Below are 71,295 nucleotides of genomic sequence, written 5' to 3'. Positions count from 1 at the left end.
TAGCTTGATTTAAAAATTGTCAGTAGTGGAGAATCCACCATGATCCACCTTGGTACATTGTTCTAATGCAGTGGTCCCCAAACCTTTTACTTTGCGCCCCCTTACCCTTGTCCACACCCCCTCCCACACTGGAGCCAAGACTGGGAGTGGGGCTGCAGCTCTGGGAGAGGGGGGACACAGATGGGGTAAAGGAACTGAGGCTGGGGCCACAGCTGGGGGTGGGGCAGGGGGGCCGAGGCTGTCAGCCAGGGCCCCAGGTGCAGAGCCAAGAGCGGGGCTGGGTAGTGCTCCCTCACCACACCCCATGGGGGTTGACCTGGGCCACAGCCATACCCCTGTCCCCGAATGTTCCTCTGCACCCCCCAGGGGGCACACCCCACAGTTTGGGGACCTCTGTTCTAATGGTTAATTACCCTCATTGTTAAAAATGCATACCTTATTTCATGTCTGAATTTGTCTGCCTTCAACTTTCAGCCATTGGATTGGGTTATACCTTTCTCTGCTAGATTGAGGAGCTCTCTATCAAATAGTTGTTGCTCCTGTACATACTTATAGACCAGAATCAAGACACCTGTTAATGTTCTCTTCATTAAGCTAAATTGATTGAGTTCCTTGAATCTCTCTCTCTCTAAGGCATGTTTTCTAGTCCTTTAGTCATTCTGGTGGCTCTTCTCTGAGTCCTCTTCAATTCACCAACGAATTGTGGACATCAGAACTGGACACAGTATTCCAGCAGCGATGTCACCATTGGCAAATACAGAGGTAAAATAACCTACTTGATATTTCCATTTATAATTCCAAAGATCACATTAGCCCTTTTGGCCATATCATCATCACAGTCAGCTCATGTACAGATAATTATTCACCATGACCTAAGTTCCCTATAAGCTGCACGGCCATGCAGCAGCCCATTTAGCACCACGCAGGTAACCCACCTGGTAACCCCCAAACTAGCCCAGCCCCCAGATGAGTGCTTGATGAGTGCCTGAGTCCAAAAGGAGGATAGGGGTGACACTGCATTGGAGTGGTGGGGTACCATAGCTTCATGTGACAGCCAAGAAGCTTGGTGGCTGAATGTACAGCTTAAGACAGTGACCAGGCAGATTGCATGCTCAGAGCCAGGGCTGAATTTTCAAAAATACAGCAACATCCATGTTCATCTTTGAAAATTCCTGTGATTTTTGAGAGACAAGGTGGGTGAGGTAATATCTCGTATTGGACCAACTTCTGCGGGTGAGAGAGAAAAGCTTTTGAACAACACAGAGCACTTCTTCAGGTGAGTTTTGCCAAATCATCTTTTCCGAAAACTCTCCTGCACCTGCCAGGAACTTCCCCCTCTTCCTCAGAGTTTTGGCCATTGTAATATTGCTTAAATATAAGCATTGTGCTATGAAACCTTGAAACCATGCAATTCTGCTACTTGATGTAGTGCTAAGTACATTACAGAAACTCCTCCATTTCTATCAGCAATGCTCTGAAACACTGCCACTTTGTGGTAATTTAAAGCTATGGCCAACACAGAGCATATTTCCTGAATTAGGTTGTGCTCAAATAAAAATTCAGAAATAAATGATAACTTGGCACTAAGTCTGGTTCCAATAGTGCATATTTTTTCATGAAAAATGTATTGGTTTAATTTTTTTTTTACAATTCAAACAGCTCTAGTCAGCACAATAAAGCACTTTTCCAGACATTTATTCAGATGTTCACAGTCTATGTCATGCCTTCACAGTTCTAGTTTACAGTGGGAGAGGGGGGTTATCAAGCTGGGTTAATCAGAACTGGAGAGAATTCACAAGATGAGTGAGATTTTAAATGCCTCTTTGAAACACAATGCAAAATCCTTCCCCTAAAGTGGGAGATTCTTTAACAAGGGCCTAAATTAAACACTGCTCCAAAACCAGTCAGTCTTTTCCCAAATGAGACTCTACAGAACTCAGTTCCAGGGAGCAAGGTGGGCAGGCCTAAGGTTTAATTTTCCTTAAGTGACAACATTTATAAATAATGAGAGGTAAATTTCTTTTGTTCTCTGGAACTTTTCATAATGCACCATCCAATCTCTATGCACCCGCTGTGCTGGTAATCATATTATATGTAAGAGCAGGTCTGTCTCAAATCAACTGCGCTTGGAACAGGGCAACAAAGTCCTGGCCCCGGATGGTGCAGGGGTGTGAGGACTCCCGCTGGGAATGTGGGCTCTGGAGTGGGGCCAGGGATGAGGGGCTCAAATTCCATCAATTTATATAGCAATTGAAGGCAAATAGCACCAGGCTGGGTCGTTAAATCAGTGAGTGTGTGCACTACAAATGTCACACTGCCCACTCATCCTGGGTTCCCTCAGAGACACTAATGTAGGGCCTCCTTTCAGCTGCCCTCCAAGCCTCCTTTCCTTGCCCTGCAAGCCTGGAAAAAAAAAATCAATCAGAAATTATTCTCGTAACCTCCTTGTCCTCCAGTGCCCCGCCCTTGCTAAACATTGCATTAAACTGCGTCCAGCAGCCTAGGTGGGTGCAATAGCAGGAAGCAGCCCTGCCTGCCGCGGGCTGTCATCTGACTGCTCTCGCGTGAGACATTCAACCACCCCCAGCCAACGACTGCTGCTCTCTCAAGTCGCAGGCTGCACCCTCCCGTTGGTAGCTATGCTGCTGCTGCTGCTCTCGCTGCTCCTTTCCCCGCAGGGATGCAGTGCGCGCTATGATCCTACCTGGGAGTCTCTGGATTCCAGACCACTTCCGACCTGGTTTGATGAAGTCAAGTTTGGCATCTTCATCCACTGGGGCGTGTTCTCCGTGCCCAGCTTCGGCAGTGAGTGGTTCTGGTGAGGCTTCCATGCGTTTGACTCTCAGCTCTTCACTTCCTCCCTTATGCTTCTTTAACCTCCCCTTGCTCTTTCTATCGATAGAGCAGCCTGTTGTTCTTTCTTCCTTCCTTCCCTAATGAAGCTGCCCCCTGTAGTAAACAACCTTTCACTCTCCCTTCCCTCCCTGCCTCCCTCCCCAGTGCATGTGGTAATTATTCCCTGGTCTCTTAGCAGTAAAATCTGGCAAAACATGATTTTTCTGAAGGCTGCAGGGGATGGGTTTAAACAGCACTTTACTACTTAATTTTTCTGGACAAAGAATAAAGATGATGTCTTGACTGTCTGTGATACCAAGTACAATTTAAGAGAATATTCTTAGTACAGTGTAAAATATTCTTGGCTGAAATGCCATCTCCAGATTGAGAGTGTTAATGCTGCCTTTTCTCTTAACTCTTGAAAGTACTCATGCATCTGATTTAGCACAAAAGGGCTCCATCTCAAATATAAATGTACCAAAAATAGAAAAAGAAGGCTTTGACCATGATACAGATCCTTCCAAAAGAGAGGTTATGGTTGAAATGTGATTGCAAAAAATCACTTTTCCTTCCTAGTATATTAACCATACAGATCCATCCACTGGCAAAACTATTCTCCTATTGTGTAATATTTCCAAATCCTCAGTTACACTTTCAATGCCAGTTGTCCTCAAACTTTTATATGTGGAACTTTATTTATGGGCTGGGCACTCTGTGCAGTCATTTGGAACATAATGAAGTTGTATAGGCTGTAAATGAGGGCAGAATTTCCCCTAATATAGACATTATCATCTTGTAAACCCCTTCTCTCTTCAATCCTGACTGCAGACCTTCCTATGATAACTACAGTGCTTGATTACACAAAAAAGAAATGTTAAGGAAGTACAAGATTAAAATATCAGAGAGGTAGCCGTGTTAGTCTGGTTCTGTAAAAGCAGCAAAGAATCCCGTGGCACCTTATAGACTAACAGACGTTTTGCAGCATGAGCTTTCGTGGGTGAATACCCACTTCGTCGGATGCATCCGACGAAGTGGGTATTCACCCACGAAAGCTCATGCTGCAAAACGTCTGTTAGTCTATAAGGTGCCACGGGATTCTTTGCTGCTTTTACAGTTGCATCCGACGAAGTGGGTATTCACCCACGAAAGCTCATGCTGCAAAACGTCTGTTAGTTTATAAGGTGCCACAAGATTAAAATAAACTCACTTTAATGCAATGGATGAGGCTGCTTGGTTTATGTCCCCCCATTTTGTATTCGAGCTGTTATTAGCCATGTACCAGATTTTACTCTTACATAGGTGTAAATGTGGAGTAACTATTAACTGTAAATAGCATTTACACCTGTGGTTTACCCTCATTTACCCCGTTATTACAGCCTTTTGTTTGTTAGTACCAACTTTCTTCCTTGGCCTGCAGTTGCTCCCACTTCTCTGATCTCAGCAGATCACTTTTCAGTTTGTTTCTTTTCTAATTTCAGTTCTGTAAATTTTAATGTCATTAGTGATTTGTGCATGGCAAAGAAGACGCGAAGGGAAGGTGGGGTCAAGTTCCTTAGACACTAAAATGTCTTGAGATTGCAACTATTTTTCCACAGGAAGATTTCTGGGCCTTTTCATGCAGTTTTTTTCCCCACAAGGGGCCAGGTTCTGTTCTCACTTATGCCCATGTTAATTTGGGGTAACTTTATCGATATCAGCAGAGATACTCTGGATTTACGCAAGTATTGCTGAGATCAGACTCTGATCCTCAATTTGGGATTTAAACAATTTTTTAAAAAATTCAGTTTGTTTTCCTACCCAATTTTCAATTATCAGTGTATGTCTAAGCTTACCAGAAGGTCTTTGCTGCTCTTCCTCACTCTCTGAAACCTAATGACTGTAACCCCACAAACCCTTACGACTGGCCATAGCATTTCTACTATGCCCATAGACGGGGAACTGTTTATGTAGTAAGCAGTATTGTTGTAGCCATATCACTCCCAGGATATTAGAGACAAGGTGCATGAGGTAATATATTTTATTGGCCTAACTTCTGTTGGTTAAAGAGACAAGATTAAGAGCTACACAGAGCTTATTTCTTTGACCAATATAAGTTGGTTCAATAAAAGATATTTCACCCACCTTTTTTTCTCTATGGTCAGGGCTAATCCACAGGGCTGGTGCTGGACATTTTGCCAGACTAGGAATTCCCTCCTGTAATTGGGCTGGCATCCACCTCTCTGTTTGATACATGCCTGCAATCCCTCAGCTTTGCACAGAGAAGCACTCCCCTGGCTGTTGTTTTTTTTGGGCAGGTCTTCAGTGACTCAGCCCTCCATACGAGTCACACATACTGTGCCCCATTCTGTGGTATACAGTCCCTAGTTCTTGCTCATGGCCCCATAGCACAAGGGCATCCTTCCCAGAGGCACTACCTTCTTTAACAGACCAAGAGTGGTCCATCTCAGTACCCTCAGTTGGTGTCCTTTTAGTAGCCCTTGTCTGGGCACAGTCTTCAACCAGACCAGCAGGCTCCATCATGGTACCCTCACCTGGTCTGGTGAACTTCTGGGCTTGGTCCCCTGGGCTCAGCCTGCCCTCACTGATCTGGTCACAGTCCTGCTGCTCTCCCAGCCAGGCACCTACTTCTCCCTCTGTAAGCTCCAGGCAGCAACTGACTACGCTGCTGCTTCTTTTTATATGGCCCTTTTGCCCCTGGATTGGTCACTTCAGCAGCCCCTCTGATTGGCAGTTCCTCTAAAACCACTCTAGGCTGCTGGGAGGACGTCTCCTCTGCTCTTTTCTGGAATGGAGTATAGCAGGGCTGTGAGGCTTCTAGACCTAGTTCACCCTGTCACACCTCCTCATACCTGTGTTGGTGGGAGGGGACAGCCACACTGGAGTCATGCTTCTGTCTATGTAGCAATTTTTCGCTGCTGCTGATGTGGGGTAGGGGCCATCCTTAAAGAAGCAAAACTCCCTAAAAACTAGACTTGAGGGTGGGGGTAGGTGGAGTAGTGAGATGGCTGTCATGCCAAGTAGCTACTGCAAAGTGGTGGTGCCCTTAAACAGGCAGAAGCAAAAAAGCTGCGGTGGTATGGCTGCTCTTACTCTTCTACAGGGGGTGCACGCTTAAAGAAGTCCATAGCTGTGCTAGCCCAGACTAGGGATGTTCCTACAAAACTGGCACCCAACGTAGCTGCCTACATCCCACACCAGCCCTGTATGCCTGGTTGTAAGTTTTCAGCATTTGGCCCCTAAATAAGACTTTATTTTCCCCACTCCCATCAAATTTTATCTGGTGTACAACACAGCTCAGTAGGAAACACTGGGAGTCCCTCAAATGAAGTCCTGGAGAGTAAAATAGATCAGGGTGACTCCAAATATCAAGGCTATTATTGCCTGAAGCAGTTTTATTTTATTTCCAGTGTCCTTCCACAGTATGTTTGTGTCACTGTGCACTGCCCTTTAGAATGGTAAAACAGGAATTTATTATTTTAATTGTATATATTTTTAAAGTGTCATTGGATATTTTTATTGTGTATTTGGAAGGTGGTACTGGCAGAAGGAAAAGAGACAGCCCTATGTAAAATTTATGGAGACAAATTACCCTCCTGGCTTCAGTTATGAAGATTTTGGCCCTTTGTTTACAGCTGAGTTTTTTGATGCCAACCAGTGGGCAGATATTCTGAAGGCTTCTGGTGCAAAATATGTTGTCTTGACTTCAAAACACCATGAAGGTAAATAGAATGAGCACAAGTGCTGGCAATTGTTGCAGTTCATGGTTCATTTCTTCTAGCAGAACAAAAACCCAGGTGAAGCTATCTTGTCCAGCTGGCTAGATGCTAAAAACCTGGCAAGAATAAAAGTGGTATTTGTCAGCCCATATCCCCTATAAAAGGCTGGAACATTGGTAGAAGGAAGAATTTGTTATCACATTATTCCTTCTGCTATAGGTTGCAATGACTGAAGTTAAGAGTGTTGCAGAGCTTCCTACAACAGCCACAGAAGTTGTTAATGTCTGACGGTTGTGTAATTTAGCTCTAGGCTTTTTATTGCTTAATAAACCACAAGAGTAAATTGTGTTCTGTTTCATATAGAACATTACTGTGTGCAGAGAGTTTGTTAGCTCTGTACATTTCTCCAAGAAAGGTACAATATGCTTTTGGGAGTCGGTTGCAGATTTTGAAATATGCACAATTATATTTCAACATTAGTAGCCTGATTTCTATTATTACTGTTGCAGCTAGAAGCCCAAATCAAGATCAGGTCTCTGTGATACTAGGTGCTATACATACCCAAAGTAAGGGTCAATCCCTAGCCCAAAAAGTGTACAGTCTAAATGGACAATGTAGACATAGGCGGTATTATCATCGCCACCATTTTACCACCATTTATCATCACCATTTGGAAGACTGACACACAGAGATTTAAGTGACTTTCCCAAGGTCACACAGGAAGTCTGCGGCAAAGCAGGGAACCGCTCCAGACTGCCAGAGCTTTGGTCTTGTGCAATCACCACAAGATTGTACTTTTGCCCTTTGTACTCTTTTCATCTTCCTCCTTTTGATAAATCCTATCAAGCTTCCCAATACCACATCTTGGCAGGTCCACAGAGGTAGCAATTAGTATCGGAATGCCAGATACACTCTGGCCCAAAATCTAAGACTGTTAAGCAGCGTGGTAGGCTTGCATCAGTTCTTAGGAGAAGAAAAATCTCAGTGATATTATCAAAGCAATGGCCTACTGTTCCACTCCATCAGGTCTGTTGAACACAGTCATTAGTCCAGAACTTGTTTTTAAGAGCGAGTTGTGGTGTGGGCACAGGACTGGCAACCAGTAAATCCAGCTCTGACACATGGGCTGAAACCCTGGGCTCACTGAAGTTAAGAGCAAAACTCCCATTCATAGCAGCTTGAATTTCAGGCAGCATCTTTTATGTCCTTGAGCAAGTACATTAACCTGTTTGTCTTGTTAAAATGGGGATAATGATATTGACCCAGTTCCCAGAAGTGCCGTGAAGCTGTTAGATAAAGTTTGTAAAGCTCTTTGAAGATGAAAGTCTAGCCTTTCTGGCCTTGGTCTATTCTGGTTTAGGCTTATCTGAAATGCAGCAGTATTGAACATGTCTACACTGGGTTGCTGTGTTATAAATCCAGATACCTGAAAAGTTAAAGCCACTGGTACTTAGTTTAAAGGCTACTTTAGATTTTCCCTCTGCCCAGATAAATTTATTGAGTGCTTGATTAAGCTTTTGAATATGTCAGGGAGCATTTCGTAAGATATAACAACCAATAGAGCAGAAGAGTCTTTGAATGCAAATGATAGAGGGGAGAGTTTTTAAGTCACTGAATATGTCAAATATTTTCCCATTCTTGGATGTTTATCAAGATGATATATTTGATGCATCCAAGCAATCATCAAGATGCCCCCAAAAAGTGACAGTGTTTATATCCTGTTTACAAGGAAAATCTGTGTGGAATGAACACTTACTATGAGGAAAGAATAATTGTCTGCTTAGTGCAGAAACTGAGAGTTGTGTTATTTGTGGTTCTTTATATAACAATTTTAAGCAACATCTTGATATTGGATTCTTCTAAAAGAAGGAATATTATGGTGATACATAACTAGAGATTTCAGTAATAGGGCAAGCAGAAGTGGGGAGAGCCTACTTCCTCTTCCAGGGGAGCTGCAATCAGCATGTGTGTTTGACTAATATCATAATATATATAAGAATATGCTTACAGTGCTTTTTATCCTCTTTTTATCCTTCAACTTTCTCTTTCTAGGCTTTACTTTGTGGGGGTCAAAATACTCTTGGAACTGGAATGCTGTCAATGTAGGACCAAAACGGGACATTGTGGCTGAACTAGCAACATCTATTAGAAAGAGGACTGATTTGCACTTTGGGCTGTATCACTCTCTCTTTGAATGGTTCAATCCTCTCTTCCTTTATGATGTCTCCAATGCATTCAAGACAAGAGAGTTTCCAACTGCCAAATCATTGCCTGAGCTCTATGAGATTGTGACGAAATACCAACCAGAGATCCTCTGGTCTGATGGGAATGGTAACGCACCAGATACTTACTGGAACAGCACTGGGTTTTTAGCTTGGCTGTATAACGACAGGTATCTTGTTTTTATCATATATTTAGCCCTTAAACTGGAACTTTGGCCAGTCTATAACTTCTGTCTCATTTTCCATATATTGTGTGGGATCCATTGTTTCACTTAATGGGCACTTAACCATGTCATCTCCCACTTAATTCCCCTGCAATATAAGGGATCAAGTCAGGGAAGAGTATTCCCTTTAACAACCAAATTATTGGACACGGCTGAAAAACTGTGAACATTTTCATGAAAAATGTCAAGCAGGTCCACAAGTTGTTCCATTAACATGGTCTGGCCATTCTATCTATTTTTATTCTCCTGTAAGTAACAGTCATCTACCATGATGGCAAGTAGGGTGGTTTTGAATATGTTAAGAATATGATCAGGACGCTTTCTTCACAGACCGTGCCTTTGACACTGCACATAAGGCACAGTGTATATTGAAGGATCTGTACTGCAATCTATTTCCATGGCAGACCGTCGGAGGCGTGCCTGAGTAAGGAGTGCTGAAGCGGGTCCCTTTGCTACTCTCATTCTGTGTAAGACCTCAGAGACAGAAATCTCAGTCCAGATTTCTTACCCATTTGCTTTATGTAAAGAGCAGGGGCGGCTCCAGGCCCCAGCACGCCAAGTGTGTGCTTGGGGCGGCATGTTGCGGGGGGGGCGCTCTGCCGGTGGCCGGGAGGGCGGCAGGCAGGGTGCCTTCAGCGGCATGCCTGCGGAGGGTCCGCTGGTCCCGCGGCTTTGGTGGACCTCCCGCAGGCGTGCCTGCAGATGGTCCGCTGGTCCCACCGAAGCCGCGGGACCGGCGAGCAGCAGAGCGCCCCCCGTGGCATGACGCCGTGCTTGGGGCAGCGAAATGTCTAGAGCCGCCCCTGGTAAAGAGGAAAATTAGGAATACAGAAGACATCTTGAATGTGAATTTCTGGGGAAAAGAGCTGACAGTCTAAATAATTAAAAATCATACCCGTTTGTTTAAAATGTCTGTAATTTCAGCCCAGTTCGGGATACAGTTGTAACAAATGATCGTTGGGGAGTTGGCAGCATTTGTAAACATGGTGGATACTACACCTGCAGCGACCGCTATAATCCAGGACACCTTTTGCCTCATAAGTGGGAGAACTGTATGACCATAGACAAATGGTCATGGGGTTATAGGAGGAATGCGCAGCTAAGTGATTACCTCACGATTGAAGAACTGATAAAGGTACAGTAAGACAGAGATATGGTATACAACATCTGGCCATTACTTCTGATTATTATAGTTCACCGATGTAATGGTAAGAAATAACTTATGTGATCTCTTGATGATCATTTCCTTTGATTATATTATCAAACTAAGTTCAGTAATGGCTCTATCTTAACTATGGTTTGATTCTCCTCTCTCTTACACCAGTTTGACTTCAGTGGAATTACTTGTGATTTACACATGTATAAGCAAGATGAGGATCAGGCCCATAAATTCCACTTAGTTACTTTTATTGCACTTCCTCTTCTTTCTGTCTTTAAGGTTCTCTCTGCTTCTACACTATGGTGACAAATATGAAGTAATAAGAAGCCATGGATATTTAGTATTCTTCTAAGAATTTTATGAAAATTACACACTTTAAATGTTTGTGGCATTTAAATACAAAAGAGTCATTATTGTTTCTGTAGTTTTCTACTCATATCTCCCAGAATATTCTGCCAGCAACACTCGGGGAACCAATCCTGCTGCCACTGAAGTCAATGGCAAAACACGCATTAAATTCCATAGAAGTGGATGGGTTTTATGTCTGTTGAATCCCTGTTTACGCAGCATATAGCTAATTGTTTCCAAAAAAAGAGTCTACATTCATGCAACGCAAAGAGTGATACTCTACATTTAAATGTTGCTATTTCATAAATACAAAAGGATAAAAGTTTTCTGAAGACGGGATAGAAATATGAATGTGTCTTATAGACTGGTGGAAATAGCAATCCAAGTCTGAATTCGCTACATCTGACCCAGATTTGAAGGCTGGTCCATGTGGAGGAATTTGGGTTTGTCCGTCCCTCTTCTTTCAGGGGACATCTTTTCTTATTTCATCCTCAACAACACCTTATGAGTTTGACAACAGCCAGTGCTGAGAACAGATTGCTGACTCATCCAAAGAACCCAAATACACTTCTGCCTCCACCCGCACCCTTCATTGCCCTCTGGAGTTCAAAGGGTGCTCCCAAACTTACTACTTGTACACATTTAGAGACAAGCCATCAGATCAACTAGAAACTTTAATCTCTGAGGAGTAGTCACAACGCAGTGAAATTTGCAGTTGTTGTAACACTCAATTATTTTGTGTGTGTGATTAGTTTGATATTATCACATAACCCAAATCTAGCTTTTGTTTGATGGCTGGACTTTGCAGTCTAATAGCTGGGTTAGAGTTAACAGCTACCAGTCTAACAGCTGAGTTACATTTTTATCTTAGGTATAGGTCTAACATGTAATTTCTTACAAATTTTTTAATCAGTTAGAATGCAAGATGGAACTAACCTTAAGTATAATGCAAGCTATCAGTGTCCACTAGTTTAAAAAAATCTGCTGGTATAGATATAAAAATATGAAGGTGGCCTTTTCTGAGGCATGAAAGAAAAACCAAGGTAAACCATTATAAGAGCTATCAGTACTTGCCAGGTAGAAGGAAATGAGATGTTGCCCTCAGCAGTCAGCTACAAAATAGCAACTTTATGGTTGTAGCTTTTTCGCTCTTCCCAATGTAAAGGGCCAGTTGCCAGAAAAGCATGCTAAGAAAGGTTCCAATAGAAGTGTGACCACAGACTAGGGATTTCAGTGACAATTAGTTAATCACAAAGGAAGTAGGTCCTAGGGAATGGGTTGAATTTCTGCTGGCTAATTCTAACTTCTCCCACAGGTAATTCTGTAAAATTTGTGATAATAAAATTGATGTTTCCATCCTTCCAGTTCAAGACTTCCAAATGAACCTACAAAGTCATTTAATTGGTGTATTAACAACTAAGTCCTTCTACGGGTTAAGTAATTTGATGTACAGTATGTCAAAAAAAACATTATGTCCAAGAAAGAAACAAACATTCATACAGCTGTACGTACATATTGTACCTTGTATACTCACATTTGGAGGAGATCCTGTAGTTTTTAAACACTTTAATGCCTGCTGAAGTCAATGAGAATGTTACCTAATATGACAGTAGGGAATTATTTCAGAGTGCATGGGCACCAGGTGTTCATCAATCTCTGGTGTGAGAGAAATGCTAAAGGCTTTAGTATATTTGGTTGTTTCAGGAATGACTTCCTTGTTACTTTGCATCCGTTTTTTTTAAGGTGTTTTATTTTCCCCCAAAGCAATCCAATCTTATACTTACATTTTTAAATTAAAATACTTTGTCTGTTCATGGAAGTTGGATATGCAGATAATTGTGATTTAAAACAAATTAGTAAGGTAAGGTAGGATCCTGATCCTGCAACTGGTTCTTGGCAGGTGGACCCCTGCACCTGCATGGTGCCTCATTGAGTTCAAGGGGGATTTGTGCAGACACAGGAGGTCTACCCACCTGAAATCAGTTGCAGGAACGAGGTCTTAGTGTGTAGGCTCTCTTCTAATAGTTTAGGTGCTGCAGTTTACTTTAAACTCCTGTATTATATACAAGATAGTTCTGAAAAGAAATGAAAAGTATTTATCTGTAGAAACCAAAGATATTTGTTTAATTTTATTTTATTCTGCAGTACACGCAGGTTTTTTTTTTAGTGTAACTAAAGAAGTAAGATTGTGTGTGTGCATGTGCGCGTGCGCGTGTGTCAGGGGCTCTTCACAGTATCCAACTACAATCCCAGACTCTGACCACCATTTCAGAATATCTGGATGTTTACAGTATAAAACGACTATCAGTCATCATTAGGGTTCAGAATCAACCCCCCACTTAAACAAATGGGGAGCAGATAACTCATAGTGCAGACAGACTGAAAAAATGCAGAGTTAATCAGGCATCACAGAGTGAGATCACATTTGGAAGGTTTTCTTGAGCCATGAGAGCTAAAAATGTTACATTTTTAATGGAAGTTTAAATTTTGTAGAAACTATCGGAACCACTAACATACTACTTTGCATATTGCAGTGTCAAATACTGATTCAGCCCCTTCAACTCATATGTCTGGAGCAGAGTACAGTACTAAGCTTTGGTAAGAACACCAAACAATGTGTATGCCTTCACTGGCTATAATCTTAACATTCTGACTTTTCTAAATGTTTCAGCAACTCGTAGAAACAGTATCATGTGGGGGAAATCTCCTGATGAACATTGGGCCCACCCATGATGGTCGCATTGATGTTATATTCCAAGAACGCCTAAGGCAGATGGGTGACTGGCTGAGAGTCAATGGAGAAGCCATTTATGGAACTAAACCATGGAGAAATCAGAATGACACTGTCACACCAGGAGTGTGGTAAGACTAGTGAAACAATATGCAGAAAATATAACTATTGAGACCCTTTTGTGAAATTGTCCAATTTCTAGTGGACAAGTATTCACAATAAAGAAACCAGTACCTTAATCTGTATGCTATTTGGCTGTCTCAGGTAGGTGCCTAAAGGAAGAATATATATATATACTGGACATTAGTGAAGTTGGTACATCCTAATGATTAGGGGAAAAAAAACTGGGAGACGAGAGTGTATGCTTCCAATGCAGACTGAAACAAAGGCTCGATGTGTATCTTTGGCCTATTTATGCCTCTTAGTCAAAGTAGCAGAAAAACTAAAGCAGGAGCTAGGAATTGCTGTAGAATATTGATTGATACAATATAAAACTGCTTATAAGAAATAAATCAATATCACTATCATGAGAAGGACAGACACGTTAAGGCACTTTTTTAAAATTAGCCACTTTTTAAATGGCCCTTAGAAAGAATGCCCCACAATAATAGCTTACAAAGCTGGAATTTGTTTTTTTAAAAAATCCTAGAAAACAAATCTGATCAATAGTAGGGTGGACATGACCCCTGTCAAATTGAGTATTATGGATAGATTATTTGGTAAAATAATGGTAATATCATTTCTGGTGAAATCACCCATCAAATGTACCCCTTTCTAATCTCTGGACCCTTCTCTATTCCTTAGCTTGTGTGCCTTTGCTGTGCCAGTAATCCAAAACCATCTCTCATCTGCATTTTGGCCCTACTGCTTTGCCTTCCCTCGTGTGCTGTTCTGTACTCCTGTGCCCAGCATTGGCTATTAAATATAAATATCACGTCTAGAAACAATAAAAAGCTGGAAGTAAAACTCATGAGAAACATTAATATGTAAGAAGAGAGAGAGAGAAGTGTTACAAATATTTGCACGATTGTTTGGTAGAGAATAAATTATACTTGGAAAAAAGATCTGCTGGAATCCAAACTTTTTTTAATAGTAGTTTGGCAGGGCGAGGACTGCATTGCTGTAGTTCTGATGTAAACAGTTCTTGTGGTGTTTGTGACCCTAATTGCCATCAACTTTTAAAATTCCTTTTCCAGTTCTGAAATCTTTACATGTACATTACTCTCAAATGTGTAGATAATTACAAGAAAAACTGACATAAATTATATGACTCTCCATTTCCAACCAGGTACACATTCAAACCTAAAGAAGAAACAGTCTATGCCATTTTCCTTAATTGGCCAATTTCAGGGACTCTGGTACTTGGTGACCCGAAAACCATCATTGGAGAGACACAAGTAAGTGACCACTGTCTCTTTTGCTACTTCTGTCAGCTTTAACACATTGTCTATGAATAAATAAAGGAACATATTCATAAGATAGGTCAGAAAATATCTGAAAAATGTGCAGTCAACCCTGAACATTTTTGTTTTCAAATAATGCATACCTGTCACCTGTGGTGATATGTAAAAACAGAATAGAATATGTTGGGGAAAAAAGGGAAAATTCTGTCTTACCTATTAACTTTCAGTATAGGACCCTCCACGTCAGACTTCATAGTAGGGCGTTCTCTTGCTCCGTGCCAACTGGGGGCCGAGCAGATCTTTGCTCTAAGCCTGGGCTTAGGACCACCTCTTAGGAAGAACTCGGCAGGATGATAGCTTCCAAAGCTGAAAAATGCTAACTATATGAAAGTGTAAAAGTGCTGTTCAACTCAAACCTCCCACAGCAGAGCCTTGACATGAAATTTAGAGATTTCCTGGAAGAATACCCACTTGCCTTTCACACTACTCAACAAGCAAGCAATAGGCAGACACGCCTCTCCAGCAAACTTAATGCAGTTCTCCATCGGAAGGGTCTGGCAGTCTGACCTGGAGGTTCCGAGAATGCAAATGCATAGTAAGACAGAATTGTCTCTGTCTGAGGACATGTCTTCACTACCAGGAGATCAATGCTGCTGCAATCAATGCAGTGGGTGTCGATTTAGCGGATCTAGTGAAGACCTGCTAAATCGACAACAGAGTGCTCTCCTGCTCCTTGAGAAGAGTAAGGTAAGTCGACCATAGAGCGTTTCCCATCGACGAAGCACAGTGAAGACACCAGGATACGTCGACCTAAGCTGGAGTAGTGTAACTTAGGTTGACTTACGCTGGTAGTGAAGACAAGCCCAGTTCCCTCCATGTCAGACAGCCTTCACAGTGGCATGCAAAAAGCAGTAAGTCATCCCTTGGGAGGGTGGAGGATTCAGTTTATTCACGTAGAATTGTAAAGGAATTTAAGGGTTACCCCATTTAGTAACAGTCTTCTACCAAATGCTGCCTCAGCCTGGGTGAGAATGTCGACTCTACAGTGCTTGAGAGTGTGGATGGATGACTGTGTAGGAATCCCACACACCTCCTCATAAGATGTGTGTGACCTCTGCCTACAAATGTATTCCGGGTTTGTTTTGTTTTTTTGGTGTCCTTCCTCTGAAGGATCAGAGACTGTCACGGTTGGAGCTGGGACACTGTTGGGGTGGGTCATTGCGCCGAGGTGGCCCTGAGTATTCTCTTTCTCAGGTGCTGGGCTGGCTGGTTGTTGCTCGCATGCTCAGGGTCTAATCAATCACCAGATGTGGGGTTAGGAAGGAATTTCCCCCCAGGTTAGATTGGCAGTGATCTTGGGGTTTTTTTTACCTTCCTCTGCAGCATGTGGGTGTGCATCACTTGCCAAGATTATCTGAGTATATGTCAATTAATGCCCTGCCTTTCCCCTCAGTATCCCAGCTGATGGGTTAGACTGCACTGGATGTTAGTTTAAGCTTGGTCCCTTTTGCACTGTTCTGTGTGTATTGGGAGTTTGAGAGGAGATTCCATTCACATCTAAAGCAGGTCTGAGAACCAAGACCTGAGTGCTAAGGAGAAGGTGAGTGTTATCACCATGGCCTGTTCCCTTTTACTCTCAGAACCTGTGTATTCGACACTTAGTTTGGACCAGGCTGAGGTGTAAATTAAGTATCTGTGTGGACCCTGTTGCTGCGCACAAAAAGTTCCCTAGTGTCTTTAATCTACTCCCATTAAATCGGGGTAGATCCAGCTCACTATGGAACTTTTAGTGCCTGGCAGCAAGGTCCACCCAGACACTTAATGTGCAGCAGGCTCGTGTGACATAGATTTACACCCTCAGTGGCTGAGGGAGGAATGGCATAAAGGAGGCCTACTTCTGTCATAAGGGAGCGTCTCTGACTCAGGTAATCTCTCTTAGTTTTTTTCAAATTGGTCATGGATGCAAATAGGTTCATCAATAGGCTTCCAAGCAGGCTGGTGATGCCCTGAGCAGTTAGATGGTCTAGAGTATGTTCCCTTGGTTTTAAGGGTGTCTTGCTGAGCCAGTCTACCCCGACTTGCCTTCTTAGTGAAGAACCCCGAAAAACATAAGAATGGGAGTGTAAGGGCAGGTGGTAATTCCTCCATCTCCAACAGATGTGTTATACCCTCTTGTGAATAGCTTTTTGGCTGTTTGCACCACTCTAGCCTAATGTGACTTTCCTCTTGACGTGCCCAATTTTTGACCAACTCTGTTCCCACTTCAGTACACTTCCCCCATCATGACACCTTGGTATATAAATAGGGGTACTTGTGTGTGTGTCTCTCTCTCTCTCTCACACACACACACACCCCTACTTTAGCACAAATTACAGTTGGCAACTGAATTACATTATCATGGCACTGAAGAATTTGGCCTGCGCTCTTCAGATGAAAGGCAAGGAATGGGGAGACTTTAAAATAAATAGCTCATTCTTAGTTTTGCATTCTTAATCAGTAGTAGTAGCAGCATGATGGTAATGCCTAGAGGCCCCTACTAATACTGGAGCTTTAATGTGCTAGGCTTTGTAAAAACATAGTAAGAGAGATGTGCAGTCAATCCTGAACATTTTTGTTTTCAAATAATGTATACCTGTCACCTGTGGTGATATATAAAAACAATGCCATATGTAAAAACAAAGCCAGTGCTTTGACACAAGACCCTCCTTCCTTTCTTAATATTAATACTCCTCATGACTTCAGCTGCTCACACTGCAATGTCAAAATTTCAGAGGAAGTGTAGTGAAACATAGACAAATAGGAAGTTATTTCAAAGACTTGTTCAAAGAACACTATAGTATTTTTTTTTTTTACATTTTTTAATCTGCCAAAATTTTACTTACTGTTAACAGTGTGTGTAATGGAAGTGTCAGTTGTACTAAATCAAACAATTACTCCTGATTTACAGCAGAGTAAATTGAGACTAGATTTTATACCACCCTAAGTACTATGTTCAATAGTATAATTTCTATATAGCTACTTAAGTGATTTTCCCCCCTCCTCCCAAATCCTGCTTTCTAATATGCTTTTTAAATGAAGCAATAATGTATTAAAAAATCATTGATTTTTCCTGAGCTGAGCAGAATGGTTATTTCTATTACAATAAAGTACAATTCAGTTTAAAAGTAGATTCCAGAATATCTTATCTTTTAAAAAAACAAAAACTCCTGCTTCCCCTAAAATACCCATGTTGGCATCGGACTTCTTCCTATAGGCAAAAAGTAGTGCAAGTTTCTTAAACTGTTAACTAACTTTCCAAAAGTGTAACATTGCAGTATGTTTGAAACCTCTTCACCTTTGTGCACATGTTCTGCTTAATCATCTGAATATTGCTTGTGTATAGTCACTTTGCTCTATTTTTGTGGTAGTATTTATTAAAAAAATGTAAACTACACTATAATTTATAAGACAATGATTTGGTTTGTATTGTGAAACCTGGCCCTTTACATAGGGAGCTAGTGTCTCAAAATCCTTTTACCATAGTCTGGCCCAAATCATAGGACACAGCATCATTACATTTGCCATCTTATTTGTATGAACACCTTAGAAGCATGTTTAGAACCTTTGGACATCCCCTGACCATTCATGTGGCTGGCACAGTGGTGCCTACAGTTAATCCGTTATGTTAAAAGACCTGTTAACTAGTGGAAAAATATATGCATGTAATCATTGGGACAACAGTCACTTTGAATAGACTGCAATTTGAATCTTTGGGACAACAGTCACTTTGAATAGACTTCATTTAAATTTTTTTTTTCAGGTGAAGCTGATTGGACATAAAGGACAATTGAAGTGGGTTTCACTGGGAGAAAAGGGAATGACAGTGGCTGTACCTCAGCTAACCCTTAATCAGTTACCTTGTCAGTGGGGCTGGACTCTGCAACTGACTAATGTAAAGTGAATGATACAAATGGAGACTTCAGTTGCTGTTTCTTAACACACATTATTGAGAACACTTCACATTTCTAACTGGATTATATATACACTATATTGAACTCTCCATGTACAGCTGAAATTGGGATCGATGGAGCAGATTTAATGCAGACAAATGCTGTTCCAGATTCAGCGGAATGATTCGGCTCTTTCACATCCAGCATTTAACCTCTTTGATTTGAAAGACTGGTTAGCTTTAAGTGGTGGGGTGGATTTGTAAGATTACATTGGACCTTGTTGAAGCAGAATATTAGATTTCTGATCTACTGGTTTCAATTCATCTCTTCAAAAAGCTTGTACACTGACCCATGGTGCATCTACCTCAAGCAGCCCACACCAACAGGAGCAAGGTTGTGAATATAGCCAAATTCTGCAGTGATAAGTTGATCAAAAAGCGGGTGTAGAGGGCAAGGGTTAGTTATACATCAGCCTTTTTGAAGTTATTTTTGTGTACTTTTTAAAACCAGAAGTTTATTTTTTTCTAATGGAAATATTTCAGTTGTTTCCTCTCTCTCTCTTTTCCACTGAAAAAAAGAAAATAGCTAAAAAATAAAATTGATAACAGTTTTGAAAAAGTTTGTTATTGAAAAAAGGCCATTTTTCATTAAAAATTTCACATGAAAAAATTCTACCAGCTGTGGTAGTAAATCATGAATAAGGCACTTTCAGCCACATTAGAAATACAGTGAGGGCATGGCTACACTTGCAGATGTAGAGCGCTGTGAGTTAAAGCCGCTTTCGGAGAGTGCAGCAGGGAAAGCGCTGCCATCTGTCCCCACTGACAGCTGCAAGTGCACTGGCATGGCCACATTTGCGGCACTTGCAGCGGCATTGGGAGCAGTGCATTATGGGCAGCTATCCCATAATGGCACTGTGGCTTGTGGGAAGAGGGTATGGAGTGCGGGGCATTCTGGGTCCTGTCCCAACACCCCGTGATGCATCAGTTCGCATCCCAGCAATCCCTTTACTTCCGTCCACATTTGGTGCCAACTTTCAACATTTTTTGTACTGCCCACTCTGTCTTCCCTTTCAGTCTTTTGGGAATGGAGCCCGAACTGCTGAGGCGTATGCTAACGAGTCTTGCCAGCACATCATGTTTGGCAGTCGAGTTATTCCTTAGGCTCCAAAGTGACAGTCAGAGCTCCAACGAGGATATCTACTCAAGTAACGCATATGACGCGAGTTTGCTTGTGGCATTCACGGACATGTTCACCACCGTGGAACACCACTTTTGAGCTCGGGAATCAAGCACTGAGTGGTGGGATCACATCGTCATGCAAGTCTGGGATGACAAGCAGTGGCTGCAGAACTTTCGGATGAGAAAAGCCACTTTCATGGGACTGTGTGAGGCGCTCACCCCCACCCTGAGGCACAAAGACACGAGCTTGAGAGCTGCCCTGACGGTGGAGAAGCAGGTGGTTATTGCAATCTGGAAGCTGGCAACTCCAGACAGCTACCCATCGGTTGCTAAACAGTTTGGAGTGGAAGAGTCGACTGTTGGAATCATGTTGATGCAAGTTTGCAGGGCCATTAATCACATCCTGCTCAGAAGAACCGTGACACTAGGTAACATGCATGACATTGTGGCTGGCTTTGCATAAATGGGTTTCCCTAACTGCAAAGGGGTGATAGATGGGACGCATACTTCAATTCTGACACCAGCCCACCTAGCCTCTGAGTACATTAATCGGAAGTGCTATTTCTTGATGGTTCTCCAGGCGCTTGTGGATCACTGACCTTAACACAGGCTGGCCCAGAAAGGTGCATGACGCACACATCTTTCAGAACACTGGCCTGTTCAGGAACCTGCCAGCTGGGACTTTTTTCCCCAGACGAGAAGATCACCGTAGGAGAAGTCGAAATGCCCATTGTGATCCTTGGAGACCCCGCTGACCCTTTAATGCTGTGGCTCATGAAACCCTACACAGGGAGCCATGACAGCAGCAAGGAGTAGTTCAACAACAGGCTGAGCTGGTGCACATAGCCCACGGGAGCCCCAAAATGGTGAGTAAGCACACAGTCAAGTGTGACTGATAGTACAGCTTGAAACAGTCCTCTGGGTTTCTGTGCCTAAAAGGAGAGCCAACAGCGGCAGGGAGCCCCTATACTGAACACTGTCCCCACATTTTCCACAGGAGTTCATCCTGGAAGATATCTCGCTGCTGGGAGCAAGGGAGAGTCTTCTACTGCAATGCGGCTTCTGCCCTGGCCCATATGCAGCTTGCCTGTGTGCAGCACTGGTCCCCCTGCCCCTCAGTTAGCCTGACTGGGACAAGGACCACAGTGGCTCTCCCAAGAAACCTGCGCAAGTGCATTGCCGAAATTCTGGATGAGACCTTTGAAGAGATCACTGAGGCCGATTACTGTGATGTGAGAGAGCACATCAATGCCCTATTCCACATCTAGGCATGCATGCAGCCCTAACCCTCCTCGCCCCAAGAGCCCGCAACGAATAACTTCCTTCCCAAAATAAAAGCTGCTTAGTGGGAACCTCCTCTGGTGTTTGTCCTTCCCCAAGCACCAGCTGGCACGACTGGCTACCTTCCTCCTGGCTTGAGAACAGCTCCTGGCTGCAGGTATCTAGGGATTCTGGGGTGTCTTCTTCTGCCTCACACCCTCGCTCCCGCTTTGCTGCTCCTCCTGCCTTGTTGCACTGGGCTCTGAAGTGTCCATTGTGGTCCCTGGAGTGGAGGTGGGGTCGCCCCCAAATATCATGTCCAGCTCTTTTAAGAAACGGCTGGGTGCAGAGGCAGCACTGGAGCGGCGGTTTGCCTTGTGGGCTTTATGGTAGGCATTCCACAGCTCCTTCACTTTAACCCTGCACTGCAATGCATCCCGGTCATGTCCTTTGATATCTGCCCTAAGGTATAGTAATTCCTACGGCTGTAGTGCAGCTGGGACTGGACAGCTTCCTCCCCGCAAACACTGATGAGGTCCAGCAACTTGCCATTGTTCCATACTGGGGCTTGCCTGGTGTGTGGAGGCATGGTCACCTGGAAAGATTCACTTAGTGCACTCCACACCTGGCTGAGCAAACAGGAAGGGATTTTTCAAAATTCCCAGAGAATTTAAAGGGTGGGTCTGACGGTTGGTCACCTGAGGGCAGGGCAGTAGAGTTCAAAGTGATGACCAGCGTGGCTAGAACAGGCATTGTGAGACACTTCTGGAGGCCCATCAGAGCGCACTATAGGACCAGGGCTTCCACACTGGCGCCCTCCAGCGGGGGTGCAGCAAATGTTATTCCTCTCGCCGAGGTGGAGTACCAGCAGCTGTGGCCGCGGAGTCAGAGCACTCTACGTGCCTTGCCACTGTGGATTGGTAGTGAGCTAGTGTGCCCGGGGCTCCTTTATTGCACTGTTACTTGCAAGTGTAGCCAAGGCCTGAGTCTAGCAGAATCTCCACTATGCTGCAGGTTATTGCTATGAGGAGTATGGCTAATTTTTAAGCGTTATGGAGAACTTGTGCAACACATCCTTTCACTATGAAAGGCACGCCTAGTGAAGGATATACAATAGAGCAGAAAAGATGTTTCTAGAAATATCTGGACCTCTGCTGCCTTCTAGGCGCAGGGCTGTCCTTTCAGCAGCATTGAGTCCCCCCAATAATCACTTTCAACTCACTTTGAGTATTTAGCAGTTCCAGGTTTAGCCAAATGTTGCTCTAAATAGCACTTGTGGGAGGACGCCATTTAAAAGTCATTATAATCCTCCCTTTCTCCTATGGCATGGGCTGTCCATTTATGATGCCCTTTATCTCTTCCTCAATACCCACTTAACCAAATGGATGTAGAGATTTGTGTTTCAGTGAGTAGGCCATGTGCAACTGTGACAACAAAAAGGCCCAACTGGCCAATCAAAATTGATCTTTGGGTACTCAGTATCTGCTGTCCTATTCTTAACAGGACAGTGGTACTGAACATGGTATAAGTGCCTAGGCAGAATTCTAAATCAAGGAAGAGATTAACTAGGCTGTTCTCACAGCCTTCAGAAGAGTCAAAGTCCACTACAACTTGTTTTGTCAAAGACATCTGTAAAGAAACTTCAGTGCCACATTTCATTTCTAGAGAGCTAGGGAAGTTAGGACAGTAGTAGCTTCTATCTTACTGCAGAAATACTCATTATCTATATTCCATTGTATATCCTACCCTGGGCAGAAATCCTGCAAAGAGTTACGCACATCCATAGCGTTACATACTGAGTAGTTGCACTAATTTTTAATAGCAGTACTCACAACATATAAAATTAAGCACATGCATAAGTCTTTTCAAGATCAGGGCTTTAGTCTGACTGGCTGCAAGTAACATTAGACTAGGAAAAGCATGTAGGTGTAAGTATTTCAAGCAGCTCCCATAGGTGAGGAATTTAACACAAAATCTTAACTAAATTTCACATGTAAAATTATCTACTCTGTAAAATTTAGGAGATTGTGAATAGGAGCAGGCCTGAATTACAAAATCTGCACTTCTGCTATAGTGATGGGCATATTAAAAGTCTGAGTGGGGAATTGATGTTATACATCTGTGCTGTGTGGTTCATTTAGCTATTCTTAGAATCAGTAGGGTTGCTGTAGTTTCTCTTATTTATGCTGATTGGGTTTTTAAATAAGTGCGTGTGGACTTATACCGTATTTTTCTGTGTATAAGACTATACTTTTTCCTAAAATCCTTAGACTAAAAATTGAGGGTAGTCTTATACACGGAAGTAAGCCCCCTGTTCCCTGCCTTCTGACCCCCCCAACCCCTATCCACCCCCCCACCCCTGAACTCCCCTGCCCTCTCTCCAACACCCCCTCCCTGCCCCCTTCCGGCGAAGCGGGACCGGGGAAGCGGGGCTGGGCGGCCGTGGACGGGGACCTGGAGCCGGGCAGCCAAAGAAGCGGGGACGGGTAAGCAGGGCCGGGCGGCCAGGGAAGCGGGACCGGGTAAGCGGGGCCGGGCGGGCGGCCGGCAAAGCGGGGCCGGGTAAGCGGGGCCGGGCGGGCGGCCGGCAAAGCGGGGCCGGGTAAGCGGGGCCGGGCGGGCGGCCGGCGAAGCGGGGCCGGGTAAGCGGGGCCGGGCGGGCGGCCGGCGAAGTGGGGCCGGGGAAGCGGGGACGGGCGGGCGGCCGGCGAAGCGGGGACGGGACGCGGGGCGCCGGGCGGCCGGGGACGCGGGGCTGGGGAGCGGGCGGCTGGGGACACGGTGGGTCGGGGACGCGGGGAGCCGGGGCCGGGGGGCTGGCGGCTGGGGACGCGGGGATGGGCGGCCGGGGAGCGGGCGGCTGGGGACGCGGGGAGCTGGGCGGCTGGGGCTGGGGAGCCGGGGACGCGGGGAGCCGGGGACGCGGGGCAGGAGCCGGGCGGCCGGGGACGCGGGGCCAGGGCAGGAGTCGCGCGGCCGGGGACGCGGGGCCAGGGCAGGAGTCGCGCGGCCGGGGACGCGGGGCCAGGGCAGGAGCCGGGCAGGGCCGCCGCCGGAGACCAGCCGGGGCGCATGGCCCTCCTCGGCCCCTCTACCCCTACCTCGGCGTTCTCTTCCTGTGCCTGAGCGGCAAAGTCGGGGGGGGGGGGGGGGACAGCTGAAGCGCGGCTGGAGCGGCAAAGAAAACAAAACAAAACAAAAAACCTGAATTTGGGGTTAGAAAAGTTGGGGGCGTCTTATACATGGGGGCGTCTTATACACGGAAAAATATGGTAAATCCATATGTACATGAAAATTGCTCTCCAGTAGTCCCACTAGGCCAAAGAGTTATATTTTTCTAGTCTTTGCAAGTTTCTGCAGGAAACTAATGAAAATGAATGCAAGACTACTATAATATAGAGAAATTTATTTTGATATATGTAAAGTTTAAAATGGTAGTCTATTTAGGTATAGACATTCTTTTATGTTGGTAAAGTTATTGCACACAAATTTTACATTAAAATTCTTTATTGCAATACAGACAGTGTACTGGGATCAAAATTAATACAAAGTAAGATTAAAATATTTACAAATGTGTACATCGATAGCTGTTCAGCAACAGCATAAACACAATAGACCCTCTAAAAATCAATGCATTCTAAGTCTTCAGCAAGAAGGCAAGCACCCAGAACTTTGGTCAGGTACCTGCATCAGTTGGCAGAGACTTTGTTTTTGCCTCTGGAATATTAAATCCTCCAGGATGGCATTTATAGTATTGAGGAAAGGAGGGTTTTTTAAAGTTTTTGTAGGGGAAGGAGAGAGAAAACTGACTTTACCCATCTTACTGTCTGTTGCAGTTTCTAGAGTTTTATGATTAGAGATTGCTTCTTCCAAAATTCACCACATCTGAAGCAAGTCAGTTTTAATAACTGTAGGTATCTTAATATTGGCCTTGTGTATAATAAAGGTAGTTCTAAATGAGTTAATTAAATACAGCTGAAACCTTCTTAATGCAAAGTCTTAGTGAATAGTAATTCTTCCAACAAGAACAAGTTTTTAATCAGGTGTTGTAAGCAGGATTCTATTATATAAACAATAGCGGGTGCATCCCCAAGTATTTCAATAAGTGTATTCTTTCTGAAGGTCTAGCAATCCTATGCCATTATGAAATTAACCAAAATCCTTAAATTCCCTCCTGGTATTCACAAGGGATGTACTATATAAAGACATGATCTGTTCCTTTTGATGCACAGTTCACTTTTCTAATTGTTGAGAAGTACTAAAAGCTTCATACACATTAGCAGCAAAGTCTTTCATTTGTTCCATCATCAACAAGTCCTGGAAGAAGATGGAAGTAAAAAATAACTAGTTTAAGACGCATCACCTTTTCTTGCTGAAGTACTTTGTCATGCTTAACATGTGTGAATCTGATACCAGAAAGTGTTGAGTTTTTTAATCAAATATAAAAGTTTGTCACATTTGAAAACCAAAATTGTGATCAGAATCGCCAAAGCAGTCTGATCAAGAGATCAGTCTGCATTTCCCACCATCCTTCCCTTCTCGCCTGGCCCCCCACCCTACCCCCCCACTGACAACAGCAGGTGGCAGGGATGAGTGAGAGAGAGAGAGGGCTTTTTTTGGGGAGAGGGAGCCTTAAGTGGCACCAGTTGTTTCCACTTCTTAAAAGAAACTGAACTAAAACTCATCACATGAGAATTGGGCAATATAGTTTTGATATAAAATGTTGCATTTAACAGTGAATATTTTAGCAGACTTGGGATACTTTTAAGATAGTAAGTACAAAGGCTTCTTACCTGAATAAAGTGACTAGGGGTTTCACTGCACACTGAATGGATCTGTCCATTTATGATGGGTATTATCTTTGCCAAAGGAAGACTGACACTGGAAAGACTAGAAGGAATAAAAACACATAAGAGGCAGGCATAAGTTCCCTTTATATATAGTTTTTGCAATATAAAACTCTTTGGGATAGCTACAACTCTGAAGAAGTCACTTCCATTTCTTTTACCCTTAAAAGAGTAAGTTTCAGATTTCCATTGTGTGTGGTTTTAAGTTTACTTATTTGTTCTTTATCAGGTTTTTTGTTAAAAAGCACACAGATAGAGAACAACCACAACAAGCAGCAACTGGACAGTTGGTGACTGTATTGCATTCAACAACAGAGGTGTGTCACATGTAGCAAGAACTATAGTTCAACCAAAGTTTGTACCGACTATATCACTAGCGATGTGTCAGTTTGCACTCCTATCCTCCTTCCAAATACTACTGGAGGGTAGGATAGATGGGAAATTAATAGCAATCAAAAATATTACAGTAATTGTATTATTTTAAATAAGTGATACTTAAGGGGACTATCAAGCATTTTAAAATAAATCACAGTTCTGCTTTTTTGTTACTGACAATGATCATCTGTTTTTCTCATCTGAAAATCATTTTTTAGAACTAGATGAGTGTGGCATTTTCAGATAAGATGTTTTGCCATTGATTTCAGTGTAGCGAGGATTTCACCCAAAAAGTACACACCTTTCACTTTCATCTTACTACTAAATATAACAAAGGAATAAAGCCCGTCCACATCCCCCTTTCACGGTCAGCCTCAAAGCTCAATCCTGCACTGAGGCAGATCTTTGTAAGCAGATACCTGTACACATGTAGAGCCTCACTGAAACCAACTGGGCTCTCACTAGGTGCAGGTGTTTGCCTATATGGCCCCCACTGCAGGATCGGGGCATAAAGAGTGTGTTATAAGGGAAGTGCTATTAAGTTAAGCTCTCTTGGAAATGCCCACAATCTATTCTGTTAAGTATTTCAGCTATAAAATGACCCCATATTATTCTGTGTTTATCCTGTGGGGGTTTTTTGAAATCCACTTTGCCTTTCAGCATCCACTCTTCCAGGAAGGACCTATTCTGTATTCAACACACTCCAATTATTGTACAGTGCTGTGTACTCTGACAGTATTATACATGGAACACAGTTCAGAAGGGGTTAAACAAAGCATCTGGAATCAAGGAGTGAAACTTCATGTCAGAAAGAGTGCTAAAACAAAGCTTTGTAAGGAGGATGGAGTGTGTTAAGAGGTAGGGGATTAAAACAGACAATGGAGTCACAACAGGGGTGAGTCTGGCCCAGTGGCTAGGCAGGATCACCTGTAGGACTCTGAACTCAGGGTTTGTAAAAACTATTGCTAAAATAATTATAAAAAAAATAAAAAAGTAAGCAGTCTATTAGAAGAGGCACTAGACTCCAGATTTTTTAATAGCTCATTATAATAATACACCACGCAAAAGAAGAACTTCAGGATCTACAGGTACTAAAATAGCATGTATTCGGTGGGGGAGAGGCATGGCAACTCCTGACTGACTTCATGCCAGTTATTGACGAGATCTGAAAATAGTAAGTAAAACAAAATGAAGAACTTGTCTGCCAAAACTAACTCTCTTTTCCACCCAGTGTGTTTGGTATTTTCCCTGAAGTATCACCTCCCATTGTTCCAATAGTTGCTACCAGCAGAGTAAATTCTAAATAAATCAGAATATAATTAGTGAGGCAGCATGCTCTAGCAGACTAAGCACAGGATAGAGAGCCAAGAACTCCGAAGTTCTAGTTTTAGGTCCCACACAGCCTGCAACTGACTGTGTGGGACGTTAGTCAAATCACAACTTATACTGCTGTTTTCTAACCTGTAAAATGGCAAAGCTAGTACTTCTCTACCTCACTAAAGTGAGTAAAATCCATGTTTCTTTACGAAGTGCTATAATTCTTCTCATCACCAGTTACTTCCATTTATACAGGGGCCTTGGAATCTATTACCATTTGCAGAGTTTACTGTGAAGTCAAAAGCATAATCAAGACAGAAAACACATAAAATACCATCAGAGTAACATTTACCTATTTACAGAGCCACTCTGACATAGGTCCTGTTCAGTGGGTCTAAAGAACTCTGCCATATTGTCCAATAGTCGACTGAATCCTCTGTTTAAACATGTGCTCAAAACTCTACTAAAATCTGGACTGTAAAAAAAAAAAAGTTTTAAAAAATTACTGTTCTGGTTCCTAAGATGTAGTTCTTCACATTTTAAAAATACACCCATAGGCACCCCTCCAACTATATGGATGTGTATCCCATAAATTAAAGGTTACAATAGAGAGAAAGGACTGCTCATAAATTCATCTTCAGCTCACCAAACAGATGGCATTTGCAGCATGTCCAGAAGATTAACAAGTATGGGTTCTGGCAGACCCAGGTTCCAAACATGGCACAGAACACCATGCCAGCAGTTCCCTCTCATTTCTATTGAGACAATTCCACCTTGAGCACCAGTGCTGTTCTCAATTGTGGCAGTACACCACAGAGAGACCAAGTCCCAAACCATTTAGGTCTTTACAGTTATAACCAACACACTGAACTCCACCTATAAGCTGAATAAAAGCCAGTGCAGATCAAGCATTTCTAAAGCATTTATCACTAATCTAGGAAAATTAGAACTTCAATAATCATTAGTTAGTGCTAAGATACTGTGGTGATGGGCGCAATAAAATCCCCAAGATCTCTAGATCAATTAAAAGAACAGCCTGCCCAAAGTTCAGTGCATCAATGTTCAATGTCAACATTTTCAATGCAAAATCCCTCCCTTTTATAACTTCCTTGTAAAAAAACCCAACATTTAATGCACTGTTAAAACCCAGCATAAAAAAGTGTCAGTTGGAATCCATTTAAAAATGGACTCTGAAAAAGAAAATTAAGCCCAAATTTCTGCACTTTTACATAAGAGTAAGAGTGGAGGAAAGCCATGGATTTCAGTGAAACAACTCTGGACTTACATTGATCTAACAGAGAAGAGAAGTTGGCCCAAGTTATTGCAGAACCAGAATGTGAGGGGGGAAAAGACCTGTCATTGCAAGATTATTTCTTGCAAGTATATTTTCTAGTGATGTGTCTAGTAATGTTTACAGTGATTGATCAGAATTTTCTGTTTTTAGAAACTAAAGCTTAGTTTTTCAAAAAGGCCCAATGAGTTCGGTATTCAAATCCCACTGAATCTGAGCACTCAACCCCCCCTTAGGCACTTTTGAAAATGGCAGCCTAAAAGCCTTTAGCTCATTAATTTTAATATATTGTTAATAATTTAAGGGTCAAATTTTATGAGGGGAACCACCACCACCATAGGTACATATATGAAAATTGCAATTATGATAAAGATTTTAATGCTAATACAGATTACAGCACAGGCTATTGCTATACCTTTCCAACATATCTCTGGTTTCATTAAGTAATTTAATAGTAGCAACATCTCTTTCTGTAAGTCCACAGGCCTAGAAAAAGCAAACAAAACATTCAATTTAATAGGAACTCCATTAGCAACTGGAATACAGTTAGACTACAAATATAACAGTGTGGTTTTGAAGTCACTGTTGCAGAACCAGGCTGGTAATACACATGACCTAGCGTTCATTTCAGAAATTTAGTAAAATGGGAGTAAGTGACCCAGGGACCGCTTGGTACCAACTGGTAGAGTGCACAGGGGGTGCAAAGTGCTTTACAGGGATCCCCTGGGTCAGAAATCTGTAGTTGACTGATGGTGGCATTTGAGATCTCTAACAAGAGCCAATAGTAGCCCGCTGGTTGTCATCATCATTGCAAAATGTATGTACAGATATTTATGGAGCTATATTGAAAATTATATTCGCAGTGTCTTGGAATTAAGGTAGGTCACCAGAAAGTGACACATCTCAGAAATGCACCTTTCAGGCAAGAGGCAAGACACCTATCTCCACGGCCATTTGCATTTTGTGTATTATATACCTGCATGCATAATGAATCAGGTGCGGACTGAGAGCCTGCAAAATCTACAAGAACAAACAAACAGCAGGGAAGGTGTCTGGTTTATGAATAAAGACAAAGGTATATCTCTTCCAGTATATCTTGGAGTGCAAGAAGACATACCGAATCCTTCACCTAGGAAACAAACTGACTGTTCTAGTCTCATGAAAAGTGTTGCAGCTAGCCTGTGCTACAAAAATTTTGGGTGAGCAATACTTTATTAGACATGAGAGTATCATCTTAATTAAGTCTAGGCACTAGAACATGTATTATGATTTTATTTTATATGTAACCATTTGTTTCCAATACTACTGCTTGCTGCTACTTGAATCTCTATGCTTTGTTAAATAGACTTATACTGTAGAACCTCAGAGTTACAAACACCAGAGTTATTAACTGATCAGTCAACCACACACCTCATTTGGAACTGGAAGTATGCAATCAGGCAGCAGCAGCGACAAAAAAAAGCAAATACAGTATAGTACTGTATTAAACATACACTACTACAAAAATAAAGGGTAAATATAAAAAAGATTTGACAAGGTAAGGAAACTGTTTCTGTGCTTGTTTCATTTAAATTAAGATGGTTAAAAGCAGAATTTTTCTGCATAGTAAAATTTCAAAGCTGTATTAAGTCAATGTTCAGTTGTAAACTTTTCAAAGAACAACCATAACATTTTGTTCAGAGTTACAACCTCCATTCTCAAGGTGTTCGTAACTCTGAGGTTCTACTGTACTTGAGTTCACTATAAAGATATCTAAGCGCTGTGTGTAAAACAGAGTGGTGATCTGAGGTGGAAGTGGTAAACTGAAGTGTAACGTTTCTTTGAAGGAAGCAATGGATTTGTACATACTGCGAGCGTCCAGTGGACCAGGGGCTGGACACTCCAGGGAGATGCTGGGAGATCTTCGGAGTTGGGGTATGCCAATCACTAATCTGTAGAGTGACAGTGAGGCCAAGAGGGCAGTGCTTGTGTTATCAATGGTTAGTGGGGTTGGGGAGCTGACCCATGGCAAGCACAGACAAGGCTTCCTTGTGCTAAGGATAGGTAGCCTCACAGTGAACATCCCATGAACGACCAAAAATAAGGGTGCAAACGTAAGAGCAACAGGGAAAGGGGAGAGAAGTCAAACCAAAAATGTAATACAATAAAATCATTGTAACAAATGTTCAACTGGAAACCAAGTTTTAAATTGTGATCATCAAGTCTCCTTATAATTTCTGTTTGCGCAGAAGCATTCACTAATTTTATCACTGCTGTTTCCTTTCAGAAAGTTTACTGGGAAACAGAGTAACTTAGCGAGATATTCTCTACTCCTTAGCCCTCTAAAGTTGAATAATTCAACACGTTTATATTTAGTCATTTAACACGAGATGGGGAAAGTTTATTCCTTAAAAGTAGTTTTATATCAAGTTAAGAGCTGAATCTCCTCTCAGTGTGAGATGTGGATTACATATGTAACTATGGATAGGTCTATACTTACCTGCTGGGTCGACGCGTAGCGTTCGACTTCTCGGCGTTCGAACTATCGCATCTAATCTAGACGCAATAGTTCGAACTCCGAACGTGCTCCCGTCGACTCTGGAACTCCACCACCGCGAACGGCGGTGGCGGAGTCGACAGGGGAGTCGCGGACTTTGATCCCACGGCGTCTGGACGGGTGAGTAACTCGAACTAAGGTAGTTCGACTTCAGCTACGCTATTCGCGTAGCTGAAGTAGTCGCATACCTTAGTTCAACCCCCCACCCTAGTGTAGACCAGGCCTATGATGCTGGCAAACTTCAGGAAGTTTGAAAAACTGTTTTAGTGAAACAACTGATTGCCACTGAAGTTTTCTTCTTCTCTCTAACCTTTGTTTCTCCATGCTGGAGGATGAATCATAGAAGATTAGGGTTGGAAGGGACCACAGAAGGTCATCTAGTCCAACCCCCTGCTCAAAGCAGGACCAATCCCCAGCCAGATTTTTACCCCAGTTCCCTAAATGGCCCCCTCAAGGACTGAACTCACAATCCTGGGTTTAGCAGGCCAATGCTCAAACCACTGAGCTATCCCTCCCCCCATCGAGAGGCGCTGCATTGGCCGTGAATCGAACACGGGCCTCCTGCGTGGCGGGTGAGAATTCTACCACTGAACCACCAATGCCCTGCTCCTAAATTGAGATTAGAATAAAAAGCAAGTCTGCTTAACTCTTCTAGTCTATTAATTACATTGCCTAGATTAAAGAAACCAGGACACGTGACTTAATGTGAAGTAACTGGCATAAGCTCTCATTAAGGGTACAGTTACCATGCTACAACAATAATGTGGTGCACAAAATGGAACAAAAATGATGCACATAAAATTAAACAAGTACCTGAGTGGCTAATGGGTTTTCTTCATCTGGCATCATATAATGACATAACAGAGATCTAGAGCCAATCTTATCTGAGTGGGACAAATCTTTATGCTGTTCTACCAACTTTCTGATTTCTTTAAGTTTCTGCTCCAACTCCAAAAGAGACAGAGTATGTTTAAGAGAAACACTGTGGAAATAAAGGACTAAAATGTTAATTGCAGAGTTGATAACACACATTTCATTTATCTGCTTGTGACAAAATTACATTCAAACAACAACACTCACCATATTTAGATACTGATCAACCCAGAAATCTGTTGCAACAAGCTAAGCCTGCCAATGCACATTAATAGATAAATCAGGCATTTTCAGATACTATTTGCAAATCATAAAGTTTCCTCATTTTAATATTTTTACCCCCGACACACTATTTGGAAGCAACCACCATGGAAAAGATGGAAAAAAACAGTCACCTTTACCTTCCAAACACTTTCTGCACAGCTTGTTTAACTACAGTTATTAACTCAGTCAGACCTATGGGCAGAAAAAGGGTACCAAAAATTATTCAAGTCTCATTTGTTGAAATATTGCATACAATGGCATGATATAAAAATAGTAGTTTACAAGTGTCATACCATCTCCTAGAAGGTGTTGAATACTTGATAAATATTGCTGTTGGACTTCAGGGGGAGCTAGAGGTGTCTGTAAAGAAAAAAAAAACAATTTAATCATGTGCCAACCCCTAGTATAGATTAATGAATGAGTCCTCCTCCTTTGCTTTCGTGCAGGTTGTAGTCATTTCTGGATGTGGATTTTCCTCTCCCAAGTCCTTCCAACACCATAGGTGGGTTTCCCCCAGATCCCTCTAATATCATGCATGGGCTTCCCCAACTCTGCCTCACTGGTGAGGCACCATCTTTCTTCCAGACCTCAGTAGTTTCACAGCATGGAACAGGGCAGGACAAAGACTTCCTCAAAGGAAAATTGGTAAGAAGAGCTAAAAACGTCTTCTGCAGCACATCCGTTCTTTAGCAGGTCATTGTGCAGAATTGCTCCTAAGCCTTCCTCTCCCAGCCTTGTGCAGAATTGCTACACACAAGCCCAAGCAAAAGATGGGAGCAGTCAATCTAATTTAGCAACCCCTGCCCCACTGGGGACTCTGAGGAACAGCAGGACTGCTCCTATGTGTCCTAGAACACCCAAGAGGAGAACCTCCAGAGGAAATCAACTCAAAGAGGAGCTCACAAGCAGACACACTGGAGGTGGGAGATGACAAGTCTCTCTCAGCCATTCCCCCTTCTCCAATAAAAAGGAGACCTCGCTGTGCGAGCAGCGGCACAGGAGGCAGCAAACAGAGCTGCTAACAGGGGAGTTTGCGTGGGAGTTCCCATTGGAGGAGCAGGTGAGTGTCTTTGTGTCTGTTTGTGTAGTGTTTGTCTCCCTCAGTAGAGGCCCTGGAGGAAAAGATCCACCTAGAGCTGCAGGTAGAAACCCTGATAGAGAAGTGATTGGGGACTCCATACTGAGAAGGTTGGACACCGATCCGGAGAACAGAAGGGTGTGCTGTCTACCGGGCGCTAAAATACGGGATGTGGACCTGAGGTTGAAAAGGATCCTAAGAGGAGCAGGTAAGAACCCTTTGGTCATCCTTCATGTGGGAACGAATGATACTGCTAGATTCTCACTAGACAGGATCAAGGGAGACTATGCCAGGTTGGGTAAGACGCTTAAGGAAATTGAGGCTCAGGTGATCTTCAGTGGGATCCTACCTGTCCCTAGGGAAGGGCGCCAAAGGGGTGAGAGAATCCTGACGATTAATAGTTGGCTGAGAGAGTGGTGTTACAAGGAGGGCTTTGGGATGTATGGGCACTGGGAGGCTTTTGGGGACAGACAACTGTTCTCACGGGATGGGCTCCACCTAAGTAGGGAAGGAAGTAGACTTCTAGGAGGGAGGCTGGCTCATCTGATTAAAAGAGCTTTAAACTAGACACTGGGGGGAGACGGTTGGGAGAGGCCCTGGTGCACTCCACGCCAAATTTATACATTGGGAGTGGAACAAGAAGATAACAACAGATATAGCCAGAGGGGGACGGTTAGGTGTAAGGAAGAGGGGGGGGACAGATACTAGATCGACAGGTCATACTGGTAGTACTGTGTCCCTACCGAGCGGGGTGAGAAGAGTGAGAGGAGCCCAACAGCAAAAGGTAGGATGTTTGTTCACCAATGCGAGAAGCTTAGGTAATAAAATGGAGGAACTGGAGCTCCTGGTCCGAGAATTGAAACCGGATATCGTAGGAATAACCGAAACATGGTGGAACGATAGCCATGATTGGAGTACAAATGAGGTGAAATCTATGATTCTATTCAGGCTATGGCTTCTGCTTCCTTCCATCCTAAAGGATCCTTTTACCTGTCCTCCAAAAAGAGCTTTCTGCAGGCAAGCTCCCTGATTTTTTCCCTCCACTGTTTTGTAGGGATGACTTCTGCATCCCTCGTTCACCCTTTCTTCAGATAGAAATTTTTCTAAGAGGGGAAGCTAGAGCTGGAACCAGCCCGCTCTCCACCTTCCTGCTCCTCAGATAACCTCAGGAAAGTCACTCTCATGGAATGGGGTAACATCAACTCAAGTCTCACAAAAGCCTTAAAAGTCTCTGTGGTGAAACAAATTCTCAGGACATGAAGCAGAGGCCATCTGCTTTGCTCCAAGGCAACCTCTGAGACTGGATCCTGCCAATCCACTCCACTGCTCGGAAGATGGCAGAAACAGAGAGTGCTTCTTCCTCTACGCTCCCCTGCCCAAAAACCACCTCAGATTTTACCAACTGGACCCTGACTTCCACCATCTCTGGCCAGGGCCGGCTCCAGTGTTTTTGCTGCCCCAAGTGACGGGGGGTGGGGGAGTGGAGGGGTGCTGCGATCGGTGGCAGGTCTACGGCCGCCGCTTCATTTTTCTGCGGCAATTCGGTGGCAAGTCCTTCCCTCTAAGAGGGACTAAGGGACCCACTGCCAAATTGCCACGGAAGAGCTGGATGTGCCACCTCTCTCTGTTGGCCGCCCCAAGCACCTGCTTGCTGTGCTGGTGCCTGGAGCCGGCCCTGTCTCTGGCTGCCTTACTGGAAAGTGGATCCTCCTAAGCCCCCAGGCCTGTCTCTAGAGGCCACCATGTCCCTTCATGACTCTGGAAAGGAAGGTGGAAGGAGCTGTTAACAGTACAGAGGAGCACTCAGATAACTATTAATGCCCACATCTCATGCTTTTAGAGCAGCCATCCAGTAGCTCACTGAGATCTTATCTGACACCCTAGTTGGATCCATTTGTCCCTGCTGGTGACAGCCACGACACAGAAAAGAAAACCAAATCTGCTACCTTGCTAGCTGTTTTCCATGATCTAGAAACACCAGTAAGAACATCCAGCCAGCAAGCCTCAAGGGACAACTGGAGTCAGACAATGTGACTAGATAGTCAGTGTTGTAATTAGCCAACCATAATTTTTCTTCAGTTGTGGGAGACTGTAACTTGGGGCAGCCTCCCTATATGCTGGGAGGAACTAGGCACGAAAATCCTGCATCTGGATTACTTACCACAGGCTGATTTGTCCATACTGATATTGCTATATCTCAGAAAATTAATAAGATAAGTGTGTATTTACTTGGGTCTTTAATAACAAATAACCCTCTCAGTTTGGACCTGTGTTGCTCAGAAAGGGTGTTAGATAAGGTTATTAGTATTTTGTTCAGCCCAGTTTTAGGGGTTTCAAGCAACAGGACTATCACTACTTCCATTGAGAGACTATTCCATAGACTAATACTAGAAGAGTTCTCATACCCCGCCCCCCTTATTTCAGCCTAAATTTTCCTTTCCATAATTTCATCCCAATATTCCTGGTTATACCCTTTCATCTCTCACTGAATAATTTCTTTCCATGAATAAATACTTACTGTGCCGTTTTTGCAGATTGCTGCATTATCCAGGTAGATGTAACCACCAATAATGTTTAATTGGACTCGCAGAAGAACTACAAGCATACACGTACTATACACAGCTACAATGCTTCTGGTAAAACCTTAAAGAGCATAAAGGAAATAATTTTGAAGTTATATCACTAGGAGGGCAAAGGGGAGCATTCTCCGGAGCTCAATAAGTATCAACTTTCATTTTTACAGTCATTTTTTCATGTCATTGCTTTTCTTAGATCACACACCCCTCAAAGAAAGTTCACAACCAAGATGATCACATAAGTCTAAATATGTACACTAGTGATAGCTAAAATGCTTAATAAAATTCACAATCATTCACTGTAAAGCAACGTGCTAAATTACACTATTAAAATAATTTGCAAAGAGAAAAGGTACTGCGCACGTTACCTGACCTATATGCCCTTCCAGCTGATCTGTTTTATTGGGCTAATTAAAAATGCAAAATAGTGTGTTGTATTGAAAGTTCCATTCTTCATTAGGCCATGGAAACAGATTTAGAACACTATATTAGACTTCATCATGCATTTCAGACAAAGGCAGCGTAACAAAGAGCCTGCTAACTACCTACGGTAGGGGCTGATATTGCTTAAGAAAGGAAACGAGAACCAGCATTGGCACTGGAGCAGCCAGCCACTAGCAAGAGAGGATGTCTGGATGGAAGGGTAATGAGGCAACTAGGCGGTAAGTCTGCTTCAGTAGCAAGCAATATGAACATGAGAAGAAAAGGACTAGGAAACAGGGAAGGAGGAGGAAGGGACCAGATGGACAAAGTAGCATATATAAGAGAGCGGTAGAAGAGAGAGGAACAGAACCAACAGGAGTGGAAGATGAAGCAAAGAGAAAAAAAACAGAACACCACATAGTAGCTAGGAGTCAAGAAGGGGTATTCAACCTTGGCCCAATGGTATTTCACTGCACAACTATTCAGCTATGTATAAACTATGGCATCCTTTCCTTTCCCTCTACCCCAAAACACATACACTGATGAAACAAGGGGCTCCGATGGTATGATTGGTTACTACGGAACTTGAGAAGAAAAAATCAACAGCTGATAGCACGCTTCTCTCAAGTCAGTGGAGAAGTTTTGCTACTTAGGGAGTATGCCATCACCGAATGCCATAATTGGTTATGAGATTACCTAGTGCATAACCAAGGCCAGGTTTGCATTTGGAATGCTATCATATTGCCTATGGAGTAACAGAGACATCTAAGCTATAAGTCTATTGGACAGTCGTACTTATAATGCTTTTATATGGTTGTAAGACACAGGCAACATATTGCTGTCACATTATGTAACCTGATTAGTTTTATGTACTCAGTCTTCAGTTTGTTTGCAGGATGAAATAGTGGGACGAGATTCCCAATATTGGAATCCATAATCACTGTTTGATGTCTGGCACTGAAGGCATGCTCAGAAAAGTTCAGCTGCCTTGGTCGGTATTTTATTCGTCGGCCAACTCAATACACAAGACCATACTTTATGATCAGCAAAAGCAAGGTATCCAGTTTCATGATGGCAAGTACAAATAATATAAAGATACACTAAAAAACTTGAAAACATGTCAGATTGACCCAGCAACTGGGAAGCAACAGCCCATGTCAGAGCAAGGTGGCAGCAGTTTTGTCAGTTGTCATTAACTGCTTTAAAGCAAGGCACCTTAATACCTTATGTGAAAAATCCGAACACCATAGAGCAAGGATACAACAGCTTGCCTTGGTCACGGACAATCTTGTTTGTCCCACATGTAACTGTGTTTGCGATTCTCACATTGGTCTGACCTCACATATACGTGTTCACCTACAGCGTTTGCTGAATCCTCATATATCGACAATGACATGAGACTCGGTCATGAGCCTGGGCTTCAGCAAAATCAACAGCTGATAATATGTACAACTGGCCAACATTTTAGTAGCAATGATGTATTTTTTTTGTTCGGGTTCTTATGCTGCGCCTATTGCAGTAGTTTCTGAGCACCTATTTTGGAGATTTTTCACAATGGTGCAGAAGACGTGGCATGCATATTTCTACATTGTTATTCCACTCTTCTCAGATTTTCATGAGGGTCTTACAGCCTTCTAAGACTCAGTGAGATACTTCAGCTTGGCCTCTGACCCTATGACTTTCCAAAGAGATACAAAACTCTTATCCGTAGCACCTTTCTGTGATGGTTTCTACTGTATAATGTTGCTATGAAGTGTAGTAGAATAGTGACTATATAAACAATATTTGCCAAAGCAACAGAAACCCACTCCTGTGCACTTAAATGGATATGTATATTCTAAAAGGAGAAGAAAAAAAAAAGATTTTTTTTCAGGCTTATTATGCTACAATAATATGTACATAAAAATATTTCATTTTGACTTACTTATTATCTTTAAATCCTCCCATATTTCTAACTTGTTTGGTGGCCTGTTGGGAAAGAAATAATGAAAAATATTAAAAACATTTACATTAAAAAAGATACTAGAAAGTATTAATGAAACGAAATGAAATGAAATGAAATAACAGTGCTGCAAGGTAAGTTTATATAACTACAATAATTATTGAAATTAAGTTTGTGTCCACCATCATTTGTTTGTCGTTCAGGAAGAAGTGTGTCTATAATAAAGAACTACAAAATCCTGGAGGTTTTTCAGAACAACTTTCATGTACCAAATTAATTTTTTTGGCAATCTGGATTCTGTAGCTCTATTATCTGGTCTGAATTTATAACCTTAGTGAGTCAGTATTTAAAGAGAAAACCCTGATGATACAGAAAGTGGTGTTGCTGACATGGGCCCGGATCCTATCATTTGTTTCACACAGACAGATACCTACACCCACCTGGAGCCCCACTGACTTAATGGGGCTCTGGGTGGGCACAGTGCACTGCAGAACCAGAGTCTCAGTGGTCCTATTCCTTCTTCCAAGTCCAGCCACTGCCAAGTTTGGCTTTAGGGAGCACAGTTTTTTAAAGATGAAACTGCAGCTTGAAAGATGAAACTGACCAGCTTTTCGTATTTCAGCAGACTTACTAAAGCATGGCACCATCTTAACACACTGAAATATCAGAGAGATGATGTATCCTCTGGGACATCTGTGGAAAAGAAAATGCCACCCCCACTTTTTTTTTTAAACCAGGCATGTTATCCCCAATGTCTTGGCCAAATTTAACCCTTATTTATAACCTTAATTCTTCCTCATGTAGCCATGCTTATCTTTAAGCACTGCGGATACAGAATGGCTGTTGCGTTTCACCCCAGAGATGACAGCATTTCAGTGCTCTGTGAAATGATCCCTGACAATAATGTGGGAAGTATTTTGTAATTCCTTGGTGTGAAAAGTTATATAAATATCACTGTTTTTATGTAGGAAACAATGATCTACTCTTGAGTCAGGCTGCAAGAAATTCCAGTAAAATAATAAAATTTAAATTATCATTTTTGATCCCCAATTAACTGTTCTTCACGGGTCTGGCTCTCAACACTTCTGGGCATTTTCATCCTTTTAGAAGAAACACACAGAATTTGGTATTTGTTTAAAATATCAATCAACTGCTCAGTTCTCTAGTAGAAATCATACAACAGACTGAATGAAATATAACAGGCTATCAAATCTATGACTTTGGTGGACATATGGAGACACACATTAAGGAAGAGACAGAGGAATGCTATGGCATATGTAACTGCAACTCACACTTACTTTATTCTGTTTTGCAAAATATACCAACTATTTAAAAAACTATGTTTTTAAAAAATTGAGAGAAAGAAAATCCTACATAAAAAAACCACACACACTAGAGCATTCCTTTAAGCCAGCACATTACAGGGCTTGAAAATATACTTGTCTATTTGTATATAATGAGTACAAAACTTTCCATGCCAAATGGGATGGGGAAGAGGAACCAATGCCATCAACTTTTGCAGAACCTGTTTTCATCTAAATAGAAAAACTGTTTCTCGAGCTTGTGATTATAAAGATAATCTTTCAGTGGAAACTGATGTGGTCGTTTTAAGTCTCTGGAAACACCTCCAGTATCAAGTAACAGAAGAGTGAAAACTGACCAGTCATGTCAGTTTGCACTGTTGCTACTTAGAAGCCTGTGGGAGGCAGCGAAACTTACCAGGATCACATCAACTTTACTCTTATTTCTCTGGAAAGCCATAATTAGCAGCAGAAGCAAGCACTGGAGTTGTTCACAAGGGAAGACACTGTAAAAGAGTAGCTTGGAGGATGGGAGGTGTTGAGCAAGGAATACAGCGGCAGACCACTTCCCTGGTCACAACAGCCAGGATTGTGCTGGTGTGAGAAAGGAGACCAAGATGGAAACAGAATACTCTTGCTCCTATCTGATATTTCTTCTTCTCAGAGTCAGTTTCCTAGGAAGACTGAAGAATATTTTTCCACCACAATGCTAAAAAAAAAAAAAAAGTGTCCAGCTTTTCATATTTCAGCAGACTTACTAAGGCATGGCACAATCTTAACACACTGAAATATCAGAAAGATGATGTATCCTCTGGGACATCAAGAACTGAAATCTCCATTTCTGCTCCTTTACATGGCACAAGACAGTAGTGTTAGGAAACGGTGGTCCTTTCTATCTGCCTGCTATGTACTCTCTTTCCCTCCTTCAGTCGAAATGACCACTCGTGGACTAAAGAAGTTTGATCTATCTCTGCCAGAGGAGAAGGTTAGAAAGCATCCCTGAATCTCTGGGCAGAGCCCAAGAATACGTAGCTACTTGAAAAACTCTAGCTTTATACCCAATCAGGTCAGTTACTTCATCTCATGATCTGTCTCTCCACCAAAAAAACAAAAACAAAAACAAAACCACTTACAATCCTATGTCCAAGCAAAATGAAATTCAATGCTTCCTCTGCACCAGTGAGCTAAATGGAGGCAATTGATCAGAATGTACCCTAACCTGTATCATGATCCCAAAAGATTATTCATGCTTGCAAGCTATTGTACAGAATTCCTGATGGTCTTAATATCTGTGACCTGGCTACCCAGCTCTATCCACAAGAGATTAGCAATTACATGTAACATCTGAATTCAGAAATTTAGATAAAAACAAAACTACCTTACTACCTGGCCTGCCCTTTCCCATATCCACTGCCACTACATGAAGAAAACCAACTCCATTCACCAACGTCTCAGAGCTCACTTACATTCTGACCTGCAGGCTTATCAAAATAATCACCTATTAGATAAAACAGATCAATTTTGATTCAAGAATACACACTACAGTGTATGACTTCAGCTACCGTGCATCTTTGCCTTAAAGCAAAGGACACCCAGGGCTGTAGCCAAACTTGTTTTGCTGATTAGTTCAGGACATAAACCTGATTGATATGCATAATTAAGGGACTCTGTAATTTACTTAAAATTTTCTTCAATACATTTCCATTTTAAAATCATAGTTTACTGTGACAAAATTACTGATTTAATATGATGTATAAAATTAACACATCAGCACTGAAATAACGTAGAGTGTTTTTCACTGTTTTTTGGCAGCTAAGAACTACAGTTAAGACTCTGTTAGAACATCTACTATCAGTCAATTTCTTAGGGGCTGATAGCCATTTTAAATAGCATTAAAAATTAGCAACTTAATGTAACTAAATAAGACAATGACTGGTTAAGCAGTTCATTAAGGCTGAACTATTGAAAAAGCCTTTCCAGTTGCTTTAAAAAAAGTTAAGTTGCTGTGGTGAAATTTGGTATCTACAATGCTTTCCCTGTAGCATTAATGTAAGTGACAGCATCTTCTGACAGTAATGAAGGGATTGGATAGGTCCGAATTGGCTATGTGCTATGTAGTTTTTCCCTTCTAGGTCACTAGTTCCAATACACACCAGATCAGATGTAAAGAAGTCATTGCCACCTGATGGCTGTTTAGTAGCCTAAATTCAATGGGTTGGGAATATCAGCCACAAAAACCACCACCACAATTGGTAGAGGTATGTCCCTAAAACTGTGCATTACTTATTAGTGTAGAACATGCCCCCTACCTGTTCTACTTTAAATTCATTTCTAATAGCTCACTTCTTCCACGAGATTACAATTGGAAAGCTATCAGGCATACTTTTCACTTTTCATGCCTGACCTTGATAAGATTACAGAAATCTACAAATTCAGTGTAAGCAACTCATTGAAAAGACACACTGTCCTGTTTCACATGGGGCCTGATTCTGTAAGCACTTTCTCTGCAGGAATTCCACATGATAAGTTCTTGAAGCTAGAGCTCTTAGACCAGTGGTTCCCAAACTTGTTCCGCCACTCGTGCAGGGAAAGCCCCTGGCGGGCTGGGCCAGTTTCTTTACCTGCCGCGTCTGCAGGTTTGGCCGATTGCAGCTCCCAGTGGCTGCAGATCGCTGCTCCAGGCCAATGGGAGCTACTGGAAGCGGCGCAGGCCTAGAGACTTACTGGACGCTGCTTCCAGCAGCTCCCATTGGCCTAGAGCCGCGAACCGCAGCTGTCTTAGATTAAGTGCAGTAGGCCAAAGGTCTTTTCTTCTAATATTGATGAAGTGCCATACACATGAAACTACACAATTAATAAATAATCATTTTATTGTGATAACGAATACCATAATAGACTGTTGATTCAAGGGTCTAGAGAATCAAAATCTCTCATGCTCTTTAAATTGCAAATGCATCACTTAAAGCCCAAATCAGGGAAAATTTGTTACTAAAAATCACTTTGCATAGTTTCTAAGACAATCTACAAAACATTCTTACCTATTTTTCAGTAAAGATGTGAGGCTTTCAGAATTCAACTGATGCATTAGGGCATCCTTCAGTGCTGGAAGCATTGACAGCACTATCATTAAAAGAAAATAAATTGGTAAACAAAGAAAAACAGTCAGCCTAAGTGTGTCCACCCTCCTCCCCTCCAATAGTTAAGAATATTTATTTTTGTTTCCTAATTTACAACACACCCGGTAGGCATGTGTGACTGGAAGGAAGGACAAGATACACAGAAGAGGCTGAAAGTATACCACAGCATGACCATAAGACCTAAAGTTTTCAATCATAGTTTAACAAAAGCAAACAATAATTCAATAAGTCTTGTGGAAATCAAACTGGGGTGGCCACTACCCATCTGTTACCACTATTTTTAGAGGTTAAGGCAGGCCCTTTTCAGGTTACATCAAAAAAGAAACATTGCAGTCAAATTTACTAAGTCATTTTAACAGTATGTAAAGTCACAGGGATGGTTTGCTTAAAAAAAAAGCCCTCGCTTGTTCTGTTTACTGATTGGGAACTCCTATTTGCACAGGAAGAAACAAATTCTCATCAGCCCATCTAACTGCTCATATCAGAGCCTGCTCCGCTTGTCTAGGAACAGCCTTTACAACAGCTCCAGATAGAGTATTTCCTACTTCCTAGTGTCTGCATTTGCCCCGTTTGTCAAGTGCATGGGTCTATAAATCTCAACTCCAGGCTAGTTCCTAAGTTAGCTTTGTGCCAGGCTTAATTGGCTGGTCAAGTTAGACTTTTGTTCCAAGTCCTCCTTTTTCTCTCTCAGGTACTTAAATAGCCTACCTTACCGTAGTATCTGAGTGCCTCATAATCTTTAATGCATTTATCCTCACAATGCCCCGGGAGATGGGTAAGTGATATTATCCCTGTTTTACAGATGGGAAACAGAGGCATTGAGTGACTTGCCCAAGATCCCAGAGGAAATCGGTAGCAGAGCACGGAATTGAACTCGGGTTTCCCAAATCTTAGGCTAGGACCCCAACCGCTGGGGCATCTTTCCTCTTTTTAGCTGATTCACAACTGAATACTGTACTACGACACACAAACTACCAAATACATAGTTCTTAGGGCTTAAATTATTATAATTTATGCTGCAGTAGAACTCAAAGTATACCAGGTACTTTACAGACATAAGAAAACAGTCACTGCCTCAAGGAGTTATGTATGTGAAAGAAAAAAAAACCTGAAGGAAGATAATAGAACAGAACCCAACCCAAACAAAGTGCTCAGGATGCCAACTTGCACACAAATTGTTAGTGCCACTCTTGTGTGTCATTATTTTTACATACAAATAGAAGATATCTAATGATTTGATATATAAAATCTTAAAACGTATATTGTAGCTGGCCCAAAACTAAAATTTGTCTTTCTTCAGTGGAGAAGAAAACACAGCTTGTTTCCAAAGAGGAAGGATGCTGCATATCTGCGAGATCTGTTTTATATTTAAAACAAGAAACGCATAAAAGGGATATTGGGAGCCAACTTCCTTTTATCTTTGAAGATCTCAGCGCCAAATTCCTATCCTGTTAGGAGGAGGATAAAATGAAAGACAGACATGCACAGTATATAATGATAATGCACATAGAAAGAAAAAAAAACCCCAAAAACCTCAGAGATGGTACTTAGTTGTGGTGGATGAGCAGGATAAATAAAACCTAATTTCCTCTATACAGTCAACCCAGTACTATGATTCTGTTAAGTTAAAAGGAAGTTCAGACTGCTTTCCAAGCACCCTTGATATCCTCAATCACTTTCAGCAACCCAGGGAGCTGTTATGCACTACAAAGGGTGAAAAAAATAAAATGCTGCTCCACGCCTGTGCTATATAAATAACCTTGAACCACTTGTGAATAAATAATTCCCCGTCTCTAAGCTATAGATTATGTTGTAATACAAGAATAATCACCACTACCTTAGTGTTCCACCTTTTTACTGGTCTATCTTCAAAGTTAGGAAATTATTAAACTGCAAAGTTTCTTACTGGAGGTACTAAAGGTTATCTGCCAAGTTAATTCTATGTAACAATGAGAGTTTGTTTATATTATTACTCTTGGTGGCTTGCTGTAAATCTATCCACCCCTTTAGTTTGGCGACCACTTTATTCTTGAATAAGATACTGCTTAGGGACTTTAGAGAATCTTGATCCTACAAAAACTGTAATCTATCTATATTATTTTAGATCCCAATACTACTATTTGAACTATGCCTTTATAAGACAATTATTCAATACTGATGCTTCTGAGTTCTAACTAGCTGCTGTGTTAATTTTCTCCTTCCGTATTGTGGGTTTAAATATATTGTATGAATCCCCAAAGGATTCTTCTCATCAGAAAAATGTATTTGCTTGCCTTACCTGTCATATTGCAGGTCCTCTGATTACTTTCAAAATGATACTGCCTTCGTGCTTGGGCAATATATTCAGCTGCTTCTCTTTCTTGGATTTCTTTAATTTTCCTCTGCCCGTATTTTCCCAGTAGGTAGACTCCTATAAAGATATATTTTTTTTAAATAACAAGCAGCTTTACAAAATGTCATTAAGCTCCTCCTACTTCTGCCCCTTTGTTCTGTTTTACTACCGACCTCTCTCTATTTAACAAAACCACATCATACGCTTCTTCAAGAATCTGGGTCTCAACTATTTTGGGTGGAATTTTTCCATAGTACTACTAAAAGCTGGAACTTGAAGTTGAAAATAAAATGCCAGACATAATGCTTTGAATTTATGGAAGAAATCTTCCAAGCAGAGATTCCTAACAATTTGACAATGGGGCTTTTGGTGCTACTGCAATACCAACAACAAATATTTAAAAAGACTGGAGAATGAAAAGCACACAAATGCAAGAGTGCGGTAGAAATAAAGGGTGAGTGAGAAAAGTTAAATGCATAAAACCCAAAGAAAGGGGAAAGAGACACAAAAAAAGAAAAAAAAGAAAAAAGAAAATGGATAGCTCAATTTTAGACAAAAATATTTTGTTTAGATATTTGTATGGGCCTGGTAGCAAAAAAAGTCAGAAATAAATTCCTCAGCATCTGAAAGTATAGACGAGTCCTAATATACAGCAGTGATATTAACTCTCTAACTGGGATGAAAATCACAAGGGCTATCAACCACTTCTGGGCCTGGTCAACACTAAACAGTTAGGTAGACCTGGCTATGTTATTCAGGGTGTGAAAAATCCATGCTGCAGAGCGACACAGTTAAATTGACATAATCCTGGGTGTAAACAGTGCTAGTCAAAGGAAAAATTCTTCCATCAGCCACGCTACTGCTTTTTGGGGAAGTGGATTACTTACACTTATGGGAAAACCCCTCCCATCATTATATGGAGTGCATACATTGAAGAGCTACAGTGGTACCACTGTAGCATTTCAAGTGTAGACAAGCTCTTATTGGCTTCAGGGGTCTGCTATATACAACACATTGAAGGATCAGAGCCTAAGACACCCAGCAGCTGGGATCAAGAAGAAATCTCCCCTTACCTTATAATATTGTAGTATGGTACAACTGGCAGAGGACATTATACAGGGGTTCACTGTCCACTGAAACATCTAACACTGACTAATGGCAAAGACAAGATTCCAGACTTCAGGGGTACTCCTGGACTGTTCCTGCTATGTTTTTTTTAAAAAGTCTCTGAGCACTTGTTTCATGTCATGACATTGACAGATTTAAATAACTTTTCCCCAACTGATCAATGGTTAATGTTATTTTTATATTCATTGTACTTGAGCTTGGACATGACCATCACCTTAACCTTAGAATGTTGAGATTTCCTAGACTACCAGCCAAATTGATGTTTTGGAGGACATATATGTATCTAAAGCATTCAGGTCTTTAATACACTGTTTTGGAGGTATGCAAGTCCTACCAGAGTACAATTTTTTTTGTATTATCACCACTACTACCATAAGCATCACTGCTATTTGACCACATACTGTGTTTTTCTACACTAATTCTCTTTATACAGCTCTTCTCATTGAAGAGAGAATCACATAACAGTACCCAGAACAAGTTTAGATATTGACTCAAAATTCCTCTTGATGCTACAGTGCACTTACAAAGCTGTAAATACAAATCTACACTTTTTTTCCAACTGAATCAAGATTCACAGACTACAAAGTAAATATTTGAAAGAGTAAGCAGGTTACTACTATAAACCCAAACAGTATATAAATGTTGCTCAACGCTGAAAATCTTTAGTCAATCTAGCTATCTTTACAGTAAAGATATGAGCCAGCCCCAGTGTACCCCACCATAATATTTCTGTGCCATGTCAGGGACAGAGATAGAGTTAGGGTGTAAGTTGGAGTCATTTTGTCAAGGGGTTCCTCGGACACAGGCTCCTCCCTCCCCCTGACCCACCAATAAGAAGCTGATTTTAATATTAAAACTGCTCTAAAACTGACCTGCGCATAGTGGTTGTCTGTCCTTAAAACTGGTGTTTCACAAAAGGGGCTAGGATAGGTTTTAGGAAAGGGAAAACACCCACTGAGATAAGTGGGTCAGTTCACATGTCTCAGAGCTATTATGTCATGCTGTATTCATCTCCATGGGATGGTCTGATCCGCGCCCACCCCTAAGCACATCCTATTGAGATGAAACACTTCACACCTCAGTAATCCTCCTATATTGCAAATTCCCCTATCTCTACCCTATTCCTGAAGTGTGGAATATGAAGTATGGGGCTCCCATCCACTCCCCCTTGCTCTCACCAGCAGGCAGATATGCTCCTCATAGCCCACAGGTTATCATTTTATTTCCTTCCCATGGCCCTTACATTCCTACAGGTACAGGTCTGTTCGGCCCTAATCTCTAGATCTGACTCAGACCCGAGCCTACCTGGCCCAACCCTGAGAGGGCTGAGTCATTTGCTGATCTGACCCTGACCCATTCCCCCAAAACTGAGTCAGCCACCTCCTGTCCATAGGGTCAGTGCCGCAATGGATGCTTGCATGAGTGGCTGTGTGACTGGCTCCTGCTGTCTGCCACCGCTTGCTGAACTGACTCCTTCACAGTCTCTCACTCTGCACTGCAGGCAGCTGGCAGGAGCGGGGCAGGCAGTCACCACTGTGCCAACCCCACCACACCCCTAGAGGGTCCAGTTTTTTTCCCAACTGACCCAGCCCCAACACTTGTAGTCAGGTTTGTTGGGTGACAGGGCTCTATTATGGGGGGAATAGAGGAGCCAGGAGGAAGGCAGAGCTGTTAGTCAAGTGGCTCTGAGATGCCCTCTTGGGATGAGGCCCAGGTACAGGCAGCGATAGCTCTGAGATGCCCTCTGGGAGCAGGGCCTGCTAGATCCAGCTGTGTCAAAGCTGGCTCAGGTACAGCTACGCTTGCTGCAATAACACCTCCCAAGAGCAGTGTAGACATGCTCTTTGTGTCCCAATCTGTCTTGACAGATGATGTCTATCCTTCCAGATAAATATAAAGCACTGTGGGGACACAACACACGGGTACAGTAGAAGAAACTGTTAGTGTTCTTATATTTGACCACTTGCTGCCAGGTATTATCAGCCCTTAACCCTTGTTTTAAGGACTCCATCTGGAATATCATCCACATTTACCTCTGCCCTGTACTGTACTGTTAGGTACACTACCAGACAAGCACAAATCCCCACAGCAGGAACAGATTATTGTGTGTAACTAAACTCTGTATTTCGTGGTTTTCAAACATTTAAGTATAGGTGCATTCAACATCCTGGTGGCATAAATGACACTGTCTGTCAACTGGGTTAAGTAAGTTTTGGGACAATGCATTTTTCATGACTGGAGCTAAAATGAGCGCATGCGGTGTTTTTATCAGTGATGGCAAACATGCATTTCAGCTAAATACATAGCTAGCTTACTGAATTATTGCAACAGTTAGTACCTGTAAGGATGATACAAACCATGTAATGGCTTTCCAATGTTGCAGTATGAATTTTGTTAAGCTGTCATTAAAAACTTAAATAATTCAAGGTATGTGTTGCACAGCCTAAAAATTTGGTTATATTGTTTGCTTCAGCTGATCCTCTTAGTTTCCCCACCAGCAATAAGGGGATCATGGTCCTTGGTAACATTTTAGTAAAACTCAATCACTGTGAAAATAAACATGGAACAGGAGGGAAATATTTTAAAATATGAGTTGCCTCACTGCTACTGTGCCATCATCCTCTCCATATAACCGCAAATAATAATTACCATGTAAAAGCCAGATCTGTCTACTGAGCTTTTTAAAACCATAGATTTTGCATCCCAAAATTATTCATAATTAATCAATTTAAGTTATTTTCCCCCAAAAAAGTTATATAGGAACATGTAATTCTCTTACTCAACCCAGTCACAAGATTATATTTTTAAAACTACCTTTCAAGTTAATCTTACAAAAGGTTTTGGGCCGCACCAATTACAAGGTGTAAGCTTCTCAAGAAAGCCTCGGACAAGGAGCGGAGAGGAAGCATTTCCACCCTACGTACGCAACGATGATTTCTCTGCGATAGTCCTGAAGCGGGCACGCAGGGGCTGCAGGCTGGCCAGGGAGGTGGCAGATCCCTCGCAGGGGGCCCCGCGGGGGTGGGACTAATGTTTCCCGAGCTGGGCAGGAGCCTCTGCACTGCCCCTGGGCGCCCTGATCGGAAAGCGCCCCCGCCCCCAGGGCAGGGCCCAGACACACACACGGGGCACGGCTCTATGGGGAGGGGGGAGGGGTCCCCGCACCTGCCTCCTACAAGGGGAAGGGGGGTGCGCGGGGCCGGGCGGGTCACTCACCGCCCAGGAAGGTGCCCAGGAAGAGACATTTCTTCTTGTGGCGCTTGAGGAAGCCCCACAGGGCTCCCAGCATCCTGCCCCCGGCCCAGCCCGGCCGCCCCCAGCCGGCCCCGCGCCCGGACCAGCCGAGAGAGGCCGCCTCAGCCCCGCGGGTGCCGCCGGGAGGGGCGGGCGCGCAGACACCGACGCGCCCAGGCCGCCTCCCCGCGGTGCCGCCGCCGCCCGGCTCCCCCGGAAACAGCCGCGCCGCGCGCCGCGTTCCGGGCCCGGCCGGCGGGGGATGGAGGAGGAGGAGGAGGCGGCGGTGGAGCGCTGGATGGACCGAGCCCTGCGCATGGTGAGTGCGGGGCCCCCAGGGCGCAGGACATGGGGATAAAGCCCCCAGGGCGCAAAGGCTGGAGAGCGGCATTTGTTGTTATTTGTAGCCCCCGGGCACGAGGATCCTCCCGCCTGGTCCCCACCGTGCTAGGCGCTGGCCGGAGCCAGGATAGCCCCCGGGGGGTCCCTGTCCCGTGGAGCTTACAGTCTAGTCCAGGGGTAGGCAGCCTATGGCACAGGTGCCGAAGGCAGCACACGAGCTGATTTTCAGTGGCACTCACACTGCCTGGGTCCTTACCACTGGTCTGGGAGGCTCTGCCATTTAATTTAATTTTAAATGAAGCTTCTTAAACATTTTATAAACCTTATTTACTTTACAAACAGCAATAGTTTAGTTATATATTCTAGATTTATAGAAAGAGACCATCTAAAACTGTTAAAATGTATTACTGGCACACAAAACCTTAAATTAGAGTGACTAAATGAAGACTCGGCACAGCACTGCTGAAAGGTTGCCGACCCCTGCTCTAGTCGGTACCTGTTAATTTCTTGAGAAGCCCAGCGGGGGTTGCGCTGAGCTAGGAATCTCTGCAGGGAGAGCTGCACCCCCTTATAACTGAGTTAAAATAGAGAGGCAAGGGGTGTGTGCGCGTGAGGTCAGGTAATATCTTTCATTGGACCAGCTTCTGTTGGTGGGAGAGACAAGCTTTGGAAAAACGCTGAGCTCTTCTTCAGGTCTGGGTTAAAAGACACAGCTGGGGTTAAAGTGGTGCAGCTTTGTGCCTAGACTGGAGCTGGGGCACCAGGGTGGTGGGCTCCAGCACCCAGGGCTTGTCTTCCCTAGAGTTGGCTAACTTGAGTTAATTGGCCAATCTGTTCACTTGAGGCAAAATAGCTAGTGAAGACAGAGAGCTGGATGGCCCAGCATCACTCAGCTGTTTGTATCAGGGCAGCAGGTACCCCATGTAGCTGAAGCTGAAGGGGGAATGTAGGCTGGCAGAGGTCTGAGTCCGGGCACTGTATTTAGTATGTTTACTCACGAGTGACCAAAAGTCAGCACCTCAAGTTTACCCCTCATCTAAGGGCACAGCTACACTAGAGAGTTCAGCATGGCCCAGCTGCATGGGTACAGTCAAGGTCACCGATATCTAAAATGACCCTTATTGAGCTTACAAATCAGGATGTGGACATAAACTGCAAGCAAAGTGTCTGGGTTAGTGTCTCCTGGACTAGGGAGGTGTCAGTTACACCTTTCTGCAATAGGCTGGCCTTCTGTGCCTGAGGGAGATTCACCCAAAGGAGGGCAGGCAGGAGTATAACTATCTGCCTGCCTTCATGGATTGTACATTGGGTGAGAGCCATAGTAGCCACACCAGAGGATGTTTGAATGCATTCAATGAGCTTCTCATCACACTCCCAAACCGATCAGCACTCCCACATTTGTGGTTACACTGGGTTCACGGAAGGTGTATGTGTTGCTGTTTGTACAAGATTTTTGCCACAAGGTTTCCTGGGCTGAGTCAGGCCCTTTATTTAGAAAAGACATAAAATATCTCAGGTCTGTCTTCCTACTGGAATAAGGTTACCATACGTCCTGGTTTTCCTGGACATAGTCGCTTTTTTGAGCTTCCTTTGTCTGTCTGTGTGGATTTTTCTAATAACAGAAAATGTCCAGGGTTTTTGCAGAGCAGACAAGCTGCAGCTCAGAAAGAGCTCTGGTTGGTCCCTCCCTTGCATCCGCAGCTGATTGGTTCGTTCCCCTGCAGCACAGTTGCTGGATCCCACCTACCTAGACCCCCAGCTCCCATCCCTGGGGAGGGGGCCCTGCGGGGAGGCAATGACTGATGGTTGTTGCTGTGTCCTGGGCTTGCGACAGCCACCATGACAGGGAACTGCCCCCCACCTCGAGTGAGTACTTCTGCTGTAGGTACCCCCTCCAGCAGCCCCAACTGTACCCCCCTGCTCCCCCTCCCCCCCCCCCGCTCCCTTCCCCTCTGGCAGTGGCCTCTTTTAGGGAACCTGCAATATGGTAAACCTATACTGGAAATACAGAAAGAGCTTCTGTGACAGAGTGTAACTTTGCCATCAAGTGTACAGTATATACAAATGCAAACAGCAATTACATTTTATTTTGTCTGCACTTTATCGTTAACATTTCTCCCTCCACCCCTAATTTTCTTGTGTGTCTTGCAGGCTAAAGAAGCATTGGAAAATGGGGAAGTTCCTGTTGGCTGCCTTATGGTCTACAACAATGAGATCCTAGGAAAGGGGAGGAATGAGGTGAATGAAACTAAGAATGTAAGTCACAAAAAAGCCCTATCAAAAAGTACACGCTATGTGCAATGGGAATTTCATCATTCACCTCAGTGGGGCCTGGATTTCCCCTCATATGTGCATATTTTGTTTTCTTTTCATATATATTTCACATTTCTATCTCTGCACACCTAACCCCCTTTTCAGTACATTAGCCATTTTTTTTTGCTATCACTTTTTGCATGTTTATTTTTCAGAGCATGGTCTAGTTATTTCAATATGCTTTTGCTATCACCTGGGACATTTGTGTACTTACTGACTGTAATTTATGTGAGTGATGGATTTCAGAAGTTTCCACTTATCTACTTATTAGTAATTCCTCTAGTTAGAGCTATTTATGACAAGAAATAAACAAAAATCAGAAAAGAAAGTTGATATACACAGATATAATATAACTATACAAATATATATATTGTCCCTTATATATTGTACTGAATTCATATTTACAGTTAAAGCAGCACCCAAATTTTCTGTGACTACAGGACTCTGAAAGTAATGCATTATAATGTAGACTACTGGTAATTTTTCTTTTTTTCTTTATATTTGTGGACATAATGAATTATGCAGGAGAGCCTTGCTAATTCACACTAATGACTGGCAGACAGATGACAAATAATTGATTTTTTTAATTTAGCATTTAAGTGAACAAAACAAGGATATCACTTTGCAAAATGTACTTTGACAAGTGCAGTTGGGTTTTGTTTACTTACAATAATACTTCATAGGATTGATGTTAGTGTATTGTCTCAAAAGTTAGTTTTAGTAATATGAGACCTAACTCTAGTATTCTTCTATGAAAACTTCCCTGGGAAGAAAGACAATACCGGACTGCTAGTTTTAGTATGGAAGTTTTAGAATAGGCATTTTAGCAAAGTTCAACTGTATTGTTTACACAAAATATGTCAATAACAAAGACTTTTGCTATACTGAATTTCTGCTTTCAACATTTAGACCCAATTCTTGCAATCAGATCTGTGTGGGTGGATCCTAAGCCCCACAGAGCACTATAGAAGTCAATGGGGCTCTGTGCAGGTAGAAAGGTTTGCCCCAAATGGATCTGATTGCAGATTCAGGTCCTCAATTTGTATTATGTCTCATCCAGTCCAAAAACAAAATAAAAAAAGGAGGCTTATAAATTCAGTTTCAAAGAGATGGTAGTAAGTCTAATGACCCACTTCTATTTGTGTCGGATGATAATGCACACCCTTTTTGTAGCAGCTTTACTTCTCATCTCTAGTTCATGAAAATTAGAAGTGTAGTACATGTTAGGGAGTTCAGTTTAAAATCAGTATGAATACTTCTCCCACCACTGAAATACAAGCACCTTTTGGATGACCTAATTGATACTACACCATTATTTAGAAAATAAAGTGAAGAATACTAAATCCAAATTGGGAGAATTTACTGTTATAAGGCAGAATGTAACAGTAGAAACCGATCACAAAAAATCAGCAGTAGCACCTCTACTCTGACAGGAAAAAAAGTGTAAAGGGAACTTTAGGCACCCAGGTTTCACATTTTTGTGGCTTGATTTTCAGAAGTGCTGAGCACACACCACTCACATTGAAGTAATTGGAAACTGAGGGGCTCAGCACTTCTGAATATCTGGCCTTGTTCTTCAATGACTACAGGCGGTCTAGGTCTTGGATGAACGATGGTGTTACAGTGACAGTGATTACTTACTAGAAAATATGTAAGCAGGAAAAGACCAAAATGTCTTCAATATTTCTCTTCGTATTTTCTCACACAATTTTCTGATATTAGTTGACTAGGCGCAAAGTGAACTGCTACAGGCACTCAACACCCCTTCTCCCTATTCCAAAACTGGTCATTTTTGACTAAAAATTTATTTTCTGAAATCTCTCCAAATTTTGCCAGCAACTGAAATCTCTAGTTATTCTGCATATTGTCACATATGCTCTCTTTCTGTTCCATGCGCCAATAGCAATATATGTAAAACCAGTGAGGGAACCTCTTCTACCAGCCTTATCTTAAATTTTTTTATCATCAGGTTCCTCCTCCTTGCTAAGGTTGGGGATGGGAGGAAGGGCTGTATACATTACAGAATCTTTCATGTTGCTTAGTAGGAGCATGTATCTAGATTCAGCCCTTCAAGATGTTAGGCTTGTCATTACTTGAATTCGTTAGGCAACAGTGCAACAAATATCTTTGTAAGTCATTCTTTTTAAACAACCTAGCAATAGGTACACAAGACCTAGCCAGCATTGTTTTCCCTCTGGGAGCTCCCATGCTTGCCTGATTGTTCTCAGTCTTTCCTTGGACAACCCTACTATTTCCTCTGTAATAATACATGTGGCCCTTCCCAGCAAGAACATTTTTTGAAATTTGTTTATGTGCAAACATACCCCTCCCACTAAACTGTTCTCCCTTTAAGATTCTTTGTTACCACATGTAGGCTTCTCCTCTCTATTTATCTCCTGTTTAGTCATGCCAGCATGTGTCTTTGCCCAGAGCATCTTGCAAGTACAGTATGTAATCACTGAAAAGGGAAATATTGTTTCCACTCATAAATTACTAATGATGCCCTGAGATAAAATAGAACTACCAGCTTTAGCCCTGTCACTCTCACTTGTTGATTCTTGTGTAAGATTTAGGCCTGGTCTACACTAGGATCTTAAATCGAATTTAGCAGCGTTAATTAGAACTAATCGCTCAACCGTCCACACCAGGAAGCCATTTAATTCGAACTAGGGGGCTCCTTAGTTCGAATTTGGTACTCCACCCCGACAGGTGGAGTAACGCTAAATTCGCACTTGCTAGCTCGAATTAGGCTAGGTGTGGATGCAAATCGAACTTAGTAGCTCCAGGAGCTATCCCACAGTGCACCACTCTGTTGACGCTCTGGACAGCAGTCCGAGCTTGGATGTTCTGAGCAGCCACACAGGAAATGACCCGGGAAAATTTGAAATCCTTTTCCTGTCTGGACAGTTAGAATCTCATTTCTTGCTTTGACATCGGGGCGAGCTCCGCGGCACCTGCAACGATGCAGAGCTCTCCAGCAGAGGAGTCAGCCCAATGCAAGAATAGAAAGAGATCCCCAGCATGGACAGACCGGGAAGTCCAGGATCTGATCGCTGTGTGGGGCGAGGAGTCTGTGCTGTCGGAGCTGCGCTCCAACAAGCGTAATGCAAAGACCTTCGAGAAGGTCTCCCAAGCCATGACACAGAAAGGATACAGCCGGGATGCGATGCAGTGCCGCGTGAAAGTCAAGGACCCGAGGCAAGGCTATCAAAAAGTCAGAGCCCCAGACATGCCGCTTCTACGAGGCACTGCATGCCATTCTCGGTGGGTCTGCCACCACTGTCCCACCAGTGACCGTGGACTCAGTGGATGGCATAGTGAGCCAGGACAGTTCCTACTCGATGTTCGCCGATGGGCAAGACGACGAAGGGTCCGTGGAGGAAGGCGCAGGCGACAGCGAACACAATGCCCCTTTCCCTGACAGCCAGGATCTCTTCATCACCCTCACAGAGATCCCCTACCAACCCTCACCGGCCGTGAACCCGGACTCAGAGTCAGGGGAAGGATCAGGCGGTAAGTCGTATAAACAAGAAAATATTTATTTGCTCGAAAACATGTATACCAAAAATATAAATTCTATCTATAAATACTATATCTAAAAGTTTTTAAAGGGAAACTAAACGAACAGTAGGTCTACACAGATTGGGATGGAACAATAGTCCTCCATGGACAATTCCACAAATGCTTCAAACAGTTCCTCAAATACCCTCCGCAGGAGGTTTCGAGGAAGAGGTGCCTTATTTGGTCCTCCGGTGAAGCTCACTCTTCCACGCCACGACATCCTCAGATACAGGGGAACCATCGCCTCTACCAGCATGGCCGCGTAGGGTCCCGGTCGGTGAAGTGCTTCCCTTAACATCCTTTCTTTCTGCACTCGAGAGACACGCCTCAGGGTAATCTCGTTACTGAAGTGCTGCATCTAATTAGGGCAATTAGCGAATAGTTACTGTTCTTAATGGTTTACTTATACTTTGCATAACAAAGCCCCGCGCTTAGCAGCCACGTGCTGTAGGCCACACAGGAAAAGCATACATTGATCTTTCCCCTGCAGTGTCGGGAGTGGCTGCAAAAGGGTCATAGTATCTGATTTCCAGATTGCCTTTAGCACGACGGCACAGCTATCCGTTAACTGATAAGCATAATGTACTGTAAGGCTTACCAGGACTCTCTGCTAGAGGGATTCTGCTATCTCTCCCGACTTCTCCGCTCTCCTGTGCAATGGCGCAGCCAATCAGAGCGTAGGCCAAAATGTTGTGCTTCTCTGGAGACCACGTGACACTTGTTGTCCGGTACGATCTTCTTCATAGAAATTGACTAGACGGTGTTCACTGTTCGCCAAAATGTATCTGTACAAGGAAATCACTAACTTTCCCCATCACACAGCTTCGGCTCCTTCCCGGACTGCCCCGGCATCCCCCTCGCAGAGACTGGCAATGATTAGACGGCGAAAGAAGAAGACTAGGGACGACATGTTCGCTGAACTGATGGCCTGCTCCCGAGCAGAGGCTGCAGAGCAGAAACACTGGAGGGAGACCCTATGTGAGCAGCATCGCACACTCATGGAACGTGAGGATAGGTGGCGGCAGGAAGACCAGCAGACCACCCAAACGCTGCTTGGTCTCATGAAGGAACAAACGGACACGCTTCGTCGCCTTGTTGATGTCCTGCAGGACCGCAGGCTGGAGGACAGGGCCCCCCTGCAGTGTCTCTGCAATCGCCCTCCCAGCCAAGAAGTCCTGGCCCCCCCTCACCCAAAAGTACAAGACGGAGGGGTGGTAGAGGCCGTGAGAACTGTCACTGAACCAGAGCAGAGCGGCCGTGTACCCCGCACTTCTCACGTTAGAAATTTGTAGAAGTGCTTCCCTTATAGGCTCAGCCAGTCCCAAATCCAAGGTTCATCCCCCCACTGTTTATTAGATTAATAAAAGATGTTTGCTGTTAATCACTGTTTCCGTCATGTCTTTCCTGTCAGAGGATTTTTCGGTGTATGGGGTGGACAGGGGTTTCATACTTGCACGGTATAGCCTACAGTACCAGGGTACAGACTTGGGGAAAGGATCAACTGCGGGGCACACACACACTGCAGTCAGTAGGCACCAGGGTCATTCTGTGTTGTGTATGCTGCCCCTGATCATTTCGTAATGTGTATGCTTGTCCAGGGTCCTAGCGCCTGCCACGCCATTACTGTGAAGGCAGGCTGCCCTTACGATGCACTTGCAACGGATCCACGAGCCTATCCGCTGCCCTGAGCCCCAACAAGAGCCCTCATCCACGGACAGATAGTCACCCTTCTCCCACACCCATCACCCCTTCCCACGCAGAAACCCGCAGCCCACTGCCGTCATCCAAACCCCTATGCAAAGAAGGCACCACTCGCCCCTTCCTGCAAACCCTCCCCTTCATGCAGAACCACTGTCATCCGTCCCCCACCCCAGAGACCTATGTAGGAGCAGGAGGATGTCAGTCCTCTATGGAGGAAGCGGTCTGTACGTCAGTGCACACCGTGCCCAGCACAGTATGCGTCCATGTCTCAACACCAGAACAGAAATGCAAAGTAAAAGAAAGATTTATTAATAATGAGTGTAACAATTAATTTGCTTAAAAACGTGCTTTGGAAGTGGGGGAAACTTGGAGAACGCGGCATGTAGCCGCAGATCCAAATCGACACAAACTGACACAGGCCCAGGGTCAGTTTCTCTTGAAAGCAAGTGGAGAGTCATAGGTTACCCTGCTCTCCGAGGAAACTTGCTTTCAAAGCCTCCCGGATACAGAGCGCTTCCCGCTGGGATATTCTCTCGGCACGGGTGTCTGGCTGAGCGTAAACTGCAGCCAGGCGATTTGCCTCAACCTCCCATCCGGACAAAAAGACCTCGCCCTTGCTCTCACACAGATTGTGCAGCACACAGCATGCAGCAATAACTACGGGGATATTCTTTTCGCTGATGTCCGAGCGAGTGAGTAAGCTCCGCCATCTCCCCTTGAGACGTCCGAAAGCACACTCCACCACCATTCTGCACTTGCTCAGCCGGTAGTTGAAGAGTTCCTTCTCTCTGTCCAGGGCGCCTGTATAGGGCTTCATGAGCCAGGGCATTAGCGGGTAGGCTGGGTCCCCGAGGATCACTGTAGGCATCTGCACATCCCCAACCGTTATTTTGTGGTCCGGGAAGAAAGTACCTGCCTGGAGGAGTCTAAAGAGACCAGAGCTCCTGAACACACGCGCGTCATGAACCTTGCCCGCCCACCCGACGTTGATGTTGGTAAAACGTCCCCTATGGTCCACCAGTCCTTGCAGCACCATTGAAAAGTAGCCCTTTCGGTTAATGTAATCGCTGGCCTGGTGGGCCGGTGCCAGGATAGGGATGTGAGTCCCATCTATAGCCCCACCGCAGTTTGGGAATCCCATCGCGGCGAAGCCATCTATGATGTCCTGGATGTTTCCCAGGGTCACCACCTTTGAGAGCAGTTGCTCAACGATTGCGTGGGCTACTTGCATCACAGCAACCCCCACGGTAGATTTGCCCACGCCAAAGTGGTTCGCTACTGACCGGTAGCTGTCTGGCGTGGCAAGTTTCCAGAGGGCTATGGCCACTCGCTTCTGCACACTCAGGGCTGCTCGCATCCGGGTGTCCTGGCGCTTCAGGGCAGGGGACAGCAAGTCACACAGTTCAAGGAAAGTGCCCTTACGCATCCTGAAGTTTCGCAGCCACTCTGTGTCATCCCAGACCTGCAGCACTATGCGGTCCCACCAGTCCGTGCTTGTTTCCCGGGCCCAGAATCTCCGTTCCACAGCATGAACTTGACCCATTGCCACCATGATCTCCACTGCCCGGCGTACCCTGCTTTCTGAGAGGTCTGCGCCACTCTCCTCACCGCGCTGCCGGAGCCTCCTCGCCCGATTTCTCAGCAGCTGACTGTTGCAGAGGTGGACGATAAGGTGCGAGGAGTTGACAACGGCCATAAGTGCAGCGATGATCGCAGCGGGCTCCATGCTCGCAGTGCTGTGGCGTCCGCGCTGTCACTGACCAGAAAAGTGCGCAAACAGATTTCCCGCCGGCGCTTTCAGGGAGGGAGGGCGTTTGTGAGTGACGGTTGAATGATGACAGTTACCCAAAACCACCCTCGACACATTTTTCCCCCAGCAGGCATTGCGAGCTCTACCCAGCATTCCAATGGGCAGCGGGGACTGCGGGAACTGTGGGATAGCTTCCCACAGTGCACCGCTTCCAAAGTCGACGCTGGCCCCGTGAATGTGGACTCAGAAATTCGAATTAGTGTATTTAGTATGGATACACAAATTCGACTTCATAAGGTCGAATCCACAAATTCGAACTAAGTTGATTCGAAATAGTCTTGTAGTGTAGACAAGGCCTTAGATTGTTCGTTCTTCAGGGCAGGATACTTTTGGGCACTGTATTAATAGCACCCTAAGTTTCTTGCCTAATGACTTCACCTTCAGGTAATGTCTATTCTTCCAACACCTTTTATCACCCTTCTATAACAATAATTATTTTCTTGTTCCATTGTTACTGTTTATCTGTTTTTTTCCTTTATATAATAATTAATATGTAGCACACAAATGCTATGCAAATAGTAATTTTTATATATTGGGCTTATAGGAGATTATAAATGGACTCATATGATGTAATATGAAAGTGACTACATGCACAACTCAGATAAAAATGACACATAGGTTTGTTTCAATATACCTGTTTACAAAATCATATTTTAAGGCCATGTATTGTTCCACTAAAGTGGACTCAATCCTCATCTACATCCAGCTCATGGTGGGTGCTGTTGAGTTGGTTTGGGGGCGAGCAGAAGTGGCTCTATCTTCATGCCTCCTGAGATCTTCAGGGCATAATTTAGAGCAGTCAAACAGGGCTGCTCTAAATTACATTGATTATAATGGTTTCCTGGGAATCAGTCTGCTGGCCAGGGATTAATGGAGCTCACTCCCAGGCACTCTCAATGCACACAGCCTTCATAGATTCTTAGAGTCCAAGGCCAGAAGGGATTGTTGTGTCAGACTAGATGATCATAGAGCATGAACTTTCCCCAAAATATTTCCAGAGCATAAATTTTAGGAAAACATCTAATCTCAATGTAAAAAATTGCCAGTGATGGAGAATCCACCATGACCCATGGTCAATTGTTCCAATGGTTAATTACCCTCACTATTAAAAATTTACACCTTATTTCCACTCTGAATTTGTCTAGCTTCAATCTCCAGCCATTGGATTGTGATATACTTTTTTTTTCAGCTAGACTGAAGAACCCATTATCAAATATTTGTTCCCTATGTAAGTATTTATAGATTGTAATCATGTCACTTGACAAACCTTAACAAACCTTCTCTTTGTTAAGCTAAATAAATTGAGCTCCTTGAGTCTGTCACTATGTTTTCTAATCCTTTTAATCATTCTTATGGGTTTTATCTGAACCCTCTCTGATTTTTCAACATACTTCTTGAATTGGATCCTTCTGGATACCAGAACTGGACCCAGTATTCCAGGAGCAGTCGTACCAGTGCCAAATACAGGGGGAAAATAACCTCTTTACTCCTACTGAAGATTCCCCTTTCTATGCATCCATGGATTGCATTAGCCTTTTTGGCCCCCGTGTTGCACTGGGATCTTATGTTCAGCAGGTTACCCACCAGAATCCCCAAATCATTTTTAGTGTCAACGTTCACCGAGCAATCCTCAGCTACCATATTAAGGCAATGTTAAGGTCACATTTCATCACTAAGATTATGGGAATTACATCTAAATATTGATTTAGATCCACATGTAGATTCTAAATGTGAATCTAAATATGAATGTACAATTATTAGTTTTAGCAACGTAAGATTTTATTAGTAACCTATTTATCTGTATACATGGGCCCCATCACCTTAATATCCAAGCACATCACAATCAACAGTGAATTTAGCTTCATGGCATCAATATAAGGTATTCTCTATTTTCAATCTGTAAAATAGAAAGTCACAAAGATTAAATGACTTAGCCAACGCTCACAGGAAGTGAGTGGCAGAGCTGGGAGTTGAACTCAGATCTCCCACATTTCAGTTCAGTGCCTGGGACACACAAAATCCTTCTTTTCCTAAATAAGGATTTAAAAAAAGAAAATTATCTTGGTAATATTCATTCAAATAAATGATTCTCAAACTTGAAGAGCTACTTTGAAATCTAATGGAGTCACAGAGAGCCACAAAATAATCAGAACAATGATGTTACATTATCTTGTGATGTTTTTGTTGTGACATTAGGTCAACAAAACTCTTGGTGACTGCTATATAATAATACAGACATTACAGTGCAATATCAGGATGGTTTTCTGGGATTGTTTTGTGGGTCTCTGCAACTCCATTAGATAGTTTCTGTATTCTGTTTGTGTTCATTATGTCACGCCCTTCACTGTGATACATGTGTCTCCTCCTCATTCCCATCCCACTTTCCCATCTTTCCTGGTTGCAAAGAGGTCACTCTGGTCTGTTTACTCAGCATTTTCCGTACATATGAAGCAGGATAGGGTGAGAGGTGTGCTTCTGAGTTGAGCCCTCTGCTTGTTCTGCCGAGGAGTAGGCAGAATATTTGATCTGATCAAGCTTGTGGATTTCTTGAGAGTTGTACATGACTAAAATTTGAGGCTGAGTATCATTACTTCAAATCAATCTGTGCAAAATTGCACTCTGCGTGTACTCAATTCTTCAGCTGGGACCAGCCAAAAAAGAGCCCTTTCAAAGGAGCATTACATTGCCACTGTGATAGAAATGAAAATACCTGATTTTTAATAGACAAGGCATAGCCCACCGTGTTTTTATTAAAAAGAGATAATTTTATGGTGGTGTGTTCTCATTTCACTTGAGTGGATAAGGTTAATAAGGGTAATATGTTTAAAGTTGCAGATCAATGCAAGCCTTTTTTGTCTCCCTATAAATTTCCAGGCTACTCGACATGCAGAAATGGTAGCAATCGATCAGGTCCTAGACTGGTGTCATCAACACGACAAGGATCCTGCAGAAGTGTTTGCACACACAGTGTTGTATGTAACTGTAGAGCCTTGTATTATGTGTGCAGCTGCCCTGCGCTTGATGAGTATCCTTTGGTTCTGATTCATGCTGGGAAACCATATGTCAGTATGTTACTTTCAAGTAAATCATTTGGTAATGAACCAGTGGAGAAGAGCTTGATGTTGTCAAACAAAGGTTTATAGGGTACCAGCTTATCTGCTCAGAGAATGTGCCCATGCTACTGTTCCTATATTGAAGGCCATATGACCAAGGATGAGAGATTTAAGGATAAGAGAAAGCAATTTGCAAACTTGGCATGTACATTGTTTTCTCTTAGGGGTGTGAAAGTAAATCTCAGAAAGAGCTTGTTACCGTATACAATTAGTTAATCCCACGCAAGTGTCCAGTTTTAGAAAATGTAACAAACTAGTAATATGTGGTTTCCAATGTGTCCCTTTTGGGATCTCTTCTCTCCCATCTTCAAAGGCCAGAGGAGGATGACCCATCCTTCCAGCTGCAGAAGGCATGCTCTGTGCGTTACCCAAAAGTAGTGCACAGGAGTGAAGGTTGAGTGCAGACTAATTTTATAAAAAAAGTACAGGCACAATTTATTGAACTCAGATGGCCAGTAAAATCAGGATACTCTGCTTCATACCACTCTTTTCTTATTAACTTAGTTCCTTAACTCTTTCATATAAATCCCACTGGTTGTCTATGGCTGTCAGAATGAGCGATTTGGAGGTTGTGGCTCAGTTTTGAACATCTCCTCTGCTAACTTAACAGATACTGGTGAACCATTTCAGGTAAAACATCAAGATGTGTTCCTTCTTGTATTTAATGTTTAAAACAATGAATACAGTTACAGTTGGCGATGAGAAACTGAGATAGTGAGGCTGTAAAAGGGTTTCTGACATCAGCAAGAACATACTGATGGCATCACAACATAAGCACCTGCTTTTTAGATTGACCACCTGCTGATCAGTGGTGGGAGAGAGAGGAAGCTTGCTTGTGTGAGTACAGTTTGAGAGCTTTGTACAGTCTTCTCCTGAAAGATTATTCAGATATTCAAGCTGAAAATGGCTCTCAGATATACCCAACTGTATAAAGGAAAAGGCTATTTCTATCGTAAATGTTTTTTTCAAGGAATTGCAGTGGGATGAATGTGTACAAGTTAGCACCTTCCTATGTGGGTGTACTCTCTGCAATTAGTGGTGTTATTGAAAACATCCTAGCTCATTATTTTTCCTATCATTCCCATTCACATATTTGGGCCAGTTACAGTACATTTTGTGGGTGGGAGTGTTACTTTTGAAGGGCCAAGGAGACCTCAGAATTGATTTCTAGGAATAAGATAATAGATGAGCTACTTGATAGGAAACTAGTTTACAAATACCCACATGCATGTTTCTTATATTCCCAAGGGTTAGTGTGATTTACAGAAGTAAACGGAAAGTACATTGCTAGTATGTGGAGGAGGGAAGGGTGGTTGCAGAAGAGTTATAAGAAAAACTCCTATGGAGAATGAGCAGGTCTGCCAACTACTATACTAAGCCTCAGCCTAATTTTAAAAATAGACAAGGTCTTCATTCTGAAAATGAGGGTTTCTGATCACAGATAATTAGAGGTGTACTCTCAGTAAACAGAAAAGGCAGTACAAATTCTGTGCAATTATCCTACACCTCAGGTGTTATTGTGTGGCATCTTGGTTTTGAATGCTTTAATGAACATAGAGTTCTAATTTCAATAGTGCATTGCTGGTTATCGAGCTGAAGAAGCAGTGGACATGTTAAAAACCTTCTATAGACAAGAAAATCCAAATGGTAAGTTTCCTTTTTTTTGCAACTACTTTAACCCTAATCATAAATTAAAAGAATTCTGGCACAGGCATTGTCATCTCTCACTTTCAATGTCTTTTTTCCTCCATCCTTTCTGGCAGCACCGAAATCAAAAGTACGGAAAAAGGAATGCAATAAGTGATAGTCCTCTACTGATGGAAAACTGAAAGATAACAAAATAATGATCTGTGGAAAAGATCTCTTCAGTGTTCCCTTTGATACAGCATTTGGGTATGGAATGGAAACGTTCATGAATTTCAAATGTTGCTCTGTATGGTTTCACTAGTTGAACATTATCGGTTTCTGTCATTTTCTATGGCTAGTAGGTTGACTGATTTCTAATCACCAAACATAGCCTTTATGAAGAATATATGGCTTCTGTTTGGTGGGGAATATTTTGAATTATAGTTCAGACTGAACTTCTTTTCAGCCATCTGGATTCAGCACTCCATTGGAGTAACTGCCATTCTGTACAGCACATGGATGAATATCTGTGTCCTTTTGTCTATGGAGCAGCCTCTTGCTGTTAAACAGCAGGTACTTGTAGAGACTAGATCAATACCAAAAGTGGATAAACAAGCCACTTAGAAAGTTACATTCATATACATACCGTACTGCATATTGAATTAGAATACAATTAAGAGTTACAAGAGGGTAACAAAAGGACAGTTAAGCAACTATGCTGATCTTGAAAATTGAGATCAGACCAATGTAGCAGTTCATTGTTTTCCACTGTATATCTACTGTAGGCCAAACTTTCAAAGAGTTTCTGAAAAGTCACATATGCAAAGGCAGATATTTATACAAAACTACATGTGTGACTACTTGATTTGCATAAACAAATGATTTGCATAAGCAAATTCCAGTTTTGCTGCATAGTATTTGTACATGAAGTTTTGGAGGTTGCCATGAAAGTTTGTCCCTCGTACCCCTCTCTTGAATGTTAGCATATAGAAAAAGATTACAGTTAAGAATTAAATCCACCAGTCAGTTGGACTCATTCTAAACTACTAAATCATGGCATTTGAAATGTGTAATCACAAATGTGAAAGCTAGGAAAGTAAAATGGCAGTAAGAAAAAGAGAACAAGATGCACGACAGTCTATCTTTTGGAGCATTTGTTATTTAAATGTCACTTACATATGCTTTTGCTTGGCCATGCTGTAATTCATAATCCAGAAGAGGGCCTTACTGTTCCACTAATGAATAAAAAGTATAGGTCTAAGTTGAAACCTTGATTATATTGCTTTTGGTGGATATTTATCTTGAGGAAAAACATCTTGTGATTTAGTCGGTTGATAGGCAGAAATTTTGAGAAATGTCTTATTTTTTATTATAGAAGAGAGATTAGAATTCTATGGATACAAAAGTCAAAATCACGGTACAATTAAATATTTTCCACAATTAGAGTAACGTTGAAAAAGCAGAATTTTTTGTTTTTGATGGTAAAATAAAGAAACTCATTTGCCACCAGTTCCCCCAACACCTTGGAATTTATTTTCTTTATATAATTTTCTCAGTGCTTATATTTTACTGAATGGAGGAAAAAGGAACTTAAAAAAAAAAAGATTGTGCTGGGCTCCTATATGCTATTTTTAATATTACTGTTATTTACAAGATTTTAAAATTATTCCTTTTGTTTACATTTTCAGTCTATTATATTTCCTGACCCATTGGACCTCAGTTGCTGCTGGTCTGAGTCTTTTCTTTCCTATAACCAAATAAAATGTTACTGCATTTGTAGATTCATCAGCATCGACAGAGATTATTTAGTGCTGAAAGGAGATACTGTCAATTCCCTTCCTTCAGTAAGCAAGGGCTACAAGGGACCCTGAAACAGACTGCCTAAATATTGACAATTTAGATAACAGTTTTAATGCCTAGGAGGATCTCAGGGGACCAGTGGTTAAGACACTTGCCTGGTGACTCAGATATGAGTTAAATTCCTGGCTTTAAGACAAGCTTCTTTGATTATTTTGAACAAGTCATTTTAAGGCCCAGATCCTCAAAAGGTATTTAGGTGTCTAATTCCCTTTGAAATCAGTGGGATTTAGGCACCTAAATACTTTTTCAGGATCTGGGCCTTACACGCTCTGCCCCCATTCTTCATCTGTAAAATGGATACCAATACTTCCCTATCTCACTAGTGTGTTGAAAGGACAAATTAATTAATATTTGAAACAATTTAAGTATATAGATAATTGCTAATAGGAAAATTAAATACTTCTGAAGCCAAGCCTGATTTTGCCATCCTTACTTACATTGAGGAATGCTTACTTGCATGAGGAGTAGTCACTGAAGTCAATGGGACTATTCACATGAGTAATAATTCAGGAAGAACCAGGGCTGAAGAATCAAGCTGTTGGGGAGAAGGACTGCATAACGCACACAGTACAGCTGAAGATGGTGGACACAGTGAAATTCTATCTAGGACTTTTGAACTGGAACAAAAGATGGCAAGTATGGTTCTTTAAAAGAAACCCATCTTAGGGAGAGGTTTTTCTTTCTCTAAAAATGTTAGGATATTAATCCTTATGACAAGCCAGATATATTGCTGGGTCATATTTCAGATAGCAGGGGTTGAGAGAGCCTTATCCAAACCACTGGGTTTTTCTAACCTGTCTAGCTCCTAGGACAAAGTTATACTGAAGTGAAAAAACCCAGACTAAATTTGGTGGTTTCTAAGTCTCTGATAGGGTTGATTATCTCTTCCAACAAGTAAAGCAGAAAAGAAGAAAAGGCCCGTTACAGGCTCCTACAAATCTTTTCATCACTAACCCACCTGAAATCAGTGGGGCCATTCATGTGCTTAAGTGTTTTCAGGATCAAGGCTTTAGCCTCTATTACCAACACTTTTTGTATCATTAGAACTGATGCTAAATTGGCATGTTCCCCCGCCTCATGTTGGTCTGTTGGGGTCCCAAAATGGACTCTTGGGTATTGATGAATCCTTGATGAAGGATTTGAAAGGGAACCAATTTCTCTCCTCTGAAAAAGCAAAGTTAAGTTACAAAACCTATTTCCTTGTCATGGAAAATATTAATGCATTTTACTTCCTCTCTCCTGACTTGAAAAAATACATTGATAGATCAATTGATAAAGATACTCCTAACAGCTACATGCCCCCAAAGCCTGTTAGAAAATGTTGGCGTTGTTGTATTGTACTGTGTTTATATTGGGTGCCTCAAGTCCTATTAACTGCTGTTGCGGCTGTAGGTGTTCAAGACATTTGAAAAATTTGTACCTAACTACGTGTCTGAGTGTTAGGCACCTGAGTTTGAGAAATTTAACCTAATAGAGAAATCAAGCTATGTAAAAAATCTACAGGCTTTATAGTGTGTACATTTAGAACTGGGACTTGACCCACCTTTTAGTTTTTCTGTCACCTTAAACAAAAAAAATTTTCTAAAGGAAAGAGACCAAGGTATCAGTATGGAAGCTCAATGGAAACCTTTGCTTGATGTTAAGCTGCAGTCAGAAAATCAAATGAACAGCATGAAGAGAGAATGATAATGAAAGTATGATGCTATTATAGCAAACAATGGTAGGGCCTGTGATGTTATGTGATTAAAATATGACCATATAGATCAGGGATCGGCAACCTTTGGCACGTGGCCCACCAGGGAAAGCCGCTGGCGGGCCGGGCCGGTTTGTTTACCTGCAGCATCTGTACATTCGGCCGATCGCAGGTCCCGCTGGCCGCGGTTCACTGTCCCAGGCCAATGGCGACCACATCCCTCTACTGCTTTAGCATCTCAGTCTGGATGCTCCCAGCCAGCATATAGATATGCACTGAATCTCTGTGTGATAAAAAGCCCTGGTTCAGCAACTTTGACTCCAGCAGCCTATTTATCACACCACAGCGACACTCTGGTCTCAACCAGCCTTGGTTACTACTAGCCATGTGATCCCAACACACACCCTAGTCCTGAATTTCTCCAAAACTGTCTGCCCTGAAGGGTCCAGCTCTGGCCTGGAATATGTAGGCAAGTAATAAGGTCCGCTACTCTACACATAACAGTTATTTTGCTTTAAGTGGTGTTAACAATCACTTTAATTCAAACACAGCACTGGGTTGGTTTAGATTAAAAGTAAAATGAGTTTATTAACAAAAAGGATTTTAAATGAGTTTGTGCATAAGGGATAAAGTCAGAAATGGTAACAAGCAAATAAAAGTGAAAAACACTTTCTGGTGACTAAGACTTAAGAAAACTATAATCTTGGTTCAATGTAAGATTATTATGCTTCCTACCAGCAAGATGGTTAATCACCCAGTTGGTAAGGATCTCCCACCAAGTCCAAAGTGCTTGGTTCTTTTGTCATCTTAGGTGAAAGGTAACTTGGGGTTCTGTGCCCCTCTCTTTTATAGTGCAATGAACTTCTGAAATGTATCTTTCTCAACGTCCAGTGCCCCTGCTGTGAAGAAACGTGCCATGGAGAAGATTCCATGCAGGTTTCTTCCTTGCTGGTGCTTTCTACAATGCAAATTAATCTTTTTCTGCAGCCCCCGATATACCAGTGAATGGCCACTTGACTGGTTGCCAGTTGTCTGTGATTGTGCTTGGATGGAGGTGTCGGCCTTTCCTTTGGAAAAAACCTGTTTACTCACTCCCCACTCTTGTCCCCAAACACGTTTTAGTCCCATGTTTCCTTCACATTTGTACAGACCTTTGGGCATTTACTATACCTGCACCACATAAGAATATTAATGATCAGGTTGTTATGGTTTTCCAATAACATCTTACACAACACCTAAGAGATACAGATTATGACATAAGTGAATTGGGCTACACTGAACTGGTCAGGCCAACGGAAACTCACCACCAGATATCCATGAGCCCCTTGCCCTCTGGCATTGGGATGCTGTTAGAGTCACAATAAGTTACATAGATGAAGTTGTTATTTTAACAAGGGATCTAAGCCCTCATATTTTAGGGCATAAGTCGACCACTAACCGATGGCGGTTAAGAAGAAACTTCCTCTAAAGGGCATGTTATTCCATAACTCTATTACGAGTTTTTGCATACCTTCCTCTGAAGTGTCTGGTACTGGTCACTCAGAGACAGGATATTAGATTGTCCATTGGGCTGTTCTAGTATAGTAATTCTGATGTCCCCAACAACCAGTCGAAACATTCTTTCATGAAAAATGTAATAAAATTGATAGACCTTGCATCATGTTCTTACGATCTACAAACTCAGACTCTATCAGACCGTCAGGAAGATAGGTTTCAGGTTTGTGAACTCTCTGCCAGAGTACGTTGCTCTTACTTCCTTTGAAGTAGAATTCCAGGGGCAGAATCATGAAGAGATCCACAGCTGACCTCAATTATTGGTATGGAACCCAGGGAGAGAGGGCATTATAGTTAGGACTTAAAACATATAATGATTTACTGGTCCAAATCAGAACCTTGACCTCAGCTAGAAACAAATAAGAATTCATTGCTGCCTTTGGAGCACGGACGTAATGTGTTCCATGGAAGAATCTTTGCCAAGTAAGCAGGTAGCCACAATGTGGCAAGCAGGTTTCATGTGTGGAGAGCATTACAGCAAACCAAGGTGGAGGTGACCAAGGCATGGAAAACTGGTAGGTTCCATATCCTGAAGAAATTATTACAACCTCACCAGGGGCCCATCCAAAGCCTATTGTAGTCAATGAGAATCTTAGACGTCACTGGGCTTGAAGTGCATCCTTGGCGATCAATGCCATCTGGAAATCTCAGTGCAATCTTATTAATTATGCAAATTATATTCAAATGACTTTTGCTTCATTATTTCTGTTTTTGTTTCTTACAGTCTGGCCAAGTGACATGAAAAAGTACAGAAAACATACCCACAGCTTGTATGATATAGAATTAATTTAAGTATTTTAAATGCAGGCTTCCTCACCTCCCCCACAAATATGCTGCCGCATCAGACTTACTTTGGACGGTATCTTCTTCAGTTTAAATCACAGAGTTCAGTGACCTTATTTCAGCCATTGGCTTGCTTGTCCATAGATTTTGACATGAAAATCTGTTGAACCAGCTTGAAGGGCAAGAGCACAAAGCTACATGGCTCTGTCTGTGCTAAATGGATTGTGATTGACAATCCAAAGATATAATAAGTATGTCTTGTGACTGGCACGACAGGAGAAAGCATTAATTTAAATTACAACTTGGGGCTTTGAAAGGCTTATTGAGCCATTCCATTCTCATTATGAGTTCCTTCCACTATTTGAGATTAAGTGATACCTTTACATGACAGTTTTATTTATTTAAATATGTACATTTATGGATTTCTTCTATTAAGTGTTTGAAATGTCTGCAGGTCTTTTGCAGAGATGTATATGCAGCATGGCCCATAATTACCTTGGCAGGCATAGAGCACCGATAAAAGATTATATTTTTAAAAGTAAAGCCCTCAAACTTTCCCAGTGCTTGGCAAGAAACCTGTTCCTCTGTTGTATTTGGAACAAGATCTGGGGAGATAGCCTGCAGCCAGAAGCGCCAGTGGAGGCAGTAACTGTTAAATCTTAAAAGAAAATGCTTTTGACACTAACAGAGGAAAGGAGAGAGGAAGACAATTAGTGCTAGAGTACAAGAAACAGATGTTTAATCATTTGTTTTGCCTTGTGGCTGCCAATATACAATCTTATAATTAAAATACACCTAGAAATGGGACATTTTCTATTAATTCTCTAAGGTAGGCCTATATCTTTTTAAGGGGCTACCTCTGAAATGAGGTTATTTTGAATTTTTCAAACTAGTAGTCAAGAATGATGATTTTTTTCTTTCACTGAAAAATTTTTTTTTGCAGAAGTTTCTGATATGGCAGATGGCCTGTAGTGATCCAATAGGATGTAAAACTATAGTTAGGTAGTCACTTGGCAATAAAACATGAGTTAGCCTGTGTTTCCATAGAGACATTAAATGTTTTCAATGCTGTCTTACTTTTGTCTCTTTCAAAATATGCATGATTAAAAAATAAGAAAAAAGTAAGATGAAATAAAATAAAAAGTTTAGGACTCTGCGGACATGAAAGTTTAGAGCTGTTTGATTACTCTTGCCTTTCTTAGGGTTGTTATGTTTGTTAGCCTCATATAGCCTGAGGACAGAAGGAGTGAGTTTGTTGTTTTCTGGCTGAAGAGCAA

At 42.6% G+C, this 71,295-nt stretch overlaps 3 protein-coding genes and 1 non-coding gene across 7 annotated transcripts; 2 read left to right on the top strand and 2 right to left on the bottom strand.

Moving 5' to 3' along the window:
* The first annotated feature begins 2,325 nt into the window (after positions 1-2,325).
* FUCA2 (alpha-L-fucosidase 2) lies at positions 2,326-19,189 on the top strand. The gene is made up of 7 exons (XM_045008407.1): positions 2,326-2,818; positions 6,367-6,554; positions 8,604-8,943; positions 9,922-10,132; positions 13,176-13,366; positions 14,524-14,632; positions 18,438-19,189. Exons 1-7 carry the CDS (start codon positions 2,640-2,642, stop codon positions 18,576-18,578), a joined length of 1,359 nt encoding a protein of 452 aa, XP_044864342.1. The 5' UTR covers positions 2,326-2,639; the 3' UTR covers positions 18,579-19,189.
* Positions 19,190-24,497: 5,308 nt separating this feature from the next.
* Positions 24,498-49,775, bottom strand: PEX3 (peroxisomal biogenesis factor 3). 3 transcript variants are annotated; one of them, XM_045010632.1, is made up of 12 exons: positions 49,645-49,775; positions 45,247-45,378; positions 42,870-42,951; positions 38,513-38,556; positions 36,108-36,232; positions 32,805-32,871; positions 32,649-32,703; positions 32,188-32,356; positions 29,254-29,324; positions 27,900-28,022; positions 25,802-25,898; positions 24,498-25,325 (listed from the first exon to the last, which is right to left on the bottom strand). In XM_045010632.1, exons 1-12 carry the CDS (start codon positions 49,715-49,717, stop codon positions 25,242-25,244), a joined length of 1,122 nt encoding a protein of 373 aa, XP_044866567.1. In that variant the 5' UTR covers positions 49,718-49,775; the 3' UTR covers positions 24,498-25,241. The 3 variants fall into 3 exon arrangements, with proteins under 3 accessions (XP_044866567.1, XP_044866568.1, XP_044866569.1); XM_045010633.1 differs by lacking the exon at positions 49,645-49,775 and adding an exon at positions 49,280-49,418; XM_045010634.1 differs by lacking the exon at positions 49,645-49,775 and adding an exon at positions 49,243-49,360.
* TRNAG-GCC lies at positions 31,906-31,976 on the bottom strand. The gene has a single exon. It is a non-coding gene; the product is annotated as a tRNA-Gly (tRNA).
* On the top strand, positions 49,619-65,888 carry ADAT2 (adenosine deaminase tRNA specific 2). 2 transcript variants are annotated; one of them, XM_045010636.1, is made up of 7 exons: positions 49,619-49,981; positions 51,729-51,870; positions 52,156-52,260; positions 62,264-62,414; positions 63,026-63,132; positions 64,077-64,149; positions 64,266-65,888. In XM_045010636.1, the coding sequence occupies exons 2-7, from the start codon at positions 51,844-51,846 to the stop codon at positions 64,304-64,306; spliced, it is 504 nt and encodes a 167-aa protein (XP_044866571.1). In that variant the 5' UTR covers positions 49,619-49,981; positions 51,729-51,843; the 3' UTR covers positions 64,307-65,888. The 2 variants fall into 2 exon arrangements, with proteins under 2 accessions (XP_044866571.1, XP_044866570.1); XM_045010635.1 differs by lacking the exon at positions 51,729-51,870 and having other exon boundaries at positions 49,779-49,981; positions 64,266-65,887.
* Positions 65,889-71,295: the final 5,407 nt, after the last annotated feature.

Source organism: Mauremys mutica, chromosome 3, assembly GCF_020497125.1.
Source record: "Mauremys mutica isolate MM-2020 ecotype Southern chromosome 3, ASM2049712v1, whole genome shotgun sequence".
Taxonomy (NCBI): Eukaryota; Metazoa; Chordata; order Testudines; family Geoemydidae; genus Mauremys; species Mauremys mutica.
The sequence above is the reverse complement of the archived record's forward strand: the minus strand, read 5'-3'. Positions and strand labels throughout refer to the sequence as shown.

Coding starts and splice junctions, on each gene's coding strand:
- ADAT2 (XM_045010635.1), top strand. CDS start 49,925: ATGGAGGAGGAGGAGGAGGCGGCGGTGGAGCGCTGGATGGACCGAGCC. Junction 49,982..52,155: donor TGGACCGAGCCCTGCGCATG/GTGAGTGCGGGG, acceptor TGTGTCTTGCAG/GCTAAAGAAGCATTGGAAAA. Junction 64,150..64,265: donor TAGACAAGAAAATCCAAATG/GTAAGTTTCCTT, acceptor CCTTTCTGGCAG/CACCGAAATCAAAAGTACGG.
- PEX3 (XM_045010632.1), bottom strand. CDS start 49,717: ATGCTGGGAGCCCTGTGGGGCTTCCTCAAGCGCCACAAGAAGAAATGT. Junction 32,704..32,804: donor TCAACACCTTCTAGGAGATG/GTATGACACTTG, acceptor TTCTGCCCATAG/GTCTGACTGAGTTAATAACT. Junction 28,023..29,253: donor ACCAGAGATATGTTGGAAAG/GTATAGCAATAG, acceptor TTTTTTTTACAG/TCCAGATTTTAGTAGAGTTT.
- FUCA2 (XM_045008407.1), top strand. CDS start 2,640: ATGCTGCTGCTGCTGCTCTCGCTGCTCCTTTCCCCGCAGGGATGCAGT. Junction 6,555..8,603: donor GACTTCAAAACACCATGAAG/GTAAATAGAATG, acceptor TTCTCTTTCTAG/GCTTTACTTTGTGGGGGTCA. Junction 8,944..9,921: donor GCTTGGCTGTATAACGACAG/GTATCTTGTTTT, acceptor CTGTAATTTCAG/CCCAGTTCGGGATACAGTTG.